At 40.9% G+C, this 62,373-nt stretch overlaps 2 protein-coding genes and 1 pseudogene across 4 annotated transcripts; 2 read left to right on the plus strand and 1 right to left on the minus strand.

Moving 5' to 3' along the window:
• Positions 1-3,730: 3,730 nt before the first annotated feature.
• On the minus strand, positions 3,731-9,578 carry LOC129350415 (uncharacterized; annotated as a pseudogene).
• Positions 9,579-17,154: 7,576 nt separating this feature from the next.
• On the plus strand, positions 17,155-42,357 carry sh3rf2 (SH3 domain containing ring finger 2). 2 transcript variants are annotated; one of them, XM_055016666.1, is made up of 10 exons: positions 17,155-17,400; positions 17,503-18,162; positions 28,499-28,594; positions 29,647-30,036; positions 39,875-39,996; positions 40,164-40,334; positions 40,568-40,842; positions 40,938-41,242; positions 41,372-41,676; positions 41,777-42,357. In XM_055016666.1, exons 2-10 carry the CDS (start codon positions 17,734-17,736, stop codon positions 41,955-41,957), a joined length of 2,274 nt encoding a protein of 757 aa, XP_054872641.1. In that variant the 5' UTR covers positions 17,155-17,400; positions 17,503-17,733; the 3' UTR covers positions 41,958-42,357. The 2 variants fall into 2 exon arrangements, with proteins under 2 accessions (XP_054872641.1, XP_023122373.1); XM_023266605.3 differs by having other exon boundaries at positions 17,156-17,400; positions 17,733-18,162.
• A 1,452-nt stretch (positions 42,358-43,809) lies between these two features.
• Positions 43,810-59,195, plus strand: kif3a (kinesin family member 3A). 2 transcript variants are annotated; one of them, XM_055016667.1, is made up of 18 exons: positions 43,810-43,982; positions 44,438-44,711; positions 44,952-45,096; positions 46,624-46,708; positions 46,892-46,997; positions 47,276-47,415; positions 47,526-47,723; positions 49,675-49,849; positions 49,953-50,051; positions 50,733-50,819; positions 53,626-53,782; positions 53,882-54,062; positions 55,477-55,587; positions 55,823-55,948; positions 56,522-56,575; positions 56,710-56,778; positions 56,874-57,004; positions 58,142-59,195. In XM_055016667.1, the coding sequence occupies exons 1-18, from the start codon at positions 43,977-43,979 to the stop codon at positions 58,188-58,190; spliced, it is 2,193 nt and encodes a 730-aa protein (XP_054872642.1). In that variant the 5' UTR covers positions 43,810-43,976; the 3' UTR covers positions 58,191-59,195. The 2 variants fall into 2 exon arrangements, with proteins under 2 accessions (XP_054872642.1, XP_023122383.1); XM_023266615.3 differs by lacking the exon at positions 50,733-50,819.
• The last annotated feature ends 3,178 nt before the right edge of the window (positions 59,196-62,373 follow it).

The raw sequence follows: 62,373 nt of genomic DNA on the forward strand, positions 1-62,373 counted from the left end.
GTGACCATGCACAAGGGTTAATAGCCTGAGAAAAAAATTACTGCTTATACAGCATGCAAATTATCTTCTTCTTGGACTGACAAAGAACGTTTTTGAGCTGTTCAACGGGTCACAAATTCACAATCATTGAGTTACTCAACACCAGAGGTGGGTAGAGTAGCCAAAAATTGTACTCAAGTAAGAGTAACGTTACTTCAAAATAATATCACTCAAATAGAAGTAAAAAGTAGTCATGCAAAAAATTACTCGAGTAAGAGTAAAAAAGCATTTGGTGAAAAGACTACTCACGTACTGAGTAACTGTTAGATTGTAATGTCTGATTTATTTTTTTTTAGAAATGATGTGATCAGAAAGACAAAAATGTAAAATAATGTGCAAATTCTGGTATTTCCAAATAATAAAAAAATAGCGAAAAAAATAAAATCTTTACAAAATGACAAGTTACGGCACAAGAAACCTTTTGAAACAAACTACTTCCGGTGACAAGATATATTGTATGCTGTATTTCACGTTTGTGCTGCATTTTTTTCAAAAAGTTACTCAAGTAAATGTAATGGAGTAAATGTAATTCATTACTACCCACCTCTGCTCAACACCCTCATCAGGTGCAACATTAAAGGACAATGATCAGACAGTTTATCCAGCACACAGACACACCTTTGACCAGTGACTACATAAAAGTCCACCATGAAATCCAACTTTATTCAAATGACAAGATGTCACAGATGACAAGACAAGAAGATGAGAACAGGCTGTTGGCATGTTTGGGTGCTGTTTGACCGTTAGTAGCAGAACCAGACTTAAATGTCATTTTAGAAACTGTCTCTGAAATTATACCCAGCTCGTTCATCTGTAAAGTCGTTTGTGATCAGCTACAAAGACCACAGACGAAGTTGTTAAAGTCCACAGCTTGAGCCAAGTTATATTGGCTGCCCATTGATGAGTGTAGTGTTTAGAGGACTGCAGCTTTCTAAGATCAATGGATGCTTCCTTTTTTAAAGTGGTGTTTGGGAGGTTTGATAAGGAAAAAGCCTGTTTCTGCTTTCCATCATACAGGAGCGTCATGAAAGCAGCAACATCTGCATACTTACTAGTGTGAATCTCACCATAACGTACTGACGTGCCATGCAAAATTTAAAAGTTATTCTTCTTGTTATGCTTCTGTTTTTCAGTCCCCGGACCGCTAATTGCTTTCTTGACTGCAATTCTGACAATAAACTTTTGTACCTTTTGCAGATGTCTGTGCTATTGTTTTATTTGTGAAGGTTAGCAAGATTACACGACAAATTAAACAGCAAAACATTAAAACAGCTGATTTAAGAATATTCCAGTTTGATGAATCAGTATTGCTTTGGTGTTATTCAGTCAATGGAATTATGAACCATAAAGCAGTTTGTGTTAAAGCATGAAAAATCCCATTAAACATAAATGTATTATTAGGGAATACAGAATTGTTTGGTTCAGACTGTTGACTCTTTTCCTACCAGTGTCTTAACAGACAAAATGAAAAGTTATGATGCAATCACATAAACCACAAAATAGTTTATTAGTCAGCAGCAAAACCAAAACTATTTACAATGTGCCAAGTACAAACTGTGGTGGGCCTCTCCTACAGTGGAGGGCTAAAAGTAAAACTATGTACAACTAAATCTCAGGTCTCTGGGAGGTGGACTCGCTCACACTCGCCGGCTGCCCACTGCCTGCCCCAGCACACCCAGCACTGTCTGCCCCAGCACACCCAGGAATGACTGGTTGAAGGCAGTATTCTGGGCCATCTCCTCCCACTGCACGGTCACTTCATTCTCTCTTGCCTCACTGAGGAGCAGCTGGATGTTCTCATCACGCTGGGCACGGTTTTGTTCCTCCTCAGCCTGCATCTCCACAAGTCCGCTTGGAAGGTCCAATTTTCTGTGGCCTCTTTTCCTCTTGCCTAGACCAAAGACAGAAAAGTGATCAGAATCAGCTTTAATGGCCAAGTACGTACACAACCTGCAAGGAATTTGGTTTCGGCTGTTGGTGTCACCCTAGGAATATGGAAGAGAATAATAAAAAATAAAGAAACTATAGAAAGAGGAACAGGGAGGAAAAAGAAATAGTAAAATTAAATAAAACACAATATAGACAGAAATTTACAGCTAGAAAGGAATATATGAGCACATTAGCAAAAATGATAATTGCTATAAACACAGTAGTGCGAAAAGCAGAGAATGCTGTTCATGGTGAAAAAAAAATACTGTACATGTCTATTGGAATACTGACTATTGTACAGGTGTGTAGGAATGACTCAGCTGTTTATTACAGTGATGGCATAGGGAAGAAACGGTTTTTGTGTCTGGTGATTTTTGTGTACGGGGATCTGTAGCGCCTGCCAGAGGGGAGGGGGGAAACAGTTTATGTCCAGGGTGAGTGGGGTCTCTGATGATGTTTTCTGCAGTCCGTACTATAGGCTGTAGTCTGTTTCTGTCCTGCTGTGTGGCTGATCCAGAGGTGCACAGGACAGACTGGATGACTGCAGTGTAGAACTGGATCAGCAGCTCCTGTGGTAGGCCGTCTCCTCAGCTGTCATAGGAAATACATCCTCTGCTGAGCCTTTTTTAGAATGGAGTGGATGTTCGTCTCCCACTGCAGGTCCTGAGAGATTGTAGTCCCCAGGAGCTTGAAGGACTCCACAGCTATGATGTGATGTGTTTAGCCACCTGTCCATCCATTTTCAATCATGATCATGTCTTTGATAGTTTTACTTTAATAAATTTTTGGCACTCACTTCACATGGTGTGAACTTCATTTCATCTTGTGCTCATTTTGGAGTTGCTAAGAACAGCTGTGTTTTCTTATTTCTATGTATATTTTCATTCAGTTTCACAGTTACCTAGTGACTATATAAAGAATGGTTGCAATACTACATTGCGCCAGAAAGTAAATTAATTAGAGTGACTTGCTTGTTAAGTCAATGGGAAAAAAATGCAGCTGCATGTGTTCTGTTTATGTGTCACTGTAGCTACATGTACACCTGTCTGAATTCTTGGTCGTTGGTCTCGCTGTTCTGATCATGCTTGCAGGCATTTACACCTGCAGTAATAATGATGCGAAAATCAACCATGCTCTCTGTTTACCGTGTCTTACCAGTGATAAGACGTTGCTGTTACGTGCTGGAAATTGATGTTGACGGTGTCGGTGCTGGTACTGGTGTCGAAGCTGGTGCTGGAGAGGAGCCGCTGCCGGTGGTGGAGAGGAGGCAGGGGAGCTGGGGGCTCCATGACGGAGGTGGAGTAGGCTTCACACGTGGAAAGGGATTCTTGAACAGAAATAAACACTCACCCTAAGTACACGAAAAACACGACATTGTAACTTGTGAAAAAAATAAACCTGTAAGACCACTAGCTTAGTTCGTCTGCTGACTGTTGTATTAGCTTCTGAGAGCTAAACGTTAGAAACAGCAGCACGATATACAAGCGGGGCACGGAGCTACCGCTGATGGCTAACTAGCTAGCGCCGATGGCTAACTAGATAGCTTATTGTCTGCTACAGGAGACAACGACGTTACTTTCTAAATCTCAAGCAAGCGTAAGTTATGGCAACTCGTGTGAGTCGAAAACGTTTCACCTCTCATCCAAGAGGCTTCTTCAGTTCCGAAAGCCTCATGGGGAGCACCAGATATTTATCCACCAGGAGGGTGGTGGCAAAAACAAGTGGACAAAGACCCGAAACCAATAGACTCGTTGGTGTTAATGTGAGTCGTTAGCCTTTGATGGGCGGTCGTTACCCCTCCCAGCCCTCTAGGAGGGTGGTTGGGGGTCACCTGACTGCAGGTGGGACAGATGGCTGCACCTCCTTGGGAGGGCTCTAAGAACGGCGTTGTAAGTGGGAGACAAGTGGTGTCTGAGGCCCCCTCCTCTGTTCAAAGATGGCCGTTCTAGTTTGACATGAATGGCTTCTTTTACCCCTCTCTCAAACCATCTGTCCTCTCTGGCTAGAATGCGCACCTTGTGGTCATCAAAGGAGTGCCCCTTCTCCTTGAGGTGGAGGTGGACTGCTGAGTGGTCGTGGCCCTCCTGTGTTGTGCCATGCGCTTGTGTAATGGCTGCTTAGTCTCTCCAATGTACAGGTCAGAGCATTCCTCATTGCACTGCACTGCGTACACCACATTGCTCTGTTTCTCCCTTGGAATTTTGTCCTTGGGATGGACCAGCTTTTGCCTCAGAGTGTTGCTGGGCTTGAAGTGTACTGGGATCTGGTGGGTGTTAAAGATCCTCCTGAGTTTCTCTGAAATTCCTGCCACATAGGGGATGACAATGTTGTTTCTCTTTTTGTGGTCCTCGTCTTTCTTATCCTCCCTGCGCTTTTTTGCTGTTTTGATAAAAGCCCAGTTTGGATAGCCACAAGTTTGAAGAGCAGAGTGAATATGTTTGTGTTCCCTTCTTTTTCCATCCGCTTCTGATGGGATGTTCTGTGCTCTGTGCTTTAAGGTACGGATCACCCCCAACTTGTGTTCTAGTGGGTGGTGTGAATCAAACAGGAGGTACTGGTCTGTGTGAGTGGGTTTTTTGTAGACCCCAATGTTGAGTTCCCCATTGGTTTCAATGCGTACCACGCAATCTAGAAACGCCAGACAGTTGTCTTGGACATCCTCTCTTGTGAACTTGATGTTTTTATCCACCGAGTTGAGGTGTTCTGTGAAAGGTTCGACCTCACCCTTCCTGATGGTGACCCATGTGTCATCCACATATCTGAACCAGTGCCTCGGGGAGTGGCCACTGAATGTTCTCAGTGCCACAATCTCCATTTCTTCCATGTACAGGTTAGCTACAATGGGGGATACAGGGGATCCCATGGCACAGCCGTGTTTTTGCCTGTAGAAACCGTTGTTGTACTGGAAATAAGTGGTGCTGAGGCAAAGGTTAAGGAGGTCACACACCTGTTCGGGGGAGAGGTTGGTCCTCTCAGACAGAGAGTTGTCAAGCAGCAGTTTTCTCTTTACTGTCTGTATTGCATCTCCAGTGGGAATGCAAGTAAAAAGTGAAGTCACGTCATATGAAACCATAGTTTCCTCGGGATCTAAGCTGATTTTTTGACCTTGTTTGTAAAGTCCATCGAGTTCCTTATGTGGTGGGGGGTGTCCCCCACCAATGGGGAAAGGATGGTGGCAAGACACTTAGCAATGTTGTATGTCACAGAGTTGATGCTGCTTACAATTGGTCTCAGAGGGGCGCCCTCTTTTTGAATTTTTGGCAGCCCGTATATGCAAGGGATAGCATCGCCTGGATAGAGTTTGTAGTACAGGGCCCGGTCGATGATCTGACCTTTCTCCAGTTTTTGCAGGCAGTTAACCACTTTGAGTTTGTAGGTGTTGGTGGGGTCTCGTTTTAGGGTCTCATAAGTTGCTGAGTCACATAGGAGGCTGCTGACCTTTGAGTGATAGTCAGCTGTGTTAAGGACAACAGTACATCTCCCCTTATCTGCAGGTAGGATTGTGATGTTGGGATCCTTCTGCAGAGTTATCAGTGCCCGTTTCTCCTGTGCGGAGATGTTGGACGGGGGTAACTTGGCACTGGAGAGTGCTGCCGACACCTTAAGCCTGATCTGTTCCGCCTCTGTCTCTGACAACCTATTGTTCCTAATGGCCGATTCTGTGGCCGTCACCAAGTCCACCACCGGTAACTCATCTGGTGTGACTGCAAAGTTCAGTCCTTTGGCAAGGACCCCCCGCTCGGCTGGAGTGAGCTCTCTGTCTGACAAATTCTTAACCCATTTGATGACAAATGGGTTAAGAATTACACCACCCACTAGAACACAAGTTGGGGGTGATCCGTACCTTAAAGCACAGAGCACAGAACATCCCATCAGAAGTGGATGGAAAAAGAAGGGAACACAAACATATTCACTCTGCTCTTCAAACTTGTGGCTATCCAAACTGGGCTTTTATCAAAACAGCAAAAAAGCGCAGGGAGGATAAGAAAGCCGAGGACCACAAAAAGAGAAACAACATTGTCACAACAACATTGGGGCAGGAACATTGTCTATGTGGCAGGAATTGTCTATGTGGCAGGAATTTCAGAGAAACTCAGGAGGATCTTTAACACCCACCAGATCCCAGTACACTTCAAGCCCAGCAACACTCTGAGGCAAAAGCTGGTCCATCCCAAGGACAAAATTCCAAGGGAGAAACAGAGCAATGTGGTGTACGCAGTGCAGTGCAATGAGGAATGCTCTGACCTGTACATTGGAGAGACTAAGCAGCCATTACACAAGCACATGGCACAACACAGGAGGGCCACGACCACAGGCCAGGACTCAGCAGTCCACCTCCACCTCAGGGAGAAGGGGCACTCCTTTGATGACCACAAGGTGCGCATTCTAGCCAGAGAGGACAGATGGTTTGAGAGAGGGGTAAAAGAAGCCATTCATGTCAAACTAGAACGGCCATCTTTGAACAGAGGAGGGGGCCTCAGACACCACTTGTCTCCCACTTGTTTTTGCCACCACCCTCCTGGTGGATAAATATCTGGTACTCCCCACCAGGCTTTCAGAACTGAAGAAGCCTCTTGGATGAGAGGTGAAACGTTTTCGACTCACACGAGGTTAGTCCAGTTGCCATAACTTATGCTTGCTTGAGACTTATCATGACCTGGATGACTGAGAACATCCACAGATTTACTTTCTAAATATACTTGTTTGCTTAAAGGGAGCTTGCCACCAATGGGATAAATAATGTAAAAGTTTCTTGGAGTCACAAAACACTCACCATTCTCGAGCGTCTCCAACAATGCAGCGGCGGAGTCTCCCTCCTGTTGCTGGCGGTGCCAGTAAATAACTTCCATTAAACCTCTTCCAACACCTCCTGGTTGACCCACGCCGGTCGTTGTAGTCCTTGGTGAACTGATAGTCATTTTTGAGCTTTTTCAGCTTCTCCCTACACTGCTTCATTGTCCTCTCTATATACAGTCTACTGTATATATGGGTGGCCATCCGCTCAGAGACCTCCTGATAAACTTTCTCCGTCCAGCTCCCTCTGTATTCTTTGGTCCGCCATCAAAGACAGAAAAGTCTCGACCTCTTCATTCACCCACGGTACAGGTCTGGCTGTCATATTGAAATTTATGACGAACAGAGAGTTCCGTGAAGAGCAATGCACACCGTGGCTGTTTACAGTTTTTTTTAATGCCGGTTTGTTTTCGTGCTGGAGTCGCTCTCCTGTGTCCTCACTCCCTGTCCAATCAGTGGCCTTGCACTCTAAACGTCACAGTATCGGCTCATCTCAGCTCGCTTGGAACCTCAGCTGAGAAGGTGCTGAAAATAGTACCTCGTACCAGGTACTAGTCCATATGGAAAAGCTCACAAAGACGAGCCGAGCCGTACCGCGCCGAGTAGATGCTTGTGAAAAAAATCCATTAGATCCTTAGAACAGCTGCTTTTAATTGTTCCGCGATAGAGGCTGGTGGGTAAAGGAGGGCATGCCTTTGCAGTAAGAGCCCCAAATCAAATTAAATCTTCCTCCTCGTTGGTATTTTTAAGGTAACTCTCGAGACATGCATGCTTTCGGTTGCTCTTAATGATCTTAATCTTTTAGTGCTCTATTTTATTTTAGGTGTTTAGCTTACACGTTGTTGTCCTGTTTCGCCTTGTTTTTAGTGTTTTAGATATGTTTTTTTTGTTTTTTTTACAAATTAATTTTACAAATCTTGAGCCCATTTCTTGCTTTTTGCACATATTTCTGTTGTCCTCCTTGTAACATGTACAGCACTTTGGTCACTTCAGGTTGTTTTGTGCTGTAATCAGTGCATTTGTTAGTAATCTTTCTTGTCACCTGTAAGAGGAGGCTGATGTAAAATGATCATAAATGATAATATAATAAAACACAGTGTAATAATAAAATATCACATTTATCTACATTAAGAAACACTAAAATGAACTTAAAACTGCTGCTGTAATGTGCTCTGAATAGTTTATTGTCATATATTTATAATTGCTAAATATGAAGAGTACAGGGTTATCTATATTGTAACATATTTTTATTGGCCTTAGCTAACACAGAGGACAATGACATTATGTATTCTTTATTTGTCTTTTCTTGGTTGAATGAACACAATTTATTTCTACACTGATTTCTTCCAGGTAGTGAATATTCTTTACGGACTGATTTTAGTTCTTTTTATTAAATTTAAGGCCGACAAAAAGTCAACAAAACAGACAAAATTCTGTTTTTCCCCACATGAACTTTCTTCCTAGGAGTTTAGCCAGCTGTGCAAGAAAACCACCAGATGATATAAGGCCAATAAGGGCTGCACAGTGGTGTAGTGGTTAGCACTTTCGCCTTGCAGCGTCCTGGCTTTCCCGGGATCTTTCTGCATGGAGTTTGCATGTTCTCCCTGTGCATGCGTGGGTTTTCTCCGGGTACTCCAGCTTCCTCGCACAGTCCAAAAATATGCTGAGGTTAATTGATCATTCTAAATTGCCCGTAGGTGTGAATGTGAGAGTGATTGTCTCTGTATGTAGCCCTGCGACAGACTGGCGACCTGTCTAGGGTGTCCCCTGCCGAGTCAGTTGGGATAGGCTCCAGCCCCCCCACCCCACTCCCCCCACCCCCCACCCCCCCGCGACCCTAATGAGGAATTATGCGGTGTATAGATAATGGATAATGGATGGATGGATATAAACCAATAATAACTGAAGAATATATTTTGGCGACTGATCCATAGTTTCTCTGGAGATATGTTGGTAAAACTAAAAGGGAAAACTTGAACTCATGATCTGAGTATTTCTGAAGTCCTGGCTATAGTGGCCTCTCCAGACTTGTGTTGATGGTAATATAGTAATATAGTACAACTAGTACAACTCCAGCAGTAAATGGCTGTTGGGGAGTGTAGAAGTGTAAACAACACAAATCCGAGCAGATGCTGCTTCTCTTGTAGCAGTGAAAGTGTTAAGACCCTTGCACCCTCATTAATCTCTATTGGCCCGTGTCACCGCTCAGAAAGAAAGGAGAGATTACTCCCATCCCCGGCCTCAGGCTCTCATTTAGCCGCACACTTCAAGCTATTATTCAGCCATCATAGGAAAGCCACAAAACAAATGGTATTTACCTCAAAGGCCATATTACCTCAGGGGACAAGGAAGGGAGGGAGGGAGTTAGGAAGGCAGGAGATGGGAACTGGAAGTGTAGTTTTAAGAAGCGTTTAAAACTGGGTGACTCCCTGTTTAAGTGTCAGACTGTCATCTGTCACCCAAGAACATGACGAACGGCTGAAATGAGCCGGGGAAGGATTTGACACAGATGTCTGACATCACCATCTAATCCTTCACTACACTCTGCAAAACGCCACTGTGGGATAAACTTGATCGCCATTGCAACAAACTCAAAAATAATCCTGCAGACCCTGAAGGCCCAAGTAATTGAGCTTGATTTTGATTGTGGCGTTAAATCACAGCATGCTCTACACCAAAGAATGACTGATTTCCAAATTAGGATACTGTTAATTAGTCACCCACACGAAGACGGCCCGCGGTCTATCGCAGTCCACGATCAAAGAGTTTACTCGTGTGGTTTTATAACCTACAAGCTTCTTACACAGCTGAACCATGGCTTAGCCTCAAAAGTAACGCTGATTAAATCTGCACTACGCTGCTGTCTATCATTTGCTTCAAATCTGATTTTTTTCTGGGTGAAAAGTCGACATCTGGGTGTTTTTTTTTTCTTTTAAGATGCAGGAAGTCTACTTTGAGAAAGTGAAGTCAAGCTGAAAGTGGAGGGAAGATGAGTGAGTTCAGGGAAGGGTGCAGGTGATGGGTGATACTGAGCCGCCCTCAGAGTGTGTGTGTGATAAATCCATGGTTTGTGCGGTGGCCACGAGTCAGAGACAGGCCTGCTCTGTGATTTACTTTAGATAAAGGAGGCTACAGACCTGACCAGGTAGGATCAGCGCTCCTCGAGTAAACAGGGACAAGACTTACATGTGGGATGATGAAGGAAACACTCCTGCAGCACACACGGGGTGAATCCATGGTTTAGTCTTCTGGCGGATTACCGTTCAGATCTGTTGCTAAAACATGGTGGAAATCTTTCAAAACGAGACAGAAAAAGAGAATGACAAAACGCTATTCTGCCAGTGCTGTGGGTGTGTGTGTATGTGTGTGTGTGTGTGTGTGTGTGTGTGTGTGTGTCGGAGCCTTGAGCAAATGCATAAACCCCTCCGAGGGATTGGTGACATTTCTCAGTTTTGTGCACCATACAAATCATATCCATGGTTTAACAGGACCTGTAATCTGGCCTCTAGATGGCATTCAGTGTCACCTCAATTACCACTGACACACTTTTCATCACTGCGTCCACCAGGAATGTCACAGGATAGTGAGACTTGACCATCAGAGCATCTTAACATGGATTTTCACACCTTTCTTGCATCTTTAACCTTAACTTTTGCCATTTGTCCTTCGCAGATTGGCCCAACAGGTCATTTCCTGAACAACAGTTTAATTCGAGCGCTGTATCGCAGATGCTCGTTGGTAATGAATGTGCATGAATAACCATGAGGCAGAGAGAGAAAGGAAGCGGTTGCATAGCCTATTTTCAATGCTCCGAGTCTGTCTCCAAAATTGATACCAAGCAAACAGTGTGACACATGTATATGCCTACTGACTGGGAATTAGACACACACAAAGGCACATCAAAGGGTGTGATTGAGGGGGTTTGTTAAACAGGAGATGAGTGAAAGAAACTCAGCCAGTCTTTTCAGATGTGAATTACTTTCATCATCCGCACACATACGGCAGGCCAAAATAATCATGGTACTGGGTTTACTTTGTGAAAGAGAATTTTCCTGTTCACAGGAGTCTTGGGGGATGGTAACTAGAGGCTACTTCGTTTCTTATTCATAGGCTGTGGAACATACATGCATACAGACCAGCTTGATTTTTTTTCCCCATCATGGAAAGGAGCAAAATCTCGCTCTGTTGTGCGGCTTCACCTTTGAACTGATGCTCTGCAGAATGTAAGTCTAAAAGCCTTTTGGCGTCTACTTAAAGAATAAGGCCGGTATTATTCTATATGTCTATCAGTGCTTTAAGTGGGCCGGTACGGGCCGGTACTCAGTTCCGGGACTTCTAAAAATATCCTTCGGGCGTCCTGGCACTTCTCCAAGTGTCAAGAACGTACTTTCAGCGTACCGGTACGCTGATCATCGCATTTTAATCCACCAGAAGCTCGACCGCTACTTCATTTTACTAAAACTTCATTTCCCATAGACCACTGCGCTCTACGAGAGAGGCGCGCATGCGTATTCCTCCTTTGCTTTAAAGTAGCGCGAGATCAGAGCGCGGTAAACAAACATGACATGCTAGCCCGCGCTCCGCCCAACATCGTGTGTTTAACCGCAGCTCCAAAGTTGACAAAATGCAGTAAAACACGCTACCATGCTGTCTTGGCTCAAAGGTTCAAAAAGAACACGGTCAGAATCAGAGGCGGACTCGCAAACCGACACGATACCAAGCCAGTCTAATCTTGCAGGAGCAGGACAGAGTCAGACGCGACTATAAACCACTGACCATAGTACTTTTGAAAAGATAGTGAAATGAAAAGCACCTTTTTCAGTAAAGGAAAAGAACCTTAAATTTGTATTTATTTTCAGTGTTCCTTTTGCACATTTGTTTGTGTTATATTTGTATTTATTTGATGGATATGTTCAGCACTGTTTTTTTTTTTATTTCAAGAGCAGAAAAAATGCAGTTTTATTGACAGTTTGAAATTTTTTCACTTGCTGTTAACTTACAGTTTGTTAATAAAAAAGTGAAGGAAATTTAATTGTGTTTAAATTTAGATTTAATATCTTTGTTGGTTTACAAGTTCAACAAACATTGTTGTAACAGTAAAATAAGTTGCCACAACTTATTTGGCCACAATCGATTAGGTACAAGTATAGCTCAAGCTTTAGTACCAATTTTGTTTTTGTTTTTTTGTTTTGTTTTTTTAATGGTTGATATAGGAAAATAGAGTACCTGCACTTTTTTGGCCCCACTTAAAGCACTGATGTCTATATTCATATATCTTTTTTTAGAGGAAAAACCAACCATACTCTCCAACTTCTCTATCCTGTTTCACCTAAAGCCATTTGTTCAATTTGAAAATGTAAATCTTTAAAAACAGGTCTCCAATATTTACTTGAAGAGTTTGTTTGCAAAAAAAAAAGATAAAAACCATATTTAAAATGAATCAGTTAACACCAGTTTGATTGATATTCCCAGGAGTATGATTGAAAAACATGTTTTAGGAAAATAAATTGAAAGTAAAATAACCTTTTTTTGTTTTTTGGGGTTTTTTTTTGCAAATGCACTTTTCATTTTATTTCCAAACACAATTGAGCACTTCAGTTCTCAGGAGACATAACTCTGCCTGGATGAATATAAAAGGCACATTTATTGAGAACCATGTGATTGCACCTCACAGCATACAAAATATTCCCATAAATCACATGTACGGTGGACAATTGTGCACAATTTGTATGCAGTTCCAACATTTAGTGCAGGATTCAGTCTGACCTGTATGTAGTGAGGTGAGTTTTAGTTTGCTAAACTTAACCATCTATGTATGTGTATTTTGTTGTTGTTGCACTAACCAGGATATTTCTGTGTATTATAGAAAGTAGTAGGATTAATTAAAAACACCCATCCACTATTAATATAATCAATTTATCTTTAAATACAGCAACAGAATGTCAAATATAGTTTATTTCCCCTTTATAAAGTGACAATTTTCTGCTTTTATTTTATAACACCACACTGTAAAAGTACAAATAAGTCTTGCATTGTAAATGTTACTTAAGTCAGTGTGTGTAGGCATGATAATGGACATCCACTTAAAATATTAACAGTGAAAGTACAGCCCCCATGTGACTGCTGTACCACTATATATTTTATCACGCTTTATTAAACATTCAATAATGCAGGATGTTTGCTGTTTTCGTTGGTTGAAGTGGCGTTCACGTTGTATCCGACTGCAACTATTAATAATTATATTTATGATAAATAATCTGCTGATTTATTTTTCCACTAATTGATTAATAATTGGTTTGTAATATTCTGCTTAGCTTATTAGGTGTCAACTTACAATTGTTTAATTATTTTTGCTGTACCTAAACTGTTGCGTTGCTTAAATTATAACAAAAATCATATTTTAGATGCTATATTTGTGTTTTGAGAAAATCTGAATTTGTTAAGTAACTATTTCTGCCAGGTATATACATAGGGGAGTCTTAAGCGGAAGAATGTTTAAAAAAAAAAAAAAAAAGGGAGATCTATACATTCCACCACTGTGTTTTCTGTTATATCGCATTGTAAACTGAGATATGAATTTGAATGTGTGTTTTTGTTTTTTAACAGACTAACAATCAGTTGGTCAAAAAAATAACCGGCAGATATTGATGAAAAAAAGTTCTAGAAGGCAAGATTTTAAAATGATTGGAAATTAATATAATGAGGGAGTTTGCAAGAATTGTTTAACATTGATGATTTTTCTAGGAAATATTGTCGAAAGAAATGTGTCTGCAGCTCAGTGGTGCAGTAACACTGAATAGTCTGAATAGTTTTTGGACAACAGGGAAGGAAATTCAGGCTTCAGCCGCTCATCCAGTATTGCTTTTCCTGGAAATTTGCTGACAATTTAGAAAACTGTTTCGCCAGCATTTTTCTTTTACACGCAACACATTATGCATGAAAATGCCAAAATGACCACTGTCAGATGTCAGATGAGAAATGTGTCTGGTGGAAAAAAGCTTTTCCATTATTAAATAGCAAGAGTAGAAAGATGCAGCTCCAACTGCACCAAGGCATGCGTGATGTCCAGCCAGACTTGGAGCACAAATATATTTGGCATTTTCTATGATCCCTTTTCACACACATTATCTGATTTTAATATAATTTTTAACAGAAGATCTTCTGTGTTTGGGATGGATATAAACTTTCTTTTCCCTTCCCAGATAATTGGATCCAAGACTCATGGGACAGAGACTTCACATTTTCAGTACTAAGCCACAGTGTTCTAGTTTCTCATTAGGTTGTATAATGGACCATAGTGAGGGGAGGCAGTGTCCCGTTTCAGGTCTTTCATGCCAGCACAGGACTGGCCAGACACACAAGCCTGATTCAGGGACTGACAAAAGTAGGAAAATGGAGAGAACGAAGTAACAACAGTTACTCAGAGAGAAGGAGGAGAGCAAGAGGACTGAAAGAGGAGAGAGGAGAGACGCAAAGTCAGTCCCCAAAGGCAGCAAAGAGGCAGCTGGCTTAGAGGTGTGTGTGTCCTATTTTTAGTTTCCCTCATGCACATCTCTAGCTATAACTGCTGCTGGAGCGTTCGCACACTGAAAAACTTAATCATTTCTGCAACAGGAAGGTTTCAACTTCAGACTGGCTCAGGTGTTTCAGTTGTCATTGGCTTAAAGCTCGAGTCCCTCCTCTATGCTGTGTTTTTAGTTCGCTAGAGTTAGAAAAAACACAAAGATGAGGTGTAGCGTGAAGTCACATGATTCAGAGTGCTACTGATGCATACTGCCTGCAGCCTGACAAGTAAGATATTTGTAAATAGCCTGGGTCCCATGTGAGTAATGTATGGAGGGACATGGCCAACTGAGAGAGCAGTCAGAGGAGGTTGTTAATGATCATGATGGGCTGTGACGCTGCTGTGGTATCTGCCAGATATGCAATGCAGCTATTCACATAAATAGCATATTTATTGTTTTCCTAAAGAAACACTGAGACACTGTTATCAAATATATAATTCATGAAATGGTGTAGGAAAAAACACACCTCAATACAGGCTCCAAACTGAAACAGGAGCACCTATTCTTTAAAAAAAAAAAACAAAAAAAAAAACAGTTTCTGTTGTTACTAGCAGAATGGATGCACTTGATGCACATTTGAAAAATAAATAAAAATGTGCCTGAGCCGAACCTCATTTCGGAGGTAATAAGAGGTAATAAGAGCTGCGGTAATAAGCTCCTGCATATGTAGGTAGCAGAGCAACTTAGCACCCTGCCCAGAAGTAAGAAAAGAGGTTGCTTCATTTATTTATCAAATATAAAATATTTATAGGATTCAATCTGCTGGCAGAGGAGGACCAGCAGAACAAACTGTAGGTGGAAAAGTTGCCTTCTGGATGGGGGTTTGAAAAAAAACATCTGGTTGAGGGCAGCTTGCTGCTCTGCATACATTTTCAATTTTCAATTAAATTCCAAGGCTTTCAGGCCATCACGACCGAGTCAGCTGACCTGAAGTGACAACACACTGCAGGACATGAACGTATCACTCTGCTGTCAGCTGGACTTTGTCAGACAATAGGAGAGGTGTCTACACATACACTGAAGCACAAGTCCAAAAAAACCTGCAGATATTCTGGTTGAGCCTGTTTGACTGGAACACTGTGTTTCTCCTCCAGACACACACCTCACACATTTATTCTGTGAGAGAACTTCAATTGAAACTGGTCGATGTATCTCAAAAAAAAAAAAAGAAAAAGGAAGAGAAACCAAGAAAATGAGTCACCTAATCAGCACCTGGGAACTGCTGCAACTCTGACAGTGGTTAAGTTTTGGGTGGAGGATTAGTTCCCTCTGAAAGGGAGAAGTTAATTATGTGGCTTTGACGCACCTAAAGTGCTGTTCGATTTGCGGCTAATCCTCACCAAACTGCTGCACACGGATTAGACATTTTGACTGACACTTTGTTCAAATGAAACTGCTGAAACACTTCCCCATCCACTCTGAGGCACACATGCACATTTATACCACAGTTAAATGATCAAACACAGCGGCACACAGAGGGGGCAAAGAGACAAGAGTCCAAAAAAGGGGGAGTAAAAGACAACGCTGAGACAGATCACATTCAGTGAGTTAGCAGCACTCTCTGAGGAAGACAGCATTTTAAATAAAACATGAAAGCTGAGGAAGAAGGCACTCCTCTATATACAGAAACTTGTGGTAAGCATGACATTGTGAGAGACAGCACATCCAGTTCGAAGGTATCCCTGGGGACATCTTTCCCCCTCCATCACATAGACTATATATCAGTACCATCACACATGAGCCCTCATCCCACAATATACGAGGCTCCAGCAGTGGAGGCCAGATTGACCGACGTCTTTCCTCTAAAGAGCCACACTTCCTCCTTTGAAAGCACGACAGAAGAGCTATCGCTCACAGATGGAAGCATTACAGTCATCAGGATGTTAAGTTTCAGTCCAGAAAAACCCATTTAAACACTAAAATCAGGTCCAGTTTTTTCTTTTTTTAGCCAGAAAGGCTTGAGAGGAAGGCCCTGAATCAACGCTTATATGAACATGTAAATAAGTCATGGCTAATCTCCCTTCCTCTCTCTCTCTGTTGCCTCTCTGTAAAAGTCATATGTACATTTTTAGAATTCCCTGAGTTCTGCTGACATGAAGAAAGAAATGAAAGATTCATGTTTGTTTAAAAAATTCAAACTGATGTCCTGAACTTTCGGTACAGAGCCTGTATGGATGAATTATTTAACCTTGTGATGGGGATTTTGGCTTTTCGACTGTGCCAGGGAAATCCAAACAACAATTAAAACTGATGGATGAAAAACCAACGAGTTGGACTCATCTCCTGACAGCTTTGCAATATTCTCAGGGGAAAAAATGGGGCAAAATGGGTGTTCTGGTACAGTATAGGTCTGATTACTTTTCACCCTCGTTTCCAGTTGGTTTAATGTGCTGGCACTTGCAGGTGATGGAGAAATAAAGCTGCTGAACCGGTCAATGAATGCACCAGCAGAGGGAGACACATGACAGTGCTGTGAATGCTGCTTCTACTATTTTACTGTTTCCTGCACTTTTTAAAACAATAAAAGTGAGGATACTTCGATAATTAACTATTTAACTAAATAAATAAAACATCTAAATTATTTTCAGAGTGAATTATGGAGCAGAATCTGATCATTTCAGGAGTTAAAGCAGAAAAAAAGCACCCCAAACTTTTTAAATTAATCCATAATATCAAGAATTTCTAAGGAATTCGGAAAGAGTTTGTCTTAGAATGAAAAATTTGTATATCTATTTTACTAATGTGATTTTTTTCTGTCATTAAAGCTGTTGTGAAAGTAAGAGCTGTTAAGGGTTAAACTGACACGACACTGAAATCCGATACAGCTCCTGATGGATGAGCCTGGCTGTGGCTCGGACCTAGTTCCCAGTTTCTTGTTTAAAGTCTCGTTTTCAACATGTGAGTCTTCATTCATGTCGTCATAAACATTGGCACAGTTCACGTTGAGCTCGTGCGTCCTATACGGTCCGGTTCCTCTGTGCGCACTGCGTCATGGCGACGGAGGCGAAGAAGTTACGCATTTCCTAAAAGGAGTTTTTGGAATATCACAGTGGCAGGCAGCAGAAACACACGTGTAAGTACTAAATATCTCAGTTTTCTTTGTTATTCAGATACATTTGGGGGGAAATTCGTCTTCCTGGGTTTTTCCCCTCCTGTTGCTGTCTTACCTGTGCAGGTGAACCGACATGACACCTGTAACCAAGAAGCGCCACACGCAAGCAGAGCAGCGTGTAGTAAACTCTTTACGACCAAGTTGTGTGTTTGTAGCTGCACCTTCATCACACTCTTCACGTTACATGGAACCTTATTGCTTGTTGTAGCCCCGCGGAGGACTTTGGTCAGTGTTGTAACTCTGTCACTGTAGCCTTTCTGACTGAACTGGCTTTTCGCTCCTTTCTGCCCCAGGATGGTGGATTACAGTGTCTCACATGAGCCAGAATCTCTAGTCTCAAAGAGCCGTGGCCCTTCTAAAATGGAGGAGCTGGTCCTCTTGGCTTTGCTGGAATGTCCTCTGTGTATGGAGCAGCTGGATGCCTCAGCCAAGGTGCTGCCCTGCCAGCACACTTTCTGCGCGTCCTGTTTGCAGAGGCAGGAGGCGGCCAACTCCCAGCTGCACTGCCCCGAGTGCCGTACCCCTGTCCCGGCCTGGACGGTGGAGGAGCTTCCTACGAACCTCCTGCTTGTGCGTCTCTTGGAGGGGCTCCAGAGCTCCAGGGGGCCCGGCAGGAACGCACACGCAGCCCGGTACGCAGTGCCCTTGGCCAGGGGCAGCTTGACAGTCGGGGAAGATCAGCAGCAGGAAAGGCAACACCGAGAGAAGCAAGGGCACAGTGAGGTCAGTGAAACGACCCTGACTAATCCTCCACAGTTCTGTAAGAGGGAATATTAACCACAAAAACAATCCACGTTGACTTGCTAACAGCATGTTTGTTCTCGTAAATTAAGAGGGCAGCTGTTGTTATTTATAAACTACAAGATCTGTCTAACATTATTTAAATGTTCACAGTTGTAGAAATCTCCACTAGACTGTATAATCTAAAGCAAGACATTTTTTTAAACTAAAAAATCCTTAAAATTATGAGAAAAAACATTTAATATCAAACCACGAGTTGTAGTATGAGCAGCAGGAGTCAGTTGCTGGCTGCAGTAAATTTGTTGAATATTTGTGTCTCTTCGCTGTTTGCAGCGGTTTTGCATTTTGCAGACGGTCCCTGTTCACTCGTCGCACAGCCTGCTGCTCATAGACACCAATGTTATTCCTGCAGCTTGAAAGACAGCTACTTTTGATTAAACTGGGCTTGTAGCACATTGTCTACCTTACAACGATGAAAAAGAGGCATCGTTTATGTTTAGACAACGTACATTTAATGAGTTATTGATGTCGGAAGTCCGAATTTGTGAATATCTTTCCGACTTTACCAAACTGTGTTTTATTTCCTGACGTCGCCGTAATTCGCTGGCTTCATGCTGTCATTTGCGAGCATTTCACTGCAAATAACATAACTCTGTCTTGTCCTTTAATAAAACCAAATTTAAGGTAACTCTCGAGGTATAGCCGGAGTTTTTAGGTACTGATGAATCTTCACCCGTTTTGCGTTTTTCAGACACCAATTCCGTCAGTAATTTTCTAACTGCACACAAACTGATGAATCGGGATGAACTAACGAGCCAACCTGAAGAAAGACCGAATAAATGTGTTTTAAAAATGTTTTATAAGTAGACTTGTGATGACACAGCGAGTCTGTTACTCTGATTTTATCCAGAATGTCCATCCATCCATTATCTATACACCGCTTAATCCTCACTAGGGTCGCGGGGGGGCTGGAGCCTATCCCAGCTGACTCGGGCGAAGGCAGGGGACACCCTAGACAAGTCGCCAGTCTGTCGCAGGGCTACATACAGAGACAAACAATCACTCTCACATTCACACCTACGGGCAATTTAGAATGATCAATTAACCTCAGCATATTTTTGGACTGTGGGAGGAAGCCGGAATACCCACGCATGCACAGGGAGAACATGCAAACTCCATGCAGAAAGATCCCGGGAAAGCCGGGACGCGAACCAGGGATCTTCTCGCTGCAAGGCGAAAGTGCTAACCACTACACCACTGTGCATCCCTATCCAGAATGTAAAAATCTATTTTTTTTTTTATAACATCACAGCCTCAGAGCAGACAAAGCTTCGCGCCCCCCTCAGATCTCTGGCGCCCCCCCTGGGGGGGGCGCGGACCCCAGGTTGGGAACCACTGATCTAAAGGATAGTGTGGCATTGTAGCATAACACAAGTGTTTGTGTCTGTTTACTACAAATAGAGCATCTAACAAAGTGAATAGTATCACTTAGATTTCAAATGATTCACAGTTCTAACATATTACATGAACTGCATACCTTTTTGGTTTACCTGTAGGTATTTGCTCTTATCTAAAATAAAAATGCATAACAGTTTAGACTTACAATAGAAACACAGGCCCTCAGTAGGAACTCATTGCAACACATCATTAATGATATTCAGGTCTTTTATTTTTCCATACCTTTGCCCACCTTTATTCTCGATGTAATTGCCCTCGGCATGGTGGATGCCAGTGTTGCACAGATTTCTGGACAAATATTCCACCATTCTTCAGAGCTAATTTTTAGATGCTCTTTTCTGGAGGGGTTGTGTTGCCCTACCTTTCTCTTTTAAGTACCCCAGAGGTGTTCTATTGGATTCAGGTCAAGCAGCACACTCTACCACGTCATACTCTTCACTTTTTTCTTCTTTAGAACCTGTCTACTCAGTTTGACATTATCTTTTGGAGTGTTATCATTCCTGAATATGCTTCTTTTGATAGTCATCTGCAGATTGAAAGTCCTCTTGTCAGTCAGTATTTTGGTATGTCTACAGATTTTCATGGTGCCACCTACAAATGTAATCTCTCAGCGTCTTTTGTACTCATCCAGCTGCTTATCATCACACTTCCACCTCTGTGCTTCACCATCGGGACCATGCATTCCCGTGGTAGACCTGGCCAAGTGCACACAAATGCTGGACCAAATCTGAGCCAGAGAAGTTTATCTTGGTCTCGTCTGAGCAAATAATGAGCCCCCAGTATTCGTCAGGCTACTTTTCATGTTCTTTAGTGAAGTTTCATCTTGTAGTTTAGTGCTGAACTACTAGGAGGGTTTTTTTAGAGGCTAGTGTCCTTCTCACTGAGCTCTCACAGAAACTCTGGTTTCCATTGATAACCCCTGGGCCAAGTCTGAAGCAGTAGCCTGTTTGTTTTTCAGAGCTAGATTGCCCAAATAGTGAACGGTCTGTGGTGTCAATTTACAGCTCTGAATTTTTCAGTTCCTTTGGCAATTCCTTTTCATGTGGAGCCATGATGCAGACATGCAGATAGACACAGCTCATAAATCCAAGACTGAGAAAGCGCTGCTGTTCACAAGTCATCCTCACTCTTGTTTGACTGAGTTTCTACTTTGGAGCCTGTATTTTTTGACATAATCTCTTTTAAGTATTTATGTTTGATTGCTCATAAGAGGAAATACTTGACTGAGAGGTAATTCAATACTGAATATTTTGACATTTAAGTGATATTGTGCTGGAATCTCACTTCTGTTTGACCTTTTTTGAAAGCCTTTTTTTTTTTTTAAAGGTTTTGAATATCTCTATTAGTGGGTTTCATGCATTCTCTTTTTCTTTTAATTCTTTATTTTTCAGTTTTATCAAATTTTTAATGATGGGTACAATTCACATGTGCCAGCATGTGCACAATATTATCATCGTTCGTTTTTCTGAAGACAATTTCCCATCCAGAAAGTAAAACAAAATACAATTAAATAAACAGAAACATGAACATATTTTTGAACATTAAGGAGTGACCATTACCTTGTCTTTAAATTTTTAGACTCCAAATTAAATTGGGCTTTTTAATTTTTATGTACGCAACCCATTTTTCCCAACATGCTACAAACCAGTCTTGTTTTTGATTTACAAACGCTGTCATCTCTTCCATTTTATACATATCCATTGTTATATCCCCACCATGCTGACATGGTGGGAATATCCTGTGATAGCCATTTCTTAGTTATCGATTTCTTAGTTGCAACCAAGAAAACACTCATTAGATATGTATCCTTTTTTCTCCAGTCCTCTGGTAAACATCCAAAATAAAGAGTTTTTATTCCAAATTGAATTACACATTTAAAAATGTCTTGTAGTGCTCCATGAACATCTTTCCAATACTGTCTAATAAGTGGGCAATCCCATAGGATGTGAAAATAGTTTGCACGTTGGTCTCCACACTTTCTCCAGCAGATAGGAGGAGTTCCATCATAATGTGTTTTTTGACATGGAGTGATGAAGTATCTCATCAAAGTTTTCCATCCATATTCCTTCCATCTCTGTGAGTTTGTGCATTTCCACTGGAGTTTCCATATTGCAGTCCATTCCTCGTCTGATATAGTCATCCCTCCTTCTTTCTCCCACATTGTCTTTGCATGTTCAGTGGAATGACACAATTCCTCAGACGTTTATACAAAATTGAAATTGGCTTCTTATTCGTTTTCCCATCATATGAATTTCTACACAATTTCAGTAAGTCCATGTTGCTCTCTGACACTGTATCTACTTTTGCTTCTATATAATGACGTATTTGTAAATATCGGTAAAAGTCTTGTTTTTCCAGTGCATATTTATGTTTAAGTGTATCAAAGCTGATAACTTTACCATCCTTAATCAACTTGCTTAAAATTGTTATCCCTTTAGAGGTCCATAATTTGAATCGTGAGTCTAATTTTTTGGTAGAAAGTTGGAATCATAAGCATACCATTTTAACATTACAATATCTTTTTTCAGGTTGTATTCTTTTACCACATTTTTCCATACAGAGAGAGTGCACTGAACCCAAGGGTTATCAGTAGTGTCAATATATTTTTGAATATTCGCATCAGCCAAAGTAACTTTTATCGGGAAAGGAAAGATTTGCTCCTTTATACTTTTCCACTGGGCATTGTATGATATATCACACCAATTTATCAATGCCTTCATCTGTGCCGCCCTAAAATAATTCCTTAGAGATGGCAAGCCCCATCCTCCCTTTTCTTTAGACAATTGCAATGTCTTAAAACAGACTCTTGGCCTTTTCCCGTCCCAGATATATCTCAATATCGTCTTGTCCCATTCATTAAATTGAATTTGATCAATTTGTATTGGTAGAGTCTGAAACAAGTACAATAGTCTTGGTAAGACATTCATTTTGATAGGTTCGAGCCGAGAATATAAACTGAAGTAAGGAATTAAATTCCACCTTTTCAAATCTTCATCTATCTTTTCCTTCAGTGGAGTATAATTGAATTCAAAAGTTTTTGTTAGATTTTTTGGTATACTAATACCCAAGTATTTTAAGGATTCACCCTGCCACATCATAGGGCACTTAGTTGTTATCTCCACCGGCGGGTGATAATTATATGAGAGTGTTTGAGTTTTGTTTAGATTTATCTTATATCCCGAGAGCCGACCGTATTGCTCAAGTAGCAGCATAAGTTTGGGAAGGGAGTCTGTTGGGTGTCCTAAGTAGACCGAAATGTCGTCCGCATAACAAGCTAACTTGTGATCCCTTTGTCCGATAGTTATACCCTTAATATGCGGATTTTGTCTGATAGATTGGGCCAACGGTTCAAGATACAATGCAAATAGAAGTGGAGACCATGAGCAACCTTGTCATGTACCCCTTTCCAAAGTGAAACTGCTTGACAAATAGCCATTAGTTTTAATTCTTGCAGTTGGGTTGGTATATAACGCCTTGATGATATCAATAATTATATTACGTAATCCAAATTTGTGTAATATTTTATAAAGAAAATCCCAATTAATGAGTCAAATGCTTTTTCAGCATCAACACTAATAAGTATTGCCTCAGTTTTGTTCTTTTGTATATGGTTTATAATATGTAGAGTTCTGCGAATATTATCTTATGTCTGTCGGTTTCTTATGAAGCCTGTTTGATCATTGTGTATCAACTTAGGTAGGAATTCCTCCATTCATCTGGCCATTATCGCAGTGAACAGCCTATAATCTATATTAAGAACTGATATCGGCCTATATGATCCACACTGTCTTGTCCCTGCCTTCCTTTGGTATTGCTTTGTGCCTTTTTTAAATACCCAATTAAGTGTAGGTAGTAATACAGGAATCAACTTAACCTTTAATTCCTTGTACCATTCAGCCGTATAGCCGTCTGAACCTGGTGACTTGTTTGTTTTTAGCCGGCTAAAGGCCTTTTTAAGTTCTACTTCTGGTATATCTGAGATCATTTTTTGATTCTTTTCTTCAGTCAGACTTGGAAGGTCTAATTAATTTAGTAATCTTTCAATTTTGTTGTCACTTCCTCCAGGAACTTTAGAGTATAATGATTTATAAAATATCTCAAATGCTTTGTGAATCTCTTGTAATTTACCCTTTATCTTTTTGGTTTTTGGGTCTTTGATTTTAGATACTGTATTTTCTGCAATTTTCTTTTTTAATTTCCATGCTAGTATTTTCATTGATTTCGATCCACTTTCATAGTATTTTTGTTTAAGAAGCTCTCAATTTACCGGTCGATCTACGTTCCTACCCTCACCTATGGTCACGAGCTTTGGGTAGTGACCGAAAGAACAAGATCGCGGGTACAAGCGGCTGAAATGAGTTTCCTCCGCAGGGTGGCTGGGCTCTCCCTTAGAGATAGGGTGAGAAGCTCGGCCATCCGGGAGGATCTCAGAGTAGAGCCGCTGCTCCTCCGCGTAGAGAGGAGCCAGATGAGGTGGCTCGGGCATCTAATTAGGATGCCCCCCGGACGCCTCCCCGGTGAGGTGTTTAGGGCACGTCCCACTGGGAGGAGGCCCCGGGGAAGACCCAGGACACGCTGGAGAGACTATGTCTCCCAGCTGGCCTGGGAACGCCTTGGGGTCCCCCGGGAGGAGCTAGATGATGTGGCCGGGGAGAGGGAGGTCTGGGCTTCCCTCCTAAAGCTGCTGCCCCCGCGACCCGACCCGGACCAGCGGTAGAAGATGGATGGATGTTTTTAATTTCTTCAAAGACACGATGTTAGAGATTGCGTTTAATTTCTAATTCCTTTAATTTATTCTGTAAATCTTCCATTTTTTTATTTCTTGTTTTTTTCTTATATGAGGCTATTTCTATAATTTTCCCTCTTATTACAGCTTTTAGTGTATCCCAGAGTATAGCAGGCGAGACCTCTCCATTGTCGTTTATATCAAGGAAATCCTGTATTTTTAAAATTTGTTCCTTAAAATTAGCATCTTTAAGCATACTCGAATTTAATTTCCATGCTATTATTTTGGGACATAATTTTAAATTCACTTAAATACAAAGGTGCATGATCACTCACATCTATTGTCCCCATATCACGTCTGGATTTTATCTTTGGCAAAAGTTATGAAATAGTCTATTCTCGTATAAACAGAATGTGGAGCTGAGTAATGGGAGTAGTCTCGTCTACTTGGGAAAAGATCTCTCCAAATATCAATCAAACCAACCTCTTCAAACAGTGCACATACTTTCTTATGTAAAGTACTTGAGTCTGTAACTTTTCTGTTGGAACTGTCAAGTTCCAGCCTCAAACAAAGGCTCAGATCCCCACCACATATCAACAAACTTTCTGTTACTATAATGTTTATGATTTTTTTGGAAAAAGCTTAGATCACTCCCTGGGGGTACATAAACATTCATTAAAGTGACCAGATTACCATCCACTCTTCCTCTTACTAATATGAATCTCCCCTCTTTATCTTTTAACTCAAATGTCTTTTCAAAGTTTAATTTATTTGAAATAAGGATCACAACACCCCTCTGCCGCCAGATTTATATGAAGAGGAAAACATACTTGTAAATCCCATTCTCTTCAATTTCTCGTGTTCACTATCATTCAAATGGGTTTCCTGTAGTTATAATACTTGTGCTTGATTCTTTTTTTACTTTGGTTAAAATTCTACTACGTTTTATTGGATTAGTTAGCCCATTCACATTAAAGGAAATAAATTTTACCAGACCACTATCCATAATTCACAAACCACATGTATAAAGTGTAAGAATACAGAAATAACTGGTCTACTCCCTGCATGAACAAGAACATTAAACATAAGTGAACACAAACTTAAACAATGAAAAAAATAGAAAAATGACTCCAAGGTAGGGGTCTCTCCTAATTGACCCCGTCATCTGCTGGTAAAGGCGTCAGTCAGTAGGGGGAAGCCTCTTGTCTCTAAGAACCGATGGCCCCTGTGGCAGTTCTGTGTGTCCATTTCTCAATAATGGTATCTTACCCATCTCTCTAAATGTATTTCCTCATCTATTGGAAAAAGAGACGCGTGGCATATTTACCCATCCTTATTGAATAAACCTCTTGTCCTTAATCTTCTGTGGTGAGTGATGTGGCCCTCCTGTAGACCTGCAGTTTTTCCCGGATAGCTTGTTCCCGAGTCGCTCCATCGTCTCGTCGTTGTTGAGCTCCCACCACTGTCCATGCTGATCGTGCCAGCTGCTCTGCCAGGCTTTCCCTCGTTGTTACCTTGGTGACCGGCATTCCCCTGGCTATCATGTCTGTCGTTGCCTCCTCTGCTGATTGATACAGCCGGGTCCCCTTCTCATAAAACACCCTCATCTTGTAAGGGAAGGGAGTCTGAAATCGAATGTTGTGCCGTTTCAAAACTTTTTTCGCTTTAAGCATATTCCTTGCGCTTCTAGGATAGCTTGGGGAAAATCCTGATTGAAGTATATTCTCCTGCCTTCCCAGAGCACAGTCTTTTTACCCCATGCTTTGCGCAAAACATCTTCCTTGGTTATGTAGCGTGTAAATCCTATTATTACTGTGCGTGGCTTTTCCTCATCATTCCCGGATGGTTTGGGACCCAGCACTCTGTGCACTCTCTTAATGCCAAGGCTCGTACTCAGGGGAATATCCAAACTGCCCCAAAGTAGTTTCTCCACAAAGTACACCATCGACGATCCATTTTCGGCCCCTTCGCGGACATTATACAATCTTAAATTCACCCAAGCGCACACACAGAAACTGGCAGACAAGTAAATAAAGGAAAGAGTTTTATTAAACCAGATAACTAAACCAATACATAAAATGGAGAACCAAACTACGGGGACAGAACTAAACCAAACTACTCACAACTCTACAAACCAACACTAAGAATGCAAAAATGGACGGCTACAAAACTAAAGTGAATTAACAATACTAAGCTAAAGAGGGGTACTCACAAGATGGGGGAACTGACAACAGAGGTGGAAGACAAGCTGAGGCAATCCAGGGGCAGACAGAGACGAGACAGGAAAAACAGGCTGGAGACAGAAGCAGGGCTGGTGAGAATCCGGTAGGAGAACTGAGTCCATGTGGGGAAAATCCAGGAGGGGGGAAAAACGGAGTCCAAAGGTGGGGAAGCAAAGTCCATGTGGAAACTGAATCTAGGAGGGCAACAGAATCTATGATCCAACAGGGACTGAGTGAATGCATAGAGCTTAAATAGGTGGAGGTGAAGTGGAGAACAGGTGAACAGAGTGGACTAATTACTGCAGCTGATATGCATTACAGCAATCAGTAAAGTGCAGGCAGGTGAGTGAGACAAGGGAGGCAGACAGACAGATGCAGAGACCAACAGATGCAAACAGAGGGAGCCAGAGGGACAAGACAAGGAGAGAGATGACAGGGAGAGAGATGACAAACAGAGAACTACAAAAGAGACAGATGACAAAGACAGGAGGAAGAAGGGAGAAGAAAGAAAAGAGGAAGAAGGAGAAAGAAGGGCAGGAGCTAGAGCAGGATCATAACAATATCAAAAATTCACCTATTAAAGCACAACCAAGAAAAAACAAATCGATAACATTACACCTCTTTGAAGCTCATCGCTCATAAACTTGTATACTTTAGTTTACTTGTCATTGGAGAAATAAAAGCTCTTTAATGTCTTATAGAATGTCCAATAAGCACACATTTAAAGAAAATGAGAGAAAGTGAGAGAACAAAATTTTTCTTGGTGCTTGTTTAAAAAGTCAATGGTCTGTGTATAACAGGACTGCGTAGCACACCTCGCACCGCCACCTAATTTAAACCTAACAGACCTCAGAGGACCATAAAGGCGCTTCACAGTCAGTAAATCGTACACGCTTTTCATTGATGCTGATATTTTATTCTCCAAGGTGATGAGAAACACACAGATCTGCCTTTTTGAAAGTGCTGTGCAAAAAACTGCCCTGGGAGTTCAAGAGTTTGCTTGAAATCCCCCGTCTGAGTTCAATCAGAGTTGAAAAAGCTCAGCCAAGTTCACGAGGGTGAGTTTAGATCATTTTACTGCTCAGGTATGTAGAATAACTGATAAGGACGAGCCTGATTAAATGTAAACTGGGCAAAGTGTGACTGTGGATAGTGAATCAGGCACAGTTATGATTTGCAGATTGATTTAAATTCCTAAAAAAATCCACTATTCAAATTGATTACATAAACGTTCCTACTTGTATTAATCACTGACTTTGTGAACTTCTTTGCTTCTCACTCTTACTTAGCATCTGTGAAATTGTTTGTATCCTTCAGTGTCAGATGACGTACGTATTTCATTTATTTATTCTGCCCTTTTAGTATCGCTGCGTATTCTTCTGCTGTTATTTTAAAAAAAGCAACAAGTTTGAGCCAACACTTGATATCATCTTTAAAGGGAAAACGATGTGTCATGTCGAACTCATCTGCATATCTAGATTAAAATATAGCGCATTTTTGTTCTTTTTCACTGTTTTCAGAGGCTGAAAACTGAGACTTGTGGAGTTGGAGGCTCAGGCCTCTGCTGCAGTGGTTGTTACTTACCCTGAAGGAGTTCTCAGGCAGTTATATAAGGGGCTCAGCGCTCCATTAAAGTACACTTGAGCTCGGCCTTTTTTTTTTTTTTTTTTTTTTTTTTAAGTGCAGGTGGTCAAATGGTTTTTAGAGGCTGGCCACAGAAAGGACTGGGCCTGCAGAAATAAAGGCAGCTGAAGTCACATGCTACATGAGAAGCACAGGGTTCGGAGAGTTTCTGAGCTGAGTGCTCAGTCTCTAGGGCGAACACACTCTGTAAAAACCATCTGGCATCCTTTTTTTTTGTTGTTGTTTTTGTTGTTTTTATGTGTATCTGTTACTTATTTGTGCTTCACAGGGAGACATTCTTACTGTTATCAGGCGGGTGGATGAACACTGGATTGAAGCCAAGCTAGGGGAAAAAGCTGGAATTTGTCCTCAGCAGTTCACAGAGGTGAGTTCTTTTCCCCGTCTTCTTTCCATCCTGCATAGTTTGAAAGTGGCCTTTTCAGCATAATCACCTGCCGTTTGGCATTTTGGTCTAATAGTACAGCCCCTGTAGTCAGTTTAACTATAGACATCGTCATTGGATGTCATTAATTCCAGGTCTCTGCCAGGACGCTACCTTGATTTTCATTCAAATCTTTGATTCATCAGTTAATGTCACTCCCGCACTGCAAAGTGCTGAGGCAGAAAGCTAATCTGTGCAGCCCTGCTGTGTCTGCAGCTGCTCATTAGTGTTTGACTGTGTGGCTTACTCAGGTTTGCAGAGCTTGCTTAGCTAGCTGATTGTCATTTGTTTTCCTCTGTACTTTCTGCCTCCAGGAATTAACTTCATCCATGCTGAGGAATATTGTATTTGTTTATACAGTGGGGTCAACGTGGTGCCTCAGTCTGTTCTTGTTTCCTTCCCCACCTTGTCATCTATTGTTTTTATCCACATATTTCCCCTTCCTTGATTTGTCTTCTCTGTCTCCTGTTCGCCCATGTCTCCTCTTGAAGCCCTGCCTCAGTGATGCTCTGTATCTTTTTCTACCTCTCTAGTCTGTTCTTTCTTCTTCCACCCTCCTCCTCTCCTTTCTGAGCCTGCTTCTCCTCATGTCATGCAGTCAGGCGTGAAGACACAGTAATGCTTTCTCTGCTTGGGTGGCATAACAGCACATCACTGTGGGGAATGAAAGCATTAACCCTGCCATGCTTGTCTGTCTGCCTGCCTGTCTGTGCGGCGCCTTTCTCAGCACCAGTCAACTCTTCCTGGCTGATTGGCTGGTACTTATCATCCTGTCTGCCTGCCTCCCTTCCTGCCTGTCCAACAAGTTGTAGGGGTGAGTGGAGTAGTGATAAGTGGGTGTATTTAGACAGCCGTTTTGCTGATCAGCAGGAGCAGAGGTTGACAGGAGCTAGTAGCAGGTTAGAGCGAGTTGGAGAGGATTTTCTGTCTCAGGATTCATCCAGATTTTTTATTTTTTTAGAAGTGGTTTCTCTTTATGTATTCATCTCTTTCAGCCAAATTCAGTGGCTGCCAAACTGCTAAAGGGAAAGAGTCAGAGGAGGGGTGACTCAGCAGAGCTGCACCATCAGACTGGGAGTGGGAGCAAAGACAAGGCCACTGACGCATCCAATAGGACCACCCATTACGGAGTCCCTCAAGTCCCAGCAAAGACACCCATCCTCAGTGCTTTGCCCCTCTCCAACCAGCGGAAACAGCCTGCAGCCGGTGGCGGCAACTTTTATCAGCCGACAAAAGGAGACATCAGCACCACCAACAGCCTCAGCCAGAAGGGTCAACCACAGTGCCTCTCTGTGCCCTCTGCCGCCCGGGGCCACCATCACCGCTCCAGAGTTAATTCTCACCGATTTAGATGCCACTCTGACTCACACAGACACCTGTTACAGGTGAGTCACATGCCTCTCTCTTTTTGCATGCTATTTTTTTGTTTTTGTTTTGTTTTTTACCTCTGGCATATTCCTTTCATGTGAAGTTAGACTGTTTAGTTTCGTTTGCAGTGATTTAACAGAAAACACGCAGTGGGAAAAAGGCACAATGGCTTTCTGCGAGATAATAGAGGTGTTTGTGTGAGTCACTGAGGGATCATGTTGGCCTCAGGGGTGTAGGGAGGGGAACCATGACACTAAGCTGAAGGAATGAATGAGAAAGAGGGACCGCCCTCGTGTTGACTGCTGCATGATTAAGTAGCTCTCATTAAGACAACACAGATGTGGAAAAGAGCGAGATACAAAAGCGAGTGCGGACTGGAGATGAGTGAACTGTGACTTTGAAAGGTCTTTAATCATGAGTCCTGGGACATAAGCCAGGGTCAGAGATGAATTACATTCCACCAGGGTGCAAGTCCATTTTCTTTATTCAGCTCAGGCAGATATAGTTCATGAGGCTGTCTTTTTCTCGAAACAGAAAGCAGTGCAGCTGGAGAGAAAAGAGGAACACTCCTTTAACTCACACATTTAAAGGAGTCATTGTGTCAGACACTTAATGTACTTTTATTATCTATCTTATACAATCTGATGGATACATGTCTTCTAAACATTTTATTTATTAGCTGGACATACTACTATTCGTTTACTATGGAAACAATGTAACAATACTATTAGTGTGGCACTAAGTTATTGCCAATAAGTGTTTGAGTGCAGTGCCAACACAAAAGGTTTAATAATACAATCAACTGCAAAAGTTTCCTGCCTCCCCAACTCTAACCCTTTCATTGATTCAAAGTTCACAGCTCTACCCTGCAATTATACATGTCAGAGTTTAAAAATGCTATAACCTCACACAAGCTGGAGAATAACAAGAGAAGGAGGGAGGCACTGGAGACTTACGACTTGAGAGCAACATTTAAAAACAAGCGAGAAACAGGAGGCACGAAGAGGAACAGGTGAGAAGAAACCCTGAAAACAAAGGATGGCATGAAGTTGAGAAAATGTGCAAGCTGCAAAAAGGCAAAACACATGAAGCAGGAAAAAGGAGGAGGAAAAATGAGAGATAGATGTAGGTAGTGGGAGGCTTGGAGAGTTCCTCTGTGTCTGCTTATCTCCCTCATGCTGATGATGATGAGTCACTGGTGAAGTTGGTTACATAACAGACCCCTCTCTCCCTGCCTTCAGACTCCTTCCTCTTCACTAAGCAGGTAACACTCACTCTCACATCAGTGGGCCAGTGATGGCAGACAGACCACAAACCCTCTTTTTCTAAGGCTGCGTCCCGAAGGCCAAGCTCCCAGGTGACCAAGCCGGCATATGTGCTATTCTTAGTGCTGCCTCCCATCGGCTCTCACCTCTGGCTCCGCTGTTTGACAGGGAGCTGCAGCTTCCCTCCCACTGTGGATGAAATAATGCGTATTAGTGTGAATATTGGCATGGTTATGTAAGAGCAAAAGAATTTATTATAGAAATGAGCCAAAAGCAAAAACAAGTTCAGTCTCATATCATGCTTCACTGTTACACCAGAATATCTGACATTATTGTTATCAGAGACGTTTTGAAGCCTGTGAACTGACTGCACAAAAGAGCTGAAACCATTAGATGGAGTTATTTATATAGCACCTTTCAAGTGCAGAATTTCACAAAGTGCCTTGCTGACATAAAATAAGGACTTGAGAAGTAAAGACAACACAAATATTAATACATTAAAACTACACAAAGCAAGTTAAGCTTACTTATTTTAGCAATGAAAACCTCCAAAGCAAAAGTTTCCTTCGTTAATCAAGAAACCTTAGAGGCCAAATGTTGACATAATACTGCAGTGTAATGTAGTTCAGTGTTTGTGAAGAGCTATGAATTGACTTCAGACTTTAATGGGAAGACAGCTTAGAGGCATTTTAAGTCAAAAGCTATGCAGCAGCATTTCAGATCACTTGTAGGAGGTCCAGGGCTGTTTAGCTGAGGCATAGAAGGGGTGATGGAATTAAATAAAAACACAAATTTGTCAATTTTAGACATTTTTCAATCAAAGTAGCTCTTGTTTTAGCTTCTTGAAGACCCAGTAGAATAGTGTTCTTTACCTTAGTAATGTGTCTATATAGTGGTTTTACGTGCAAATTAAGCCATCAGCACCATTGCTGAGCATTTCCACCTTCAACTACAGCGACCCGATGACTTTTATATGTAACAAACCAAAGGAACCAATCCATCAACATGCAGTGGGGCTTGTTCTTCTTCAGAATCAGTTCATGGTTCAAAAATGTTTGGCTCAATGACTCCAATATTCAAACTTTCCATTGTGCAGTGTAAAATACTTGAACTGTGTTTGAGCAGAACAATAGGTGGGCTGGTGTGCTCAAGCTGCAGTGACTGTGGAGGGATTGAAGAAGAAACAGGCAGGGACTTTATAAATCTAAAGCAATGTAGTTACATCTAAGCCATTTTCAGGCAGGACAGGATTATTTTGGAAATTCAGTGACTTTGGAAAAACCTTCTAAAGATGTAACTTTGATACACTGAGGTTAGTTTCTAGGGAGTTAATGAGAGACCAGTGAGGAAATTAATTATGTTGATTTGCAGCTTTAATGACTACAAACTTTAAAACCTTTGTGTTGTAAACTGTTAGTCACACAAAACAAGCAAACTTGAGATTTTGGCACAGGCTTTGAGAACATGTCAAGGCATTATTCATTCAGATATGTTACTGACCAAATGATTAATAGATTCCTTTTGTTTTAAATGGCAGATTGATCAATAATAAAATAATCTTTACTTTATTACAAACTGTTTAAACTTCAGCTTCAGTGTCTATCCACACAGGGGTTTTCTTGTGTGCTATTTGATTAGAGTTTTCCTCAACTACATCCATGGCTTAGGCATCTTTAAGCTTGCATGGGAGTGGGCAGACTCCTGTTTGCTTTGCTGTATTTAAAGTCATCTGAGAGGAATTTTTACCTCACCTGAAAAGCAGAGGAGAGCAGGCAGGAAGTGCAAAAAAGCTGCAACCAAGGTGGCAGCTTCCTTCAACCTGCCGATGTCTATGACTCTTATGTGTGTCAAGCACACATTCAGAATTTTATTTTAGGTTAAATATCTTTACATACATGCACAGAGAGAAGAAAAGCAGGATCATAGCAAGAGCTGATATGTCAGACTGTTAAAGTCACAAAGCTTCTTTTTATTGCATCTTGAACATTTCCAATGAATTTTATCATCTTTACCAACCATCCTCAACAAGGCCAGAGACTTCAAAATATTTCTATTACTTTTTGTCACTGCTTCTTATTTATCATTTTAGACTTATTTTTACTTTATTTTACTTATAAACTATATGTCACTGTTTCACTGCACTAAAACAAGTCAAATGCTTTGTTTGTGAAAACCAACTTGGTAATAAAGCCTTCTGATTCTGAAAACCTTCTGATTTACCATGCTCATAAACATGATAAATTAGCATTTATTTTCTTACAATATTTAACTTTTACAGTACAAATGCAACCAATAAAATCTAAATACAGTAAAACATTAAATTAAGACTTTCTACACAACGTAATGCATGCAGTCCCACAGGAGCACTTAGCTCAGGGGACATCCAGGCTTTTCCCAACATACCCTGAGGTCTTGCAGTCAGTGAAGAACAACTGCACCCGCCGTGATCCCGTGAGATTATTGCTGATGATGTCAGCGTGATGCCACACTGAGTCGAGATCAAGCTGGACACAACTCTGTCGTGCACTAATCCTGTGCAGGTCTCACTCGTCTCGAATAAGCCTCATGTTTGTTAATAGTTAATAGTTCCCATTGGAGCAGTTTCTCTCGTCTCTCTGTTAATGCCGTTGAGTAAAACTTTCTCAAAATCCATTTTTACTGTCTTGCTTTCCCTAAAACAGAGCTGTCATTTGCTGGATATGTGTGCTGTTTCTGTATCTCTATCCTGCACAGCACATGGCTTGTTTAAAAAGGTGCTATATAAAGAAAATTTTACTTTCTTAATAAAGATGTGAATCATTATGTGTGCTTTCCATTGTAGCACCACCCGGGATTAATCTCTCTGGTGAAGATTAAGTAAATCTAATTAAACTGAGGGTGTGCAGAGCCTTTTCATCACTGATTAATTATGACATGTTTTTTAACTTAGGCCTTGTCCACACGTAGCCGGGTTTTTGTAAAACCGAATATCCTGCCCCCTCCGTCTAGAAAAAAACTTACGTACACACCACCTCGTTTTTAGAAAAAAACTTCATCCACACCTAACCGCCTAAGTGCGTTTTTCAGCACATTCATAAGCATGCCGGACCTTTAGGTGGCAGTAGTTCCCCAAATCCTAGCAAGGTGGTGGAGAATAACCGTCCTTAACGTCGTCCTTCGCCTGTGTTGTTGAATGTGGAGCAGTATCTGGGCTTGTAAAAACAAGCAAGTAAAAAGCGCCTGTACAAGAAACAGCGCCCAAAACCTTGTGAGAGCATCCATACTGTTACCGAATGTAAACACAGGTCGCATATGTGACGTAAGAACATATTTTGTCGCAGGCGGTGACGTTTCCAAACGCAAAACCCCGGTTACTGATGTCCACATGCAGACGCATAAAACGGAGAATTCGCAAATCTTCACTTTGGTCGGAGTTTTTAAAAAGAATCGTTTTTGATGACGTAAATCTGCGTTTTCGTGTGGATGATAGGCCGAATCGTAGAAAAATATCTTCGTTTTGTGAGATACCCGGCTACGTGTGGACAAGGGCTTAATGTGTCACAGTTTTGCAAACACACACTATAAGCCAGTGTTTTCAATGAGAGATCTTGCTGACTTTGTGACAAAATAAAACAAATTTCATCTCGGGATTAATAAAGTATTTCTATTCTATTCTATTCTATTCTATTCTATTCTATTCTATTCTATTCTATTCTATTCTATTCTATTCTATTCTATTCTATTCTATTCTATTCTATTCTATATAAAATGGCTTGTAATAGTAGTCATAGATTTTCTAATAGTAACAGTTTTCTTAGTGAGAATGAGTGGCCAGCAAACATAACAGGCTGTTTTTCTTTACTGACAAAGACTGCAGATAGAAAATAAAATAAGTCAATAAAAAGCTGTTGTGAAATCAAAAGGGCTTTGGAAAGGGATATTTTCAAGTAAAAACGTGAAATGGAATAAAAATAACCTTCAGGGTGAAATAAAATGCTACAATAATGAGTCATTCTCAAAACTCAGTATTTTCCATTTTTCTGATTAGAATTTATTTGGTATATATTTAGTTCCATGTTTTCATATATATTCAGTTTTCATATTGAGTATTTTTTTTTACAATAAACTTTGAAGAGCCTCAAAGAAAACAGTCTTACTTTTTTTGTGAGGAAAAAGGATGCTGGTTAACTGTTAAAAAGTGGTTAATCGGTTTACTTTTGCCAGCAGGGATTCTGACTGCCAGCCTTTTACAGGAAATAAGACTTTACTCGCTGCCTGACTAATAGCAAAGTTACTCTCTTCAAGTAAATATAGCTGCCGTCACTACTGGGTCAGTGCACCTGGCCATTGCGTGACTGCAGCACAACTGAAGCAGGCTCTTTGAATCTAAAAAAAAAAAAAACAAAACACACAAACCAAGGATAGAAAAAGGACACAGAGTAAAGAAAAAAATGAAATTATTTAATACATGGAAAGAAGTAGTTGTTTTCTTGATGCATTATGCAACATTTTTTTACAACAATGGCAGTGATTTGCTGTTGAAAGATAGCGATTGATTGGATGTAAAAAGACATTTCCTATTTGCTTTCTTTCCTTCAACTCTATAGTAAAAGTGACATCGTGGCATTATGAAGGACACAGAGTTCTGGTTGTGGCTGCTTTTTGTATAAATATCACATGAATGCCATAGAGGACATGTGAACAAAAAATGAAACATGGCAGTGATGCTCTTCCATCCACTCTCCTATATGATGGAAGGCTGATATGTCTGCAGGACATAATACATCCTAACTTCCTTTTTCTTTGTTTGTGCCTCACAGCACTGCCTTTGACAAATGACACTGTGGTTACAGCACTGGATGCATCTTAATTATGACTGCCTTTGTGCTTTTGAGTTGGAGTGTGACTGCAGCGCAGTGTAATAGCGGGAAAGCTGCAGGATCCCAGCACATACTGTACAGAGGGAACCCCGAGCCCACAAGCCAGCGTCAATGCGCAGAAGCAGTAGCTGAGTGGTGGTGCTGTAAATAGCAGCTAAGGTGTATAAATGTCACGGCAATAACAGGCACCAGGAAGGGTATATTCACCACTTTGTGATGATGACATTCAGAAAAGATTCTGCGTGTGGGTGCTGGTCAAAGGAGAAGATACAAAGTAAAGCCTCCTAAAGTCCCTCTTCAGTGGTGTAATTAGATAATTAGGCATTAAACTTTAACGACTGAGACACACACCTCAGTGTCACTCCCTGTCACTCACCGAATGACTCGCAGCCTGCAAACTTGAAGACTGTCAAGTTTCTTAATTTACAAAAGAAGTTCATCTTTCATTTCTTTATATTTTTGTTGTTGCTTTATTTCATGTAGCTGCAAGTTGAAAGCATTTTTCAAAGACCTGCTATACAGACAGGTGACAAATTAAAGAAAAAGAAACTGAATCAGGGCTGCACAGTGACATGGTGGTTAGCACTATCGCCTTGCAGCGAGAAGATCCCGGGATCTTTCTGCATGGAGTTTGCATGTTCTCCATGTGCATGTGTGGGTTTTCTCTAGGTGTCTCCCTAGTGTCTGTTTCATACAAGGCCTCATGGTATGATTTAATGAGTGGTTTTATGACAGTGATGAATATGATGCCTTCATATGTGATGGAATTTGCAAACACAGATCACAACTTTATTATTGGACTTGTTAAAGATATTGAAGCAAGGTGTTAAACTGAAATCTGCTTTCTCATGTCTGTCTTAAAGTCCCTCTCTTGTTGTTGATTAACCCCTCAAAGCTCATCCCTAAATCAAAGTTACTTAATTACAAATTTGTTTTCCATGAAAATGATCCCTTCCTGACTTTAAATAGCTTAGATTAAACTCTATAACTTTACTTCTCCTAGAATGTGCAGCTCTATGAAGCTGCCTTTTTTTGCACACCAGCTAACTTACAGATCTGCTCAAACTCTGCAAAACTACTTTGTGCTACACACAGTGGCAAGTTGTAGTATTGGAGTAATTCAGCCATACATATTCAAAACTGATTCTGAAAAAGAGTAAAGATACAGAAAGCTCCACTCTGCAAGTAGAAAGGATTGGCAGCTTTAGTTTGTTATGCACGAAACACCAGCAATCTGAATATTCAAAGTGTAAATACTTAGCCATTGCATTAACTGCTTATTTTGCACATAATGTGTCTTCAAACATACAAAAAATAACAAACACATGCTAACAAGGTGAAAACCTCTTAAAATCCACAGTCCTTGTTCCATGAAAAAATATATTTCAGAGTTAATCTTAAATTGGAGTGAGACAAATCGAATGAATTTCAGCTAAAGTGAGTCTTTTCAATGTAGAATTCTCTGGTCAGTCCACTATTTTGGTCCACACTGAGCTAAATGGATTTTAATTCTGTTTAGTACAAATGTGCCCAAAGGATAAATGGTAATGAATGATTTTTAATATCAAACCACCATCAGATCAGAATCTCATGTTGGTTTATCACCTAAAAAACACAAATGACATTCCCACTGAACTGCAGTCCCAGCTGGAATCAGAATCAGAATCAGAATCAGGAATCAGAATGAGTTTTATTGCCATTGTTCATGAGGTTCACAAACGAGGAATTTGACTCGGTGCAATGCTGCTACATTAAACATTTAACAAATAGTAGAGATAAAAATAAAGATAAAAATAAAGATAAAGATAAAGTAAATACTATAATAAAAGCTAACATCTCCTATAATAAAAACTAACATCTAAGTACACTGTACAACAAAAAAGTGACTAAGTGAATAAAGTGACCAGTAGCAGCAGGTGGTGGGGGCCACCACGTAGTGCAAATATTGTAGTGCAAAAACAGTGGTAATTGTTGATGAGTCGGTGCTGAGCTGCTGAACATAGGCACATGTGTGTGAGGTAGAGTCATCTAGTGTTCATCAGTCTGATGGCAGAGGGGAAGAAGCTGTTCATGTAGTGGGAGGTTCTGGTCCGGATGGACCTTAGTCTCCTGCCTGAGGGGAGGGGGGTGAACAGTCTGTGTCCAGGGTGAGAGGGGTCGGCGATGATCCGACCTGCACGCCTCCGGGTCCTCGAGACGTACAGATCCTGCATAGATGGAAGTCTGCAGCCGATCACCTTCTCAGCAGTGCGCACAATGCGCTGCAGTCTGAATCTGTCCCTGACGGTGGCTCCAGCGTACCACACAGTGATGGAGGAGGTGAGGATGGACTCGATGATGGCCGTGTAGAACTGCACCAACATCTTGGTGGGCAGCTTGAGTTTCCTCAGCTGCCGCAGGAAGAACATCCTCTGCTGGGCCTTCTTGAGGAGGGAACTGATGGTCAGCTCCCACTTGAGGTCCCGGGTGATGGTGGTGCCCAGGAAGCGGAAGGAGTCCACGGTGGAGATGGGAGAGTCAGTGAGGGTGAGGGGGGGTGGTGGGGCTGTGACTTTCCTAAAGTCCACGATCATCTCCACTGTCTTCTGGGCGTTCAGGTCCAGGTTGTTGTGGCTGCACCAGGACACCAGCCGGGCCACCTCCCTCCTGTAGAAGGACTCATCACCGTCTGAGATGAGCCCGATGAGGGTGGTGTCATCTGCGAACTTCAGCAGCTTCACAGACTGGTGGCTGGAGGTGCAGCAGTTGGTGTACAGGGAGAAGAGCAGGGGGGAAAGTACACATCCCTGGGGGGAACCGATGCTGATGCTCACCGAGTCCGAGACAGTCTTCCCCAGCCGCACGTGCTGCCTACGGTCCGTCAGGAAGTCGATGATCCACCTGCAGAGGGAGTCGGGCACGTTGAGCTGGGACAGCTTGTCCTGGAGCAGAGCAGGGCGGATGGTGTTGAAAGCAGAGCTGAAGTCCACAAACAGGATCCTGGCGTAGGTTCCTGGGGAGTCCAGATGCTGCAGGATGGAGTGGAGGGCCAGGTTGACTGCGTCGTCCACAGACCTGTTGGCTCTGTAGGCGAACTGCAGTGGGTCCAGGAGAAGGGTGGTGATGGTCTTGAGGTGGGACAGGACCAGGCGCTCAAAGGACTTCATGACTACAGAGGTGAGTGCCACAGGTCTGTAGTCGTTGAGTCCTGTGATCCGTGGCTTCTTGGGGACGGGGACAATGGTGGAAGATTTGAAGCAGGCCGGCACGTGGCATGACTCCAGAGAGGTGTTAAAAATGTCCGTGAAGACAGGAGCCAGCTCCTCCGCGCAGTGTCTCAGAGTGGAGGGAGAAACACCATCAGGACCTGGGGCCTTGCGGTTTCAATCTGCTGAATTGTCTGTGCACATCCTGCTTACAGAGGGAAAAGGCGTGGGGGGATGGGGGGGACTGCCTTTGATGAAGTGACAGTGGCAGCAGTGGAGGTGCTGGGGGGAGGGGAGGTGCTGGGCACAGCTGACGAGGTGTCAAAGCGGGCGTAGTGCTGGGACAGTCTCTGACAAAGGGCTTTGTCGTCCTGTCCTTTAGGAGCCAGAGGCCGGTAGTTGGTGATCTGCCTCAGTCCTCTCCACACAGAAGCAGAGTCATTAGCAGTGAACTGTAGACTCTTGTTTTCATTTTGTACTTCAATAATGTGCCATGCATCACCCTTTTGCATTCTTTATGATAATTGTGAATCTAAACCACTTCAGAGCGAGAAGAAGATGAACAGTGAGACTCCACCCACCATCTCTATGGCTCTGGTGAACCCCCAAATGCCCTCTGCCTCTGCAGACAGCAAAAACTCCTCCACACAGCAGCTCTCTATCAGTGTGTGAGTCACAGTTTTAAACATTATATTAATGGTATGATAATGTAGCATCACATGTGCAAAATATGAATAGGAAAAGAAACATTTAATTAAAATGGCAGCATAATCTGGATATACAGAGTGAAAAACGGTGGTAGTAACATGGGTAAGCCCTACATGTGGCTCTTCAGGTGTGCTGTCCTGTACTCCTACAAACCACGGCGACCGGAGGAGCTGGAGCTGAGGAAAGGAGAGATGGTGGGAGTGTACGGAAAGTTCAAAGAAGGCTGGCTGCGTGGGTTATCGCTTCGAACTGGCAAAGTGGGCATTCTGCCCAGCAACTACATCACGCCTGTGCTCAGGTAAGAGGCAGTGATCTTTGATTGCAGAAAGTGGGAGCTAAGTGACATTTGGATTCAGACAGTAATTTTATGTGGGTGGGAAGACATGCTGTCATGGACACAATGCAGGAATTAATTAATCAGAAATATAACTGCATAGCAGGGGTTGGTGCTCAGCTCAAACTTTCTTTAGAGTGTAACATCATGTGCTGTAGATAGACTTCATACTGATGTGCGTCATTGTCCATCTACAGAACCTCAGCCAGACTTCTGGAGACCAAAGCAGCTAGTGCGTCCTCGCAATACAACACGGTAGCTGGAAAGAAACCCACAGCTGCCAAGAATCCTGCTGTGGTCCTTGCTCTTGATAGGGTGACCGCTGATGGAACGATACACTCAACAGGACAAGTCCCTTCTGTGCCAAATGGAACACAGCACGCAATGTCATCCACTGGCGCTGGAAAACAATCCTTCTATGCAGGTTCACAAGGTTGGGACACTGTGAGGCGTATTTTTAACCCACATAGAGGTGAGTGTTAAACTACCTCTGTCTAGATTACATTAGCGACTTCTTCAGGTGCTTAAAGAATATCTTCATCTAACTTTTCCCTTTTCTCTCTTCAGGATCAAACCGTTTCTCTCGTATGACTAATTTCAATGTCCCATCCAACTCGCAACACTTTGCACAAGTACAGGCGTCCGGCTACTCACCTGCCATGCAGAAGAAGAAGAACAGCAGCATCTTGTCCAGCTCTGCTCCCAGACTGCTGAGCTGGATGACTGAGTCAGCAGCGCCCTCTGCTGCTGCAGTCAAGGACAGGGGCTTCACTGCTTCTCATGAAGCAACATTTCAGCAGGACAGACAAACCACCAGTGGGCCCCAGTCAATTCTCGTCAGACCGGATGCTCACAAGAGCACCACAGACAAGGTGATGTTATACATCTGGTTTCCTGTGAGAGATTGTGTGTCTGGGCTTGTGTACACTGTGCAGTGTTCTTTAAATGTCCTGTGGTCTTTGTTCTGCATGGGATTCACAATCAATGTTTTACTTCCATAGCCTGCAAAGTCAGTGCGGTTCCTCACAGATGAAGACTCCCCTCCTCCAAGACATCGCACCTCCTCTTGGTCATCAGGAAATCAAGTTCCCTCCAACTGCCACCTTGGGCCTCCTCCTTTAGATATGTGGGCTCCTTCACTCACCCTGGGAAGAGATGGACCAGGGATCATTCTCAAAGAAGGAAAAGGTCCTGTCCTCAGGAAAGGCCTCGAAACAGCCATCTCAGATATAAATTCTAACCCACAGAAACTAATGTCCTCACATTCGTCGCTATCAGCTGTGTCAGCTCAGTTCAGCCCCAGCAGGTATGTTGGATTTGTGTTTTTTCCTTCAAAATAAAGAGCAGTGACTGACTGATTTGACAGACTGGACAAAGATGTCATGGTTTGCTTCTCTTTTCTCCAGACACAGAGTTTCCACAACACACTTAGCCCAGACAGACTCGGAGCTTAGCCTGCTTCAAGGAGAGCTTGTCCTCGTCCACAGACCTCGACCTGATGGACGGGTGCTGGTTACTCAGGAGAGCAGTGGGAAGACAGGTTTATTCCACAGCAATGTTCTTCAAGCCCTTGAGAGGCTCAGCTGACTGTGTATTTCTGCTGTAGTTGTGTAAATTTCTATATTCCATGTGTTCAAATTGACTCGATCAACCGGCTGAACAAAATGTGTGTTGAAATCCAAAGGTCAATACTGCCAAATGACAATCCAATGAAAGATGTTTTATTTTTCTCCTGAGTGCATGTGAGAGTGTGGTTAAAATCTCTTGAGATATATTTTGCGTCCCGTCCATGGTTGTGACACATGTACTATTATAAGATTTTGCACAAAAACCCACTTAATGACTGTTCCTTCCCTATGTTACACGCATTGGTGAGTGCCTTTGTCAAAACCCATGAAGGAAACAAACTATATTTGAGTATATTTAGAGAAATTATGAGGTGAAATATCCGTACTGCTTATGTGATATTAAAACTATACTTCCAGAACTTCAGTAGTTTGGTGTCTTTCTAACAACAATGGCTTATTTTTCTGCATGTTAAAATACTTTGGAAGTGAGTGACCCTATGTTTTACATATAAACTTTATTCTGTAACTTGTGGCTACAGCTGACAGCAAGGCTGGCTGGATTTTACCTTCAAACATCTTTGGTGCCACTAATTCACTGTGTGCCAACTGGTATTGGCTTTGTAGATATGAACATAAGCTTATTTATCATCTTAGTGTATTTTTTTTAAAAAATCAAGTTTTAAGATTTTCAGTATTTCAGTTTTGCACGCAGAGTTTATGAGTCAGATCCTGAAGATGTTCTGGTACAGGTGACCCACTTGGCCAGATCACCTTTCTCTCCTTTTTTTAAACATTTTTCATTTTGGCAGCAGCTTTGGATTGTTATCATGCTGGAATATCCTCTTATTTCCAGTATTTTGGTATCACCACAGGTATTCACGGTGCCATCTATAAATGTTAGCTGCCCAACATCTTTTGGTTTCACGCAGCAACATAAACTCAATAAGCTCCCACCTCTGTGCTTCAATCTCAAGACGATGCATTCACTGTGGGAGTCCTTGTCAGGTTCACAACAAACATGCTGGACCCCATCTGACCAGAACAAAGTTATATTGGTCTCATCTGAAAAAATAATTTACACAGTATCCATCAGACCTCTTTTCATTTTCTTTTGCAACATTTATTTTTGCAGTTTTGTGCTGAAGAACATCCATAGATGCAAACGCCATGCACTGTACTTCACACTGACAGGGCTGTCACTGAAACTCAGATGCCCATTTGTTTTTCAGAGCTAACGTGTACACAGGAAACCTTATGTTGCTTCGGGTTAGAAGGACAGCCACTGCAGCTCTGATTTGTGGTATAATGGCTTGTTCTATACTCCGTGTTTACTGCCACAACTGTGTTTCAGCTGGTTTTTTAGTTGGTCACTAATCTTCCTGTATTCATTTCTGTCTGTGTGAAGTCTCACAATCTGATTTTTCAGTCCTTCCGGAAGTTATTTTTCTATGCAGTTGCAGATTTGCAGATAGACACACGCCATAGGTTGAAAAATGAGTAAGTTTTGGTGTTCACAGCTCATTTTATGACATTGTTAATGCAATTCAACAAATTAGAAATCACAAGGGCAGTCAGTTTTATTTCAGTGATGATAAATTTTCTAACTTCTTTGTCAGCTTGTCAGAATTTCTGCTTTGGGGCCTGTACAATGGTGTACTGGCTTCTGTTGTGTACTGTACATTTAATGCATACTAGGACATTCTGTACTGTGATTCCACTACACTACAACCTGCAGCAAATATATACTGATACTTTCCACTCCTGCCCCATTACATTAAATACCTGAACACAGTAAGGCCTTTAAATACATTGAAGCAGATACTGGGATCAGTTGATTCGACACCCATCGCGCTCCCTTGCGGCGCATGCGCACAGTGACACAAACCTGGCAACTAGCTGTCGGATGTGAGCCTTTGATTATTAGGGCACAGTGCTCGTATTCTAATTCCCCGGATTAACTAGATTCAAATGAACAAAGCCTTAAAAACAGTCCTTTGTCATTACACATACACTATAAATACCTTTCTGCGTTCTCACCATGCCGGTAAGTCGCCACACCTGATTGCATTTGTGTTTTGTTTGCCAATTGGGTTCCTCCCTTCCTCTACTGATGTGATGCTAACCGGTTAGCATCGTTAGCTTACCATTTGTTATTTGTGTAGGATGCAGGGGAAACGTTGCCGTTCACAAAGCATTTACTTTTGCTTGTCATCATAGATAAGTCGTCGGTATATTGTATCTGTTCGTTAACGTTGTCGTCAGTGTTAGCAGTCTCAATGTTTGCCTGCCCACCAACCCAGCAAAAGGCAAAGATACCGTCCAAGCCGCCGCCGCTAACCGCAACGTTAGCTACCTTTTGAAAACCGTTAAACTCATATACTTAGCTTAACTCAACGAGCTAGCTACGCTGCTATGTAAATAAACAATCTGCCAGCTGTTCACTTATGTCCATTTCAGCTGCACGACATAACTATCTCCCACTGTGGTCCATTGTTTCAGAGCAATAAGGCTGAGAAACAGGAGGTCAGCGATAATGTTAAGGTTGTGGTGAGATGCCGCCCCCTGAACCAGAAAGAGAAGATGATGGGCCACAAGCAGGCCGTCATGGTGGACGAGATCCGTGGGACCATAACAGTCAACAAGCTGGAGACTCCCCATGAGCCTCCTAAGACCTTCACCTTTGACACCGTGTTTGGACCAGACAGCAAACAGCTGGATGTCTACAACCTCACAGCTCGCCCCATCATTGACTCAGTATTAGAGGGGTACAATGGTACGTTCAATGCAGCTATACCAATCATTTCGCGCTTCATCAGTATATTGACTGTATCGACTGCTTTATACTATTTTTATGCATTTAAACATTTTCTCACTGCTTGTTTTAAAACTAGTCTTCACTTAACTTTATAGACTTTTTGTATTTATCATCTTTCATGTCCTAGCTGGTCATCTTTGTATTTAAGTTCCATATTTGCAGTGATGCTTGAATTTAATTCTCTGCTGTTCATTTCAGGCACAATTTTTGCATATGGGCAAACTGGCACAGGGAAAACATTCACCATGGAGGGTATGAGAGCAGTGCCAGAACTCAGAGGGATAATCCCAAATTCCTTTGCTCATATTTTTGGTCACATTGCCAAGGCAGAGGGTGACACCAGGTAAGGGAGCAATCACTAAAACTGAACTTAATCTAGGTGTGAAAAAGCATTTTCATTATCTGAATCAAAAATACATACTAGATTTGAGACAAAACAGAAAACTGTTTAAAACAATGTTGTGTAATTAAAGTTAACTATACTAAAAATAGTTTAAAGGAATTGGCTTGAATATTAGGCTTTGCCAATGTGGTGAAATTTGTCAACACAGCAAGCCAGAGCAGTTATTGGTGCATAACATTTATTGAAACGAGGATGCCTACCTGCCTTCATAAAGTGCTGTGTTTGCACTGTAATATCTGTTCATCTTAAATCTTACCCCGACAAAGACTCCCCAGACCCCTTTTATGATTAAAAAAAACAAACAATAAAACTAATTACACATAAACTTTGAGCAACAACTGCAACTAAACTGAATTGATATCAAACATCAAAATCAAGATAAAAAATCTAAACTGAATGAAATGAAAAAGACTTGACTAGAATAACTGGTCAGAAAATGACACCTGCAGTGAACTAAAGCACTGACATGAACACAACTATTGGTGTACTGCCTTGGTTTTATCAGTGTTATGCACTAGAGGTGAACATTTTATTTATCACTTGTCAAAAAACACCTCTTTGACAGTGATTTAATCAGAAATGCACACTAATCATGAAACGCTTGTAAATTGCGTCATTGGCTGGGTTTCCACCCTCAGCTCTAAACACTGAAACCTCACAGACTTAACTGACGTCACATGAGGCGCGTGCAAAATGATCAAAAAAGGAAGAATCTGACATGTTATAACCTCAGAAAAAAAGTCAATTATGCCTTGTGTTTGACTATCTGCTCAGTGGGTCAGTGGCTTGTGACATTACATGGTTTGTACATTTTAGCAAACTCTCAAAAGTCAGGAAATCCATGAACGTCAGTAAATCCTGTGCAGATGTTTATCTTAAAATACATCTGCAGGGTTAAACTTCCTAACAGATTTCTTACTCTGCACCAGTAAGGGGCGTGTCATCCACAACTATACGTAACAAATTTTGTCGTTAACTATGAGCAAGTCCCTAATGAAAGTCTGCAGATATGTGGACTCAAAAAACGCATTGTAACGTTGAACGTCTGCATCAGAGCCTACATGCACTTTATGATTTTTCAGCTGGACAGGCCTAAGCCCTCACCTACTTATTGGGAGTGTGCCTCAAAGTCTTTGAGCTTAGAGATTTGGTCATCATTGAGAGATTGCGCAGTTTAGTTTGTATTGCTTGTACTGATCTTAGAAATTCAAAATATTTGGAAAAGGCACTTATAGAACAAATTTTCATCTGCCAAATGGATTATAAAAATGTTGAAAATTAATTTTCTTTAGTTACCGATTATGACTGATAAGATTGCTTATGTCAGGCAGTTTTATTTCTTTCTGACTGACATCTTATTAGCAGAATATGTGGCACCTTTTAAACAGAGCTCATGTAAAGGGAGCAAGTGATAAAAGTGAAGATTTGCATTTAATCCAACTTTGTATACACATTTACTTTCCACAGATTTTTAGTTCGTGTTTCATACTTGGAGATTTACAACGAAGAAGTGCGGGACTTGTTGGGCAAGGACCAGATGCAGAGGCTAGAGGTAACGGGACATTTACATACAGCGACTAATAACCCAACTAGCTTGTAGGAGTTGGCATAAAGGGCACTGCTGTCATTTTTCCAAGCTGGAAATGCTCCAGAAGATGGCAAAATAGATTTGCTTCTGATCACTGGTTGTCTCTGACAGCCGCTTTCCATGATAAAGGTGTTTTTCCTATGACAGGTGAAAGAAAGACCAGATGTAGGTGTCTACATCAAAGACCTCTCTGGTTATGTCGTGAACAATGCTGACGATATGGACAGGATTATGACACTTGGCCACAAAAATCGTAAGTTGCACAACTAATAGCACTGAGATGGAAATACATAACCACAATACCAAACACTGATATTTATGTGGTAGTTGTCTGTGTCGTATGTGTTAAAACCAATAAAGTCCGCCCAATTGCAAGAAATAGAAATATGGATGCGCATTTAAAAGCCTCTAACAATATAGATCTTCAATCAAAATGCAAAAATAAAAATTTCAAAGTGTAATTTTAGCTCACATTTTAAAGTACATTGTCACAGTTAGAGGGCCTTTACGTATGTTATTTTGTTTTCTTAGGCTCCGTCGGTGCTACAAACATGAACGAACACAGCTCCCGTTCTCACGCCATCTTCACCATCACCATCGAGTGCAGTGAGAAGGGTGTGGATGGAAACCAGCATGTGCTCATGGGGAAACTGCATCTGGTTGATCTAGCGGTACGTATCTGAGTAAAAATAAACTACTGACTTGAAAATTAGATGATACTGATATAGCTAGTGATATGTCTCATCACCCTTAGTAATCCTACCATTCTCACCCCCAACAGGGTTCAGAAAGACAGGGCAAGACAGGAGCCACAGGTCAGCGTTTAAAGGAAGCAACAAAGATCAATCTCTCTCTCTCCACACTGGGCAACGTCATCTCTGCCCTGGTGGACGGGAAGAGCACACATGTTCCCTACAGGAACTCAAAACTGACCCGGCTGCTGCAGGATTCACTTGGAGGAAACTCCAAGACCATGATGGTACAGCTAAAGTTTGAGAGCAGTATTAAAGCCCTATGTAGTAATGCTGCACAAGAGCTGTCTTTATTTACTCAAGTGTTTTTCTAAGCAGAAAAGTTGGAATATAATACATTTTTAAAGGCATTTTTCACCTGTAGTTTGGTTTACTTAATCTAGATATACATGTGCTAGCATAGTTAAAATTAATATACACTATATTGCCAAAAGTATTCGCTCACCCATCCAAATAATCAGAATCAGGTGTTCCAATCACTTCCATGGCCACAGGTGTATAAAATCAAGCACCTAGGCATGCAGACTGCTTTTGCAAACATTTGTGAAAGAATGGGTCGCTCTCAGGAGCTCAGTGAATTCCAGCGTGGAACTGTGATAGGATGCCACCTGTGCAACAAATCCAGTCGTGACATTTCCTCGCTCCTAAATATTCCACAGTCAACTGTCAGCTGTATTATAAGAAAGTGAAAGTGTGTGGGAACGACAGCAACTCAGCCATCAAGTGGCAGGCCACGTAAACTGACAGAGCGGGGTCAGCGGATGCTGAGGTGCATAGTGCGAGGAGGTCGCCAACTTTCTGCAGAGTCAATGGCTACAGACCTTCAAACTTCAGCCTTCAGATTAGCTCAAGAACAGTGTGCAGAGAGCTTCATGGAATGGGTTTCCATGGCCAAGCAGCTGCATCCAAGCCATACATCACCAAGTGCAATGCAGAGTGTCTGATGCAGTAGTGTAAAGCACGCCGCCACTGGACTCTAGAGCAGTGGAGACGTGTTCTCACGAGTGACGAATCGCGCTTCTCCATCTGGCAATCTGATGGACCAGTCTGGGTTTGGCGGTTGCCAGGAGAACGATACTTGTCGGACTGCATTGTGCCAAGTGTAAAGTTTGGTGGAGGGGGGATTATGGTGTGGGGTTGTTTTTCAGGAGCTGGGCTTGGCCCCTTAGTTCCAGTGAAAGGAACTCTGAATACTTCAGCATACCAAGACATTTTGGACAATTCCATGCTCCCAACTTTGTGGGAACAGTTTGGAGCTGGCCCCTTCCTCTTCCAACATGACTGTGCACCAGTGCACAAAGCAAGGTCCATAAAGACATGGATGACAGAGTCTGGTGTGGATGAACTTGACTGGTCTGCACAGAGTCCTGACCTCAACCCGATAGAACACCTTTGGGATGAATTAGAGCAGAAACTGAGAGCCAGGCCTTCTTGTCCAACATCAGTGTGTGACCTCACAAATGTGCTTCTGGAAGTATGGTCAAAAATTCCCATAAACACACTCCTAAACCTTGTGGACAGCCTTCCCAGAAGAGCTGAAGCTGTTATAGCTGCAAAGGGTGGACCGACGTCATATTGAACCCTATGGATTAGGAATGGGATGTCACTTACGTTCATATGCGAGTCGAGGCAGGCGAGCGAATACTTTTGGCAATATAGTGTATATCATCATTGCTCATACAGATTGATTTTTGCTGCCTGAACAGTTCACAAATACTGTGTTGATTTAAAAAGCAGATTACGGGCATGTAGCTGTTTTATACTGCTCTGTAGTTTGTTTAGAGGATGTATTCACGTACATGCACATGTGCACTGCTCCGCTTATAGTGTAGTGGCCACAAATTGTTGGCTGCACTTAGACTTCAGCACAGAGGTCCAAGGGCCACAGATGACAAAATATACCTCGCACGGACCCTCGAGTACTTGTGTATTTAGAAAGCATACCAACGGACTCCAACTTTTAGTTCTTGAATTTCTAGTAAAATCAAAGATCTGCTATCACAAACTGCTATGACTCGAACATTTACCAGATGAATCACACTAGATTGGAAAATGAACTAGTTTTTTTTAAGTGAACCAAACCGGTTAGGTGTGGAAACAACCTAAATTGTTGTTTTCTGAGCTTTTTCATGTACTCTATGGTAACATTACGGTTTCTGACATACTTCTCTCCACCAGTGTGCAAATATAGGCCCTGCAGACTACAACTATGATGAAACCATCAGTACCCTGCGCTACGCAAATAGGGCTAAAAATATCAAAAACAAAGCCAGGATCAACGAGGATCCTAAGGATGCTCTACTGCGACAGTTTCAGAAAGAGATCGAGGAGCTCAAGAAGAAACTGGAGGAAGGTAGGAAGCCAAACATTAAAGCAATAATCACGCTTCTTGGATTGCTTCTATTTTTTAGAAGACTGCCATTTGTCTTTGCAAAATTGTTCTTTTGTGGGTGAAGGTGAAGAGATCTCTGGCTCAGAGGACAGTGGATCAGATGAAATGGATGAAGGGGATGATGAAAGAGGGGAGGCGGGAGAAGGCCGCAGGAGAAGAAGAGGTAAGAAGTTGTGACAAACAAACCTACAGATTGTGTGAAGTTTGCATTGTAACAAACTATTTCAAAGTGTTGATGCAGTTTAATATTCAGTTTTGGAAATGCCTGATCTGTATCTGTGTCACATGGATGCATCAAGTGTAAGCTCTTATCAGTATGTGAATTGTATTATGAGTCAGCATTCAGCTCTTCAGATGTTTGACAAGCTGAACCTGCTATGTGGTTTTTAGCTTCCCTTTTCCCTCAGTTAACAAACTTCAGTTAACATAACACTGTTCAGTTAGGAGTTTCCCTGGTATTCTCACCTGTTAACCGGAAAGTGTTAAATACAGATGAGCAAGCCTAGGTCAGTCATCACATTTTGTTGCATGGCTGACATAAAATTCCCTAGAGAACATATTCCAGGAGGTTGACAAATGGTGTATTTTTAATTCATAGTTTGTATTGTTGTTTGTACAATACTTAAATATGAGGTTGCTCTGAATTCATGACTAAATCACCCAGCTTCTGTGAGTATAATGATTTATAGTTTGCATATGTGAACTCTCAGCTGCCCACATGAAGTGCCTACATTTTGCTTAAAACTGCAGATCAAAGACTTCCAGAGCCATTGCCAACTTTTCATGTCTTAATTTCTCACCGTGGGCTTTGTTGGGTACGGTGATTCCTCTGCTTCTTTTCCAGATAGTAGCAGTGACAGCAGCAGCAATAGTTCAGAATTTGCCAGTACCTCCTCAGTGCCACCGCCCACTGAGGAGAAACCACAGAATAGTGAGTTGGAGCAGCACTCTGCTCACCAACCCACCTGCCCACAAATATATGCCCTTTTCACAGATGGAATCCATAAAATTACTGTTTTTAAATCTAAATAAAAGACATTTCTTTTCCAAGCTTTTCTCAGATCAGATAGCACGGTATTGAGTCAGACATGTGTGACCAGCTCTAGATTTTCATCTCATCGTGGTGGAATTTCTGCTGGAGGATGTCGAGCTGCAGAAATGAACTCAGGCGTGCCTGTAGCTCCGTTAGGTTTTTTCTTGTAAATTTATAATTAATTAAATATAACCTAGAACTCTTTAATCTGCTGGACAGCATAGTGCATTATTTTCAGTGCTGATTTAACCATATTCTATAATATGGTTAAAAAAAATGTTGACCAATGTTTTCCAGATTTTCAAGATGATGGCCTCAAATATTTTATTCTTTTCAAAATCCAAAATACTCAGTTTGCTGTCATAGAGGAAGAATAAAACACAAATGCAATTAGTTAAGATAGGCTCTAGCTACCTGCGACACTTCAGGAGGATAAAGCAGTTCATAGATAGTGGATATAGAAAAATGGATGGAATTGGAATTTTGAAAAAAACGCACTCAAACTGATGAGTTGATCGTGAAAGTAACTGGTGATTAATAAGTTGTTGCAACTCTACTAATACACCTCATATAGTCTGTTATTGAAAAGTTTCATCTGAAAAATGGAAAAGATTTCACAATTATTTTGTTTCTCCTCTGTTCACATACAACCTATAAGCATGAATTTGCTTTCATGTTTCTAGTTTTTGTGTTTGTATGATGTAATCAGTCGGCATGAATGAACCCTGACAGTTGTGTCTTTACTGATGACATGTTGCTGAGGGCAGCAGTCTACTTTTGTGTACTGTGCATGTAGGTGCTTTTCTTTGGGGATTTCCTGCTGCCTTGATGTCTCATCTGCAATACGAGTCATTCATAGTATTTCCTTTCCAAAGTCATCTTCTCACAGTCTAACCTTTGGATGTAGTTTATGAGATTTACTAGAGAAGGGTGCACAACATGTGCATTGTGCATGACAATGTCAGAAAGCCTAATTTTAGTTATATTTGGTGAAAAATAGTTGTCGATATGTTTGTCAAGGGAGAAGTTGTGCCGGCTCGGATCTGTGAGAAATTTATGCCTTAATCAAATGGCAAAAATCATGAAATAACGTAAAGACAGAGAAGAGGAGGAATGGCATGAAACAAAGGTCACTGGCTGGATGTGAAACAGAAGTATAAATGGGCCACAGCTTAACCAGCAACTGAACCACACAGCCCCCAGATCTGCCCTTCAATGGATTTCATCAGCATAATTTCTTTGTTTATTAGAGGTATCCTACCATTAAAACTGACACTTTTTTTTTCTTGTGTGAATAATAACAGAGGACTGATTAGCAACTTCATAGCGTTGTGCAGTAGGAATTAAAGGAGACATGCAGTTTCCTGAATAATAAATGGTGAACCGTTTTTACAAAATTAGTTTTTCCCAGCACATTTATGGATCTCAGTACATGTGTGAAAGGGGCTGTATACATTCCTTGTGTTTCTTCCACTCCTGTAGGCTCACAGCGCAGACCCCCACCCCCATCCCCCACAGCTACTGACCACACTCCTCTATTTTCATGTCCCAAATGTTGTTAGGACTTACATGAAAATGATTGCAAGGTTCCTGGTGTGCAAGATTTGACAACATGGTTTCAAGACGGATCCCTGAATTCATTTTAGCTGCCCAGCTTAAACAATCCCTCTAAAGAATGTTAAGTACTTGAAGTATATTTTTGTACTGATTTTTTTTATGCATTACCTAAATGATTACAGTTTTGACCTTGTAAACTGTTTCTGCATGACAATTTTTCAATCTTCTGTTTCAGCTTGCACCACTGACAGGCTTCCTTGTGTGACTTGTGATCTCTGTTCCTTAAAGATGCAGTTCACCCACATCATGTTTCATTATGTGAAGTGATTTTTTTTCTTTTCATCTTCTGTTGACTGGCAATAGTTTTTTCTTATTTGAAGTCTGTCTCTTGGCTGTTCTGTCTGTCTCCCACTCCTTGTCCCGTAATCGGTGTTCCACTCTGTAGCGTCATAAGACTTTCAAGATCACTCTGTAATGTGTTGCTCTTTCTCTCTCTCTCCTCCTGGTGCAAATGACGTCTGTCTGACTTGCTATACACCTCTTAATTCAAGAAGAAAGAGGTTGGTGTAAGAATCTACATGGTCCTTACCGTCCAGTAGCAGTGGTGCTTCTACTCACATAAATGATCAAAAAGGCCACTGTGTGCTTCATTAGCTATTTCACTAACTGACTAATTGGATAACAGATGATTGTATAATCTCTGTTTGCATTTTTCTGATTGTCCATGTCTGACAGCCACCCATGGTTTTCATGTTCTATAGCCTCATAATCACAGTGTTATTATCTGTTATGTTGCATTCTAGCATTCAGTATAATTTCCCTTTTTTTCAAATTTTGCTTCCACTAATAATGATTATTTAATACTGTGCATTAGAAATTCAGAATTTTGTGCAGTTGGGTCTCACTGGCACTTACTCCTTTATGACTGTGGTTTATTTAGAATACCCTCAAACCATTTTGCTGTTCTGCAAATGTGTGAACTAAAACTGCACAGATTAAATAATACTAATGCTAATTAAAACTATCAGTTAATAACTGATTAATCTTAATTTAAATCATTTTTACCTATACAGTGTCAAGTACTCTGTATGACAGGATATAGCTTCAGCAAACCTGTGAAACACTGGTATCCTGTGTGTCTGTTCAGCAAGGAAGAAGGTCTCCCCAGACAAGATGGTGGAGATGCAGGCAAAGATTGAAGAGGAAAGAAAGGCTTTGGAGGCCAAACTGGACATGGAGGAGGAGGAGAGGAACAAGGCAAGAGCAGAGCTGGAGAAGAGGGAGAAGGATCTGCTCAAAGCCCAGTGAGTACATTTAAGAAAACAGTATGGTGGTATCCTTAATAATTCAAGTCAAATATGTGAACAACATATTTGATAACTGATGTGCCTCAAACTCCTCAGGCAGGAACATCACCTCCTGCTGGAGAAATTGTCAGCTTTAGAGAAGAAAGTGATTGTGGGTGGAGTGGACCTCTTGGCCAAGGCTGAGGAGCAGGAGAAACTCTTGCAGGAGTCCAACAATGAACTTGAAGAACGTCGGAGGAGAGCAGAGCAGCTGCGCAAAGAGCTGGAGGAGAAGGAGGTAAGGATACATAACAGCATACAGTTGTTGAATCCACACAGTAACAGCAATACAGTGACCTAGTGCTTCACTAAGCTGGTTAGCTGGTGAGTTTTATATTAGTCATGCTGTTGTCTGTATAAAATGAAATATTCACATTAATGGTTCTGTGACACCATGCTAAAATATTCTATTATCAAGCTGTAGTAAATCTGTTGATGTCTGTGGTAAACAGTTGAATGAACAAGAAAACATAATAAAAAGGATCATATGTTTTTGTAGACATTTCACCACCAAAATGAAAACACTACAGTCTTTAGCCACACACCAGCTGCTTACCACCATGCTATTTGAAACAAGATGGCAGGATATGATATCAGAAACCAGAATGCTTGATTTCAACTGAAACAGCTGCATCATTGTGGTTGGAAATATAGTTAGAAGCTCATATTCACTCTCTCAATTTCTGTATGTGCAATTTAACCCCTGCCTTACCAGCATATTTAACAAACAGAGACTACAGACTCCTGACCCAGGGGTCCCCAAACATGAACTACAACAATAAACCAACATCATAGTGAAATACTAACGGGTTTTCTCTTAAATAATAACTTCTGTACTATTAGTTATACATGTATATAATATCATATGAAAACTGCATGTTATCAGTTGAAGAAAGTTACAGATAATATAAAGAACAAAAATGGATTCTTTTCTTTAATACAAATTGCCACTTTTATTAGAGGTACAATCCACATACCTACTTAAAACCTCATTTACCATCTTTTGATACAGCTATCATTTCAGTTTCAGAAATTTCAAGTGAATTTTCTTTGTGTTATATTTATGTCTCAAAATTTTAGCAATGCTATATCTCCTCGTCTTGATTTGCTTGCCATTATGACCTTAAAAACCAACACCATAACTATGCTTTATAGATACATTCCAGATTTATCACAGCCAGAGCAAAGTCTAGTTTCGTCTGTTAAAACTGCTTTTGCAAAATTAAGTACTTTTGATCCCTTAGCTGACCAATGCATTGATATTTTTTAAAAATCTCAAGTTGAAATAGAAAGCAATAATGTAATGTCATTAAGAACAAAATGATTGACTGAATCATTAAAAACTGAAATAACAGAATTAACAAAAAAATAAATAAAAAGGTATACCTCTGGGGTCTGCAGGTAGCCCAATTTATAGGATGATGGATAACAGTTTATGAACGAACAGGGCTCAGATTAAACCTGAGTAGGCCCTTGACCTTTCATATCAAAGTGACTTAGAATTTTATGAGTTTTGAACACAATTTCTTCAGTAAAAGACAGTTACAAGGCATTTTGACGTCTGCTTTTTGTCTATATAGGGTCTTAGTTGCTTGTTTCCCAAAAAAATCTTGCTTCTGCATAGTCACTGACCCTTTTCCCTCTTACACCAGCAAGAGCGTCTGGACATAGAAGAGAAATACACAAGCCTACAGGAGGAGGCTCAAGGAAAGACCAAGAAGCTGAAGAAAGTATGGACTATGCTGATGGCTGCCAAATCTGAAGTAAGTATAACATGAAATTAAGAGAGATTTTGCATTTAATTAAGAAAATTTGCTTAGTATACATACTGTGAGTATAGATACTATGAACATATACGATGCAAACTTTAATGTAATATTTCTTTTATCAGAATTTGACCTGATGGTTCTCTATAATGAGCCACATTTGTTGGTATTTTTGAGTAATCTGGGAAAGACAGAAGTTGATCCACTATGGTTGTTTTATTTTGTCTGTTAGATGGCAGATCTACAGCAAGAGCACCACAGAGAGCTTGAGGGCCTCCTAGAGAACATCCGCCAGCTGAGCCGAGAGCTCCGGCTACAGATGCTCATCATAGACAACTTTGTTCCCCAGGAATACCAGGTCTGCTTGTGTTTGCTTTAGAAATGTACTGGTTAATTTTTTGGTTATTTTTTCACAATTTGAGTTATTTAATATCAGGCATCTTTGACTCAAAGTCTGATCTGATAATCATATTTAATCATACACACTGTTACACTAGCTGTAACCTACGGAATTTTGCACCCCTTATTTTTCACAAAATGTTCAAACCAGATGATAAGGACAACATGTTATATTAAGGATTAAAATGAAGAGCTGAAAGACTGTCTTGAAGTGACAACATGTGAAGTATATTCACGCTCTGTCTGTAGCTCTTCTGTGGAATACAATAAATAACATTTTAAAATCAGATCAGATGTACAGCTCACCAAGTCAGAACAATCATAACATTAGTAATAGTACAACAATAGATGACAGTGAGGCAGCATAAATCGATTCCAATAGAATAAAACACCCTCAGACAACACCTGCATTAACCTGTTGGCATGGCAGCTCTGCAGTTGTAGGATATTTGATGATTTGGTGGAGATTTTCACCAGTGACAATATCTGTCCTTGTTCCTAGTTTTTGTATTTTCTTGTGCTTTACTTGCAGGAGATGATAGAAAACTATGTGCACTGGAATGAAGACATTGGAGAATGGCAGCTGGTGAGTTCATTTGGCATTGCTGGTCTTCACACTTGTATCCTGTTTGATGAACATCAGTTTGAAGATGCAGACTCAGAATTAAGGAGTTCTTTTTGATCATTGCTGTCATTTTTCTTTATCTTCATGTCTTTCAGAAATGTGTAGCTTACACTGGCAACAACATGAGAAAACAGACCCCTGCCCCTGACAAAAAAGAAAAAGATGTGAGTTGTAAAAGACTGTTTTTGTGTAGTGAAATATTTCCCTTCATTGTCAATATAATATTGACATCTCTCTTCTTGTGTCTCTTAACATGTAGCCATTTGAGGTGGACCTGTCTCATGTGTATTTAGCCTACACCGAGGAGAGCATGAGGCAGTCACTGATGAAACTAGAGAGGCCCAGAACCTCAAAAAATAGCAAGAGCGGTCGACCCAAGACTGGGCGAAGGTAAAGTACTTCCACATCCTGTTGAGTATTTCTGATGTACCAGCCCACCATGTGGCCTCTATGAAATTTGAGTCATTTTTTCCTTGCATTTCCCATTTCCATTTTTACAATCAAAGAATCTCATATCTAGATGTGACGCAGTGCATTTTCATTTACTTTATTTTCCAAATACTCATCTCAACTCTCATATAGGAATCTCCACTGCTCAGTATTTGAATCTTGTTGAGCCCATTTAGGTTTCCATTGGCTATGTGCAAATCATGGTCCGCAATCCTCTTGTCCATAGGATGGATGACAAATGACTTGCAAAATAACAGTGTAGCAGGCAAGCTAATAACCACCCATCACCTAAAACAAAAACATGAACAGCTTGCAGCTCATCACAGGGTCTCATTATGCCAACCATTGTCCATATAGTCTTTCGCTGGTAATGCTGATCAGAGATTAGATCAATACAGCGGTACACAATATGTTAGCATTTTCTACTCGATTGTACATGTTGAAATTGGAAACTATTGCCTTGTTGCTAATCTTGTGACAGTCGAGAGATCGCTGATTTCTATGACACTTCAACTGCCATTATTGCAGGAAAAGATCTTGTAATTGCCCACTTCCACATATCATTTACTGGTTTAGTGACACTTGAAGAGAGTAATGATTCAGTTTGCTTCTGAAAAAAACAAATGCATTGGCGCCTTTTCAGCATCTGGCTGGATTTGGGCATTCAGATTCCAATCCATTTCTAATGCCTCTAGCTTTTTTCATATTCAATTATTTCTGCCAGAGATACTGCCACGAAGTGTAAATACGGTATTTCTGAGAAGGGAAACCATGATTCTGAGTAAATTAGTTAATCTCTTAATTGGTTATCTCCAACGTGATAGTAAAATTTTAGCCCATCGCCGTTTAGACTTACGATTTAAATAAGGTTTTATTTTATTGTACCTCTATTAAACTACATAAAAATGGTATGGTTTTAGACTCTAATACAGTTTGCCTCTTTATAGAATGTTGATTTGAGTCATTAGCATAACTGCATTTGCTGTTATCGTGATATGCTGTTATTCTGAGAAATGAGAAGACTGAAAGCTCTTCGAATTTGGTGATAACCCTTATCATCTACCCATCCTCACACAGGAAAAGATCTGCAAAACCAGAGGCTGTCATCGAATCCCTTCTGCAGTGATGACAGCGTAAAGGAGAGCTACATTTCACTGCAACTTTCATGTTACCTAAAAGAAGTCGTTAGTCCAGTTTATGGTTAAACACTATTTAAAAGATAACTTAATACACTGTATAGCTGGTAAGGTTTTAAAACTGAAGGAGCTGTACCTGTGATAGCATTAAGACCTCTTTGCCAAGAGGACTTGTTTTATGTATTGTAATGTAAAACTTCTTTGAGGCTATCTGATGTTTTACTGTTGCTTTGGAACACATTCCAGTTTGCATTAAGCACCACTGGCACAAAAGAGAATATCTACCATGAAAACAATTCACTTCATGTCCAGCATTGCAACATTTTGGCAATGACAAGCAATGTGAAAGAAGCTATAGACTCATCAGGATGTGGAAAATCAAGTTGTGGTCATGACCTACAAACTACAAAACTTTCATATCTTCTAAACTTTGCTGCGTGTACGTAATGCAAGTGTTTTGTGGTGAACACCACATGGATTAAGCCTTGACCTCTTGTGATTTAGCAGACCAATTTGTGTGTATTGGCCTATAATCATATAAATACATTGTAATTAAATTGCAATTGAAGGTGTATTTTCACTTAACCAGATTATTCAACCACAACACAAGCAAAAGCCTTAGTTTCCTTCAAGTGAATACAAGAAAACGATTAAAATATGTAAATGACAAGTGTGCTTTAGACTCTTTCCTTTAGGTGAGAAGCATAAGGGCATGCATGCTGACCAGCTCTTATATTAGTGCCATTTGCTACAAAAAAAGTCATCTTTTTATTTTTAAATGTCAGGACACGTTCTGTTGTATTGAGATACCATAGATACGGTATGCCTTAGTATAATGCACCATTATGACGTCTTTGTGGAGATAATTTAATTTTATGATGTTTTGTAGTGGAGGCAAACTGACTTTTGTATTATAATGTATGTCAAATGTTTACATCCATCAAACTCCTGTATTTTATTATTTTATTTATTAAATTATTTCACGTTTCAACTCACATTATTGCCGCTCTTCCTCTGTGTTTTATTCCTAAATCAGTGATATTCCTAGTTGTTGATAGCTGTTTGAAGCCAGTATAGTTGATTGTAATGGCAGACGGTAGCCAAAACAGCTTATTTTTCATACACTTTCTGACTTCATTTTTAAAGGCAGAGAGTAATTGATGTTTTACAAAAGAAAGCTTGTGTTCAAAAGTGTTCAACAGTTGTTACTGGTTTAATGAACATTTGATGATCAGGGTGCGTTGTCGACAGTCAATAGATTAAGAGCAGGCATGCTGTAAAAAAAAAAAAAAAAAACTAAAGAGACTTCATTTGCAAACATTTGTCATTATTTTCACATTTATTCCTGAATAAATAAAAATACAAAAATAATGTACAAAAAATAAATATTACAATAAATAACTTCTGTATATTACATGTAATAAATAGTCAATGTCAGTTCATGTGATCGTCTTGTTCATCAGTTCGTAGTCTACACAGTGCATAATGTCTGCCAGAAAATCTTTTAGCTTTTGCTTGTGGGTCTTCTTCAGATGACAATTGACAATCCGAGTCTGTCAAAAAATAATTTTGTCAGTTTATTGAAGTGCAAAACGAAAAACAAATCCAGGTGAACACAGAACAAATTCATTCATAACATTGAAGACCTTATTAGCGATTAACAAATGCCTTTTAGTGTCAGTGCAAGTTATTTGAAATTTTGTAAATGCAATTTGGTCTGGGTTAGGACTACCAAGAATCACTGCAAATGCATATTAATTCCTCCTTACCAGGTTGTTGTACTGATGTAATTGCTTCCTGAGTTCTTCTGTTGACTTGTAAACTGAGGTGTTTTTGTTGTGATCCAGAGACTTCTCAGCCAAGCAGAAGAACACTGTTTGGTTGTTTTCTTTCTGTTAAGTGAAACTCACAATTAGTTATGATACTCAACATCATGGCTGACATATTCTAGAGAAACTTTACTGGGAATGATATCTGTTATGGCTGACAAATATCAAAAGACTACTGTGTACAATAAACTCCAAAAAAATACTCAAGCTTCCAACGTACCATACATTTTTGTTCTCCTTTCCTTCCTGATGCCTTTATCACCCATTCATCCAAAGCCTGAAATGAACAAAATAAGAAACTCAGTATATTATCAAACCGACAAAGAAACAGTATTGAAGTTGTAGTTTTCTCACCGTCTGCGCAGTCTTATTGGCTATTTCTCGAATTCGCTTCAGTAGCAAGACTTCTTCCTCTGGCAGTGGTGCTGTGCTGATCATCGCAATCAGCATCAGCATCATCACCAGTCCGAGACTTTGAGTGTTGAAGTTCTTCATGTCTGTGAAAAGAGACCTTCAGCCTGCACCGTCAGGTTGAGCAGAAAAGTTTGAATTCACTTCACACTCTTGCTACTTTTATTGCCTACACGCTGACACCGTGACCACAATATTGCACGTCACAGAGGAAAAACACCAAATAGGGACAAGACAATGATGTGTATCTGCTTTACTATCTAATTTTCCACTATATGTATATTTATCTGTTACTAAGAATTGCCTGATGATTCCTTATCAGTAAAGTCCTCACTAAGAACTGCTAGTCATCACCTTGTATTAATACCTTAAGTGATTCTAAAAATAATTGGGTCTTAGGACTACTTAGGGGCTTTTTTCACACTAACCTTTTTGACTTCTCACAGCCAAAAAGCACAAGTAGAACTGGGGAAATGAAAGTGTACCATGTCACCTTATTTGTCACATTATTCCCATAGCACATATAGGAAATACACAATATTAACTACACAATAACAGAGAGAAACTTAACAAAACCAACAATTCCCTATGAGCAAGCACTTGGCAACAGTGAAGAGCAAGAACCCTCTTTTCACAGGAGGAGACCTCTGGCAGAATCAGGCTCAGGTAGGGTGGTTGTATGCCTCGACTGGTTGGGCTGAGGGCGTAGCGGACAAACAGTAGCAGAAGAACCATAAACACTGAGTTGGTTAATGACGTTGGTAACAGCAAATACCCGTGTGGTAGAGCATTTTGGCAAGATTGAAAAGGAGTAAAACTATGAAATCAAAGTCGAATAAAATATATATATATATATGATCAAAAATAGAAACAAGAGTGGAACCAGGAAACACATCAATGAAAACAACGAGACAACAGCAGAAGAGATAAATGACTAGTAAAGCCTTAGGAAGGAAGATATTGAAAGCAGAAGGGAAGAAGATGAGACTTAAATTTTGATTGAAATGGGGGACTAAGAGGAATAATTGCAATGATTGACCCAAGCTGCCTCAGGTCACAAAATGGATCCATAATGTAAAGTGGAGCTTATCTGTTACAGGCTTTAAAACAAATAGTATATTTTAAACTCATATTTCACTGGAAGACAGTGTGATGGAGTCAGAACTGGTTTAACCCCACATACAGAGAGTTAAAGGGTCAAAATTTAATTGTGGGACTCTCTGTGACATAATTCACAGGTAACATAATTGACATTTTTGCTGTTTTCAGGCAGCAATGTTGGTTATAGGCAACATGGCTGCCTATAACCAAACACCACATGGCATTTTTACATAAATATACCTCTAAATATTAAATATACAATTGAGTAAAATTGAAATTGAAAGTTATTTTTAAAGATATTGTAGTAAATCTGTTGACGTGATAAATCCACACTTGACTCACACGGTACTTTATATGAAATAACTCAGAAAGTCTTGGAGTCTTGCCAGTCTTTTTTTCAGGAGGAAATGACATCATGTGGAGCAGGCCATGTGATCTGGAAGTAACACACTTCCTTGAGAGTTGTTTTTGTAATGGGGAAATTAGTTGAAAGTGATTTCTCGACACAGATAAAATTAGTTTTTTCCACATAAAATTTGATGTATTGCCAAAAAAGAAATATCTATCATGATTATCTCAACTTAATAAAACATACACAATCAAAACAATTTTTGAATAAGCTCATTTTATTATTATTTAACTAATTAGAAGGTGGTTGTTATTAAATTCGGACGGTTAATTAGTTGACATTTTAGTGATATCCAGTCATTTTTTATTAATAAATGATTGTTTCCATAATAAATAATTATGGAATTTGTAAAGGCATGATCATGATGAACATAAAAAAAAACATGAGTTTTTTTTATTTTTAATAAAAATGTATGCAAGACAC

This window comes from Amphiprion ocellaris, chromosome 13 (assembly GCF_022539595.1).
Source record: "Amphiprion ocellaris isolate individual 3 ecotype Okinawa chromosome 13, ASM2253959v1, whole genome shotgun sequence".
Taxonomy (NCBI): domain Eukaryota; kingdom Metazoa; phylum Chordata; class Actinopteri; family Pomacentridae; genus Amphiprion; species Amphiprion ocellaris.

Coding starts and splice junctions, on each gene's coding strand:
- kif3a (XM_055016667.1), top strand. Junction 47,724..49,674: donor GAAACTCCAAGACCATGATG/GTACAGCTAAAG, acceptor TCTCTCCACCAG/TGTGCAAATATAGGCCCTGC. Junction 56,779..56,873: donor CTGACAAAAAAGAAAAAGAT/GTGAGTTGTAAA, acceptor CTTAACATGTAG/CCATTTGAGGTGGACCTGTC.
- sh3rf2 (XM_055016666.1), top strand. CDS start 17,734: ATGGTGGATTACAGTGTCTCACATGAGCCAGAATCTCTAGTCTCAAAG. Junction 28,595..29,646: donor GTCCTCAGCAGTTCACAGAG/GTGAGTTCTTTT, acceptor CATCTCTTTCAG/CCAAATTCAGTGGCTGCCAA. Junction 30,037..39,874: donor CACACAGACACCTGTTACAG/GTGAGTCACATG, acceptor AAACCACTTCAG/AGCGAGAAGAAGATGAACAG.